Source organism: Chanos chanos, chromosome 3 (genome assembly GCF_902362185.1).
Source record: "Chanos chanos chromosome 3, fChaCha1.1, whole genome shotgun sequence".
Classification (NCBI taxonomy): Eukaryota; Metazoa; Chordata; class Actinopteri; order Gonorynchiformes; family Chanidae; genus Chanos; species Chanos chanos.
In genome coordinates, this window is record NC_044497.1 from 31,781,853 (window position 1) to 31,853,941 (window position 72,089).

Sequence of the window (72,089 nt, forward strand, 5' to 3'; positions counted from 1 at the left end):
TAAACGCTGACTCGTTCTCAAAAAAGGGGGTTTATGTATGTTTCTTCTGACAAAAACTGCTCTGTGCTTTCTTCATTATTTAGGTGCCTTCACTGTTTCAGTTCATTTCCATTTTTAGTATTAATAAGAATTAGTCTAGAAGCCTCAGCTTAGATTTTTCATACAGACCCAACACCGGCCTCCCGATTCTTATCTTCAGTTTATCTTTTTGGATTTACAGCATAAGTCGACCATGAATCCCTATTTTTATCCATCTTTTTGTTTGTTTGTTTGTTTGTTTGTTTGTTTGTTTATTCCAGGGGTGGGGTGGGGTGGTGGAACTGGTGAAAGAAGCCACAAGACGTGAACAGGCTGATGACAGAAAGGCTGAGGATGTTTGGTTTAAACATGTCGGGTGCATGAGTAAGACTTTTTCAATAGGCTATTTTGAGTGTCTCTGAGAGGCAGTGGGGTTAGGAAAGACTCCCAGCTCCCTCACAGCTTAATTTTGAAGTGATGCTGGAGAGGAGAGATTAGAGACTGGGGGGCAGGGAGGGGCAGAGACAGAGGGTAGGGTGAAGAACTCCAGGGGTACTATGGAGGACTATAATCTTGTATTTAGGTGCCTAGAGACGGCAAATGAAAGGCTCGGCTTTTTGAAGGAGGAACTTTCAGTGGAATGAGGGCAAGAATGAAATTGTCTTACAGTATCAAGATTTAAAAAAAAAAAAAAGAAAAAAACCCTTTGTGTGAGAATAAAGTATGTCATGAAATAAAGGCACATCCTGAACAATGGTGTCAGTTAAAATGATTTTTTTTTTCAATAACAATCTACTTTTACTAAGCGCTCTACTTACCATCCAGGTTATTAGCCAATCATGCAATCTGTTGTTGTAAGCTGATTGTGGGAATCTAGAATCCCCTCAGTGCAGATCAAACAGGCTGGGCTCAGGTACATAACGTATCCTGGAATAATTATGGGATTTAAGGAGATGTTAGGCTTTGTAAGTGCTCTCTTTGTGACATTTTCGAGTGTTTGACACAGGGGAGTCTCTACAACATAATAGCCCAAGGGTTGGCTTGTAAGGAGGGGGGTTGAGGGGGGGTGTGTAGAACTTCTTCTGACATGTTTTAATCACTATGTACCTTGTGGCATTTTCTCCTGTCGTAATAACAATGTTTAAATGGCCCAAAATACTCATTATTAAGAACACACCAGGACCCTGTAATGCTTTGAAATGCTTTTCTTCTTGGATTGGTTAATGACTTTGACTTAAAATATTTTCCATTAGTGTTTGATATGACTTCTCTTTTATCTTGGTAAGGTTTTTTGTTTTGCCTTCATATTTATTTATTTTATTGAGATGTACCTATACACTAACATCTCAGTAGCATAAAACATAAATGTTGCTACTGCTACTACTACTAATAATATTGTTAATAATAATAAAAATAGCGATGACGACGATGACGATGGTGGTGATGATGATGATGATGATAAAAATGATAATAACAGTAATAATAGTAATAATAATGTGGCAAATAGATGATTTTAATCTTGTTAATCTAATGTTGTCAACAACAGCATTTAAGAGGCACAGCTTTACCACTCATCTAAAATATTCTGATCAAACAATGCAGTAACAAATGTTGTTTATACACTAAAAATAAATTGAAACTGATACATTGAAAATAGTAGAAGTAAAGGCAGCTCTCTATATTACAGAACTAAATTTAACTGTTAATGGGTAGTCTCAATGATCCGTTTTCTTGTTGTTGTTGTTGTTGTTGTTGTTGCTGTTTTTTGTTTGTTTGTTTTTTGTGTTTTGTTTTTTGTTTGTTTTTTGTTTTGTTGTCCTGAGCAACATTTAATCTGTATAATTTCAAAGGTAGCCAGTTAAATTCGTGATAATCTGTATTTAGACAATGAGTGTGTCATTACCATTATTGCACATTTCTGAACTGATCTTGAACACAGCATATCTGACAGCTGAATTTGACACTGAAATTCCTCTGTGAAAATACCATAGCGATGAGATTTTATAACTGCGTGCAGCCGTCAAAGGAAACCCTCACCAGATGGCTTCTCTCTGAGGGAGGAACTTGTTCATAAAGAAGATCAGTGCAGTTTTTGTCTCCTCACAGAATTGATGGCTTACTTGTATTGTGCTAGATGCCAGTGGTAAGGTGTTCCAGCATGAAATAGCTACTTCTTGAACTCCAGTCCAGTCATCTACATCTGTCCAAAAGGGACACTCAACCCTTTGGCCTGTGTTATGGCCACTATACGCCCCCATTGGTCAGGTCTGAAGTGAAGGCCCTTGGGGCAAACAGCCATTACACAAGCCCTCTGTGAAGTCAGAGCCACTGAAAAGTCTCTGTTGTAATGCTCCCTTTAAACACTTATTCATTCACTCAGTGCTGAACTCAATTACTGGAAACTGGTATTTTTAGTATCTTAAATCACTACAACTGTCATGATGCTTTTGACATCAAAGGGTCTATAAAAAATACTGCATTGTTATAAAGAGGATTAAATCACGATTATGTTTTATAATGACATCAAAGTAGAGCATGATTTTGCAAAGAGTTTATATGATACATGCCAATAGATGTTCATGTTTGAATTGGTGCTTACATGAATATTTGAAGCTGAAACCTCTTCATTAAGACACACACTGTGTGGGGAAGAAGTCAATTTATTTCTCTATATGCATGCATCATAATCATCTGATGAAATTGTATGTCAGCTGAAATGACATATCAAATGGTAGCTTTATTTAAAAAGAAAAAAAGGATTTTTTTTTTTGATTTTCTGGAACACTTTCAGTCAAACATTTTGTCATCTCCAACTGTCCCCACCACCGATTCATCCCATCGCGAACTCTACTGACAGTTATGGTGAGGGAAGTAAAATGTGACAAGTGCGAGACAGCACGACAGAACTCCCATGCCATTCAATAACTCAATGAATTGACACTTATGAGTGTTCAGTTTTAGAGCTTTAATCAACAACAGTTACGTCAGTGCTACAGTAAAGACACCAACAGGCTGAGGGTAGTAAATGCCAAATACAAGTCCCCACTATGCTAATATTTCATACAGCAGAATAAATTATGCCATGATAATATACACACATGCCAAACAGAAACTGAACAAAGCAAATTACAGATGCAAGAAAAACAAACAGGTAAACAAGATAAGAATAAAAAGGGGCAACGGAGTCGGAAAGTAAATTGGGAAGGCATATTGCCAAGTCACATAGTGCTTTAAATATCCCAAAGGCAAATTATGAATGCTTTTGTTAGAAATGTGCTACACACTAAAAACACTTTTTTTATTTGTTTTCTGTTTCTTTTTCTTAGAAAATGTTTGAAGCATTAAAATGAAAGTATATCAATTCTAATTGGCACAAAATCATGAGTCCATATAATCTCCTTAATCGTCCTGAATATCTGGAGTGTAAAGTATGACAGAGCACCTCATCACTGGTCCTAAACAACAGGTACTGGAGACTGTCCAAGCTTTCCCAGTTCATCCTTAAAGCCGAATGTTCACCGAACATTTCTGCAACATACTAGGAGTAAACTCTTAGCCAGCTGTGATGCTAAGTGAAAACAGTTGAGGCAAAATACTTTGTGCTGGAATAAGTGTATGTGAATTCTTCTACATAAATTCAGAATACTGCTCTTACATGTATATTTGTGATTCAAAAACCAGAACTTCCTCATAATGTGCGTCAGGGCAAACTGCAGAAATATTTAAGGGCTGGGCCCTAAATATGTTTCTGTTAAATGTTATGCACAGTGAGTGAACAGTGATTCCAGGTCATATAAAAATGTCTAAAAAGCAATATATTCAAAGAACATATTAAATAGGTGTTTTGGAATGTAAATCGAGCACAGTTTTTTAAATGTTACATCTCAACCTGTCCCCATTTTTGTTTTAGTATAAAACATATTTTTCTCACAAACAACCAATTCAAAACCAATTTTGCTTTCCTACCGTACAAATCACTTTATATGCGTCAAAAGACAAAATGAGTCCAAAACCAAATAATAGTGTGAAATCACGTATGTAATCTTAATACTGAGACAACAGCGAATACACTGGAAATAAGAGCTGGATCAGGTGTTGTTTCTGAAGTACTTAGACTTTTCAAAACAGGCGCATTTATCATTCAGTACATTTGTCCCATAGCCCTTTGGTATCTGATTTCAACCAGTCTGAGAACCCAGGTGAATATATGCTGCTGACCAAGCCATCATAGCCGTTACTCCAGTAATGGGGCCACTTAAGAGGACAAAACTGGTAGTGCTTTTTTATTTGTGGAATGTCAAAGAAAGTATAACTTAGATCTCATAAAAAATGTTTTGGAATGATGCAGAAAAATACTTTTAGATCACTGAAAGGGGCGGGCAGGTGGTGGTATAGATGACATCTGAGAATATGTCTTGAGTTTTCCAAATATTTTGATGATATTTTAACCTTGAAATGAAATCAGAACGTAGAAACCTTGAAAGTGTGCAATACTAATGTAATGTTGCCGTTTTGTTTTTTTGCTTTTTTCCTTTTTTTTTTTTAATTCCGTAGGACTAAGAAAGAGTCTTACGGGTAATTGGTACCCTATAGGTAGCATAATACTGTTAAATTCCTTCCAACAAACACCATGGACCCCTGCATTCTCGCTTAAGTCAAACAAAAAGCTGAAGATCAGACTATCCTCAGTGATTATTTAAAATATTGCCGTCATTAAATATTTCTTCTCGTGATTAATGTTGTTTTCCCAGGGGCCGACACACAAAGAGAGCAAACAGGGCAAAGGGAAGAACAGATTGTTAGGGCTCAGGGCTTTTCATTGGCTATTCCATCTCAGTGGATTCCACTGAGTCAGACGTCCCACTGAGTATCCTAGATCTCTTGGAATGTCAAGCTTAAGATTAAAAAGGGAAGGTCAAATCACACACATTTTAACGAGGCAGGCAATCTAAAAAGCTATCAGCCTCCGCGTTGTGGGTCCCTGCCAGCGTACCTCCCTAAACTGCACAACCAATCAAGACCTTGTAAAGGAAAAAAAAAAATCTACAAATAAAAATGTGAATAAAAAGAATTACAGTAATTGCAACAGCAATAAGAACAACAACAAATATAATAACAAATATAACTGTAATACCATCATTTAAGTCCTATAAACAGTATGGTCCAAAAGTTATGGAATGACTAAGGGCTACAGTTGTCTGTGTCCGCTAACATTTGCTGCCGATGGGCAGGGCTTTGTTCGGATTTGTTCCAGACAATAGTTGGTCCTTTTCTTCCTGCCATCTGATGCCCTCATAGAGTCTCTTTGTTGAAAGAGAGAGTGGGGAACAGGGCGAGTAGGGAGAAGTGGCACTAAAATGTCTGTATGTGGAATGGCTTCCTTACTCTACATAGCCACCAAACATTTGGAATGGCCACCTTCAGCTAATGTTCTTTCTCTCTGTGTGTGAATACTGCTGGAATGGAAAGATGATGCTGGTGAAGATGGTGTTTAAAAGATATGGGGACCAATCAATATGCTTGTCCAGTTTCCACTTGTAGCAGTCCTAGAACCGCCGAATGTTCTCCAAGCTTCATTCTCCTCTGCGTAGACAAGCTCACATTCTTCGCCAGGTAGTCCACTGCAGCTGAACACAAACACAAAGATGAAATTTCATTGATACCTTAGCACAGGAGCAAAAATGTTTAAAAAATGTTATAGCAAGTAGCTCTGTGTTATAGCATGAACTCTATACTTCCAAATTAAATAATACGCATTTAGATCTGTTGCAATACCACCATCAACTTGATTGTTTGAGTAAAATAGGCCACCTGTTCCCTAATATCTGTCCCTCCGGCCAGAGACAGTCCTCTTGGGTACATTCCTCATTATCCCTGTCATTCCCGTTTTCAGAATTCCACACTTTCCATCATCTGACATCACATCACGACATGCTACTCTTTCAGCCACCTCTTCTGCCCAAGCATTGTTTTACCCCGCCGCACCTGATTCCACACTGAGCGTATTGTTAATTAATGAAATAACTTCTTTTCAGTTTTATTGATTTATGTCACCTTTGCTTTGACTCTTCATTTTTCCAGCCAGAGAAAGGACTTGCTGTTTCAACAAGTGCACCTTTGTGTGTGTGAGTGTGTGTGTGTGTGTGTGTGTGTGTGTGTGTGCGTGTTTGCTTGCATTTTTGTTAACTTGTGTTTAAAAAGAGAGGGATGCACTGCAGTGCAGTAAGTGTTCAAGTGTACACGAGAGAAGAAATTAAGGAATACGAGGGGGTGCACTTCCCACCATGTAGGTACAGCGCCTGGCTGTTCCAAAGAACACAGTGTGACTAACACAGCACCTAAGGGCAGAGCTCTCATTGGACAGATCTGCAGCTGGGATTTGCTGGGAGATCTTTATCAGGAGCACGTGTCAGCTCTGACCCAAAGGCAGAGACGGGGTCAAGGAGCAACCCCAGTCTCACCCACAGCCCAGGAACCCAGTATTGATCTATCTCACACCTCACAAGGTTTCAATTTAACAACACAAGTTAAAGACATTAGGAGCACTTGACTGGGGAAAAGGCAGTGTGACTGGGCCAGGGGGTTGTGGGGACAAACCACGGACAGGATGGAGTTGAAAAGGCATGAGGGCATGAAGATTGAGGAAGCTCTTATTGACCTTTCTAGAAACTTCCCTTTTAAACAAACCAGCATATGGGCCTCCCTCACTGTTTCACCTGGAGTGATACAGAAAATGTTTATTATTCACCTCTGCGGTCACTGCAGTGCCTCAGGCCAGTAGGAATTGTGATCTCTCAGAACACAAATTTTTCAAGTGCTAAAATGAGGGTTAAAAAAAAAGGTGATCTCAATTTCAAAGCCTCAACTATAGAAATGTCAGCAGACAGAGCTGTGCTAGCAGGCTTTCAGGAGCTCACCACACAAGTGTTAACATAACTAGGTTCTTACTTAAACAAAGGCCCATACAGAATATTCTTGGATGTTTAAAGTGGACATTCAAACATCTAATCAAAATGTCCTCAAAAATGGCAAAATATGTTATAAACAGGCACAGGAAGAGGTAACAGGAACTCCTGTGATTATAAAGACGCAAAACAGGCAGCTAAACGCAAGCATTAGCATTTGAGCATTAGTTCTTGGCATGTCATGTGTGTTGGATGTGTCTGGTCGGCACACCTTTGATGTCCCTCCTCTGCTAGGGTTATACAAACCTGTCAGAGGTTGCTTCCCTTTCTCTTATTAGAAGAAGTGGAAGGGTGGGGAAGAGTGACAGTAGCTGCGGACCCTGCCAAGTGTCTGTCAACGTGACAGTAAGTAGCATGTGTTAGCATGAGGAGGGCCGCGGGAGAAAGGCGACTGTCAGGAAGAGCACGGTTTGGTAAGAAGCACATACCTGTGGGTGGGCCAGCTGTCCATACAGGAGACAGTCACCCTGACAGCTGGCAGAGAGCGTAATCACCACAGATTTAACTCAGTGCTCACAGGAAGCCTTTTTCCTGTCACCTTGGGTTTACACCTTAAATCCCAGTCAACCAGACGCTCCACGTTCCTCAGAGAGACACAGTATCTGCCCTCCAGCACTCATACCATGGAGCAAACACACAGAGACAGCACACAAACGTGCTCCCATGGGGGGGGGGTGTGTGTGTGTGTGTGTGTGTGTGTTAAAGCTGTCTCCTCCTGGCTGAATTTTAATAGAATATGAGGCAGGTATGCTAAATGATATGGTAAGCCAGTTTCAAGGGCGGAGGGGTAACTGTACTCACTTTGGCCATATTGGCTGTACTGGTATCCCGCAGCGACAGGGTCAACACTATAGCTGGTGGAGCTGTACGTGGGCGGGCAGTAAGACTGGGAGGATGGCAGGCTGTCCACGGTCTTGATGGGGTCAGAGCGCTGGCTGCAGCTGGCGGAGATGGGGTTGGAGGACTCCAAGCTGCTGTGCAGGGGTGATATAGAGAAGTCATGCTGTGGTTGTGGGGGCACAGCACTGGGGTTACTCAGAATGCTCATCACCTAGAAAAGAGAGAGAGAGAGAGAGTGGAAAGGTTACATAGTGGGTAGAGAAAACTGACCTCAGGTCAGCTGTGCTGTGTACTAAGCATACTAATCATCCAACAGCTTGACAGAGTGTTTCACAAACACAAACGGACTGAGGCCTCAAAGCCCTGGCCAGGGTTAAACAGCATCACAACAGTAGTCTATAAACATCATCCCAGGGGACTATTTCCTGGCTTGAGAACAATGTCAGACTAAAGAGCACAGTGGGAAAAGGCTGAACGGAGAAAAAGTGAAGGGAGGGGTTTGCAGCAGAGAGAGAGGGGGGAGAGAGACTAAAAAAAAAAAAGAGAGAGAGAGGAAAAAAAAAAAGCGAATGTGTGTGCCAGAGACTCCTGTCCTGAGGCCCTATCCATAACAAGCTCTAAGGGAGGGTTTAATCTGAAGCCCCCAGCTTTCCCCGAGCCACAGCTCTCATGAATGATTAAAATGTTTAAAATAATAAAAGCTCACATCAGAGGCCCCCAGAGATTAGATCAGACACTGCGCAATGATGTCTGCACTCTCTTCACTCTGGATTGTTTTGACGTGCCCAAAGATTACGCACTTGACGCAATGCTTTTGGTCGATACAGACATTTAAAAAAATGCATTTTTGACAAAAAAATATGAACAAATTTTCATTTTCCCCTTTTCCATTTTTGAACAAAACATTTTTTTTTTTATTTCGGCATCATTTCTGTTAGAGAGGTATCAATGGGAGCGGAATGAACTCTGAATAAGGGCAATACAGAAGCGGTGCCTGACACACTGTGAGCCACAGAAAAGCAAAGCATGGTGAAGCTGTAAAAAGGGGTCAAGTGGAGCTGGCAGGAGGGCCGAGGGAGAATGGAGCAGAATAGAGCTGCCTGCAGGAGGAGCGCAGCCTGCCACATGCTCCCCGTCCACAGCCCGACACAAAGCATCCTCCTGAACATCAGGTTCACGTTGAGGCTTGCTACGCCCCACTGCCCTTTGGCCGTCCCAGGATCCAGCCTGCTAAACCAATTAGGCCATCACAGGGCTGCTGGGAGAATCAAGCCCACATGCACCTTTTTTTCAAACTGCTTCTAACAACAACCATGGGCTATTTGTTGAGATTTGATATATGGAGTGAGTTCTCAGCGCACGGCTGAATTGTTGTGATGTAAATAAATGTAATCTAGAGTATTAGGCCACCAGTGTGTGCATGTACGGTCATATTCCACCTCTTAACAGATAAGTGAATTTAGGTTGATGTCCTGTGGTGAAATACTTCCTGGAAAAAAATACACAGAACTTGAAACATATTAAAATCATAAAAAAAGGGTGCTTATGTGTCCATACGCTTATTCTATAAGTAATGGAAACTCCCAGCTCACTAGGTCTGCATGTGATTTGAGTATACATGAGGGGTAACTCAGATTTCCTCTGATTAAGGTGACGGAGTGACTGGGTGTCATGTGGTTGCTCGGTGATGTATGTCATCGGACACGGGGCGCTGGCTCCAGGACTGGCCACCCGCCTACCCGTCAGGGACCTAAACAACCAGCTGGAGGGGAGACACACTTAACAGGCACTTAATAGGCACTTAATTAAGGTTTAATAATGCTCAGCTCTTTTCTTTGGCCGTTAAATTAAACACCCACCATAAGTCCTGTTCTAAATCCAGCTTGCCAAATTTGAAAAGCAGGCTGTGTTCCATTACTACATGTAGTTCCTAAACCAAAATGGTTCATTTCAATAAAGAAAAACAGCACCTCTCATACCGCAATGATAAATAGCAAGTTTTTTTTTTTTTTTTACTTTTTTTACTTTTTATCTGAACAAATAATGAAACAAGAGGGCTTTTTTTTTACTGCAATAAAGTCATTAAAAGACAGTAATCCTTCATGTTCTCTAAACTGACAAATCAGTGTAATTTGAGGTAATATTAAGTCTTGGCAAAGTCTTAGCCTCTGTAAGGCATATTTGAGAGAGTTTAGAATCTCCCCAGGAGTAGAGTTTTTAATCAGATGAGCGCAGTGCAAACACAAGTGGAGTCACAGCGGAGACTGAGGGTAAAGGGGTGAGAGAGCACTGGGTGTCTGACACATCTATTCAGACCTGCGCCTAAGCACCCTGTAGCCTTGGTGATGCCATTATTGCGCTGAAAGCAGAATTATTCAAATCTTCAAATTTAGCATAACCTTATTGACATCAATTAAAGTGGCGAATTGAAAATATTCCAGCACGGTGAGAGGTAGAGCTTGGCCTTTATCTGCGCGGCAGCACGTGGTGGGATATTGTCGGCTCAATCCACTCTCACCACAGAGTAGGGACTGCCTCCGACCCCAGCACCCAGTGTACCACTGTTAGTCCTCTGCACACTGAAAGCACAATGACCCATAACACAAACAGTAAGACAGGAGCCCCTCTGCCCTCCTCACGCAAGGCAAGTGTATTCTCAGTGGGACAACAACTCACAGCTAAGAGGAGGGTGGCGCGGGGGGAGAGAATTACCTTAGTGGCCTGTTTTTTATTTTACCATTTAGTAAATCTCTAGGAAAATGGTCACATGTTAGATAGAGGAGCAAAAATTAGAAAAAGAAGTAAAAAAGAATGTTGGTATTGTCTCATGCCTTCTTGGGTTTGTCAGAGGGATTGCATTTATTAAACTTTACTGAGTGTTTGTTTTAAGAAGATTCTTTTTTGTTAATTCAGTCAGTTCTGAATGTTTTTGATGCGATACTAATACATTAATATGCATTTATGTTTAAAAAGGTTTTTTTTTACAGTTATGTGCTGAATAACACATATGGAATGCACCACTATGGTATTTTTTCATGTCTCACTCAGTGTTCAGTAAATAAATAATGTCAACTTATGAGTGCTAAACTTGGTTTGAGTAAGAGGTAAGAAAGCAAACAAACAGAAGTGAGTTAACCTTGCCCGCGGTGAGAAACTGAAGAATATAACTCCTGCTATGGAGATGGGGGGGTGTAAGATCTGAAAGCGAGGCCATGCCCAGACTTGTAATCTATTATTTCCTGCCCTACTACCATCACTAAGTAAAAATCAATATTCCCTCCACATCTGTAACCTTTTTGTATCTGATATGACTGCTGGGAGGAAGCAGGAACACGTTCCAATCATCCAGGCTAGCAAACAACATCCCCAGGCACTGCAGTTCCCAAACCCCAACACCGCAGCAAGGCGGCCTCCTCTCCGACACAGGAGCACAAACAGCCGCCTGTTTGGAACGCGTTTTACTTTCTCTCGACCTTTTTTCAAAGTAGCTCCCCCAACACCCGTCTACCCCCCCTCCCCCCACACCTCCCCCCAACATCCTCTGCTTCTCTCTCTCTCTCTCTCTCTCTCTCTTTCGTTCTGTGACACATCCCTGCCACAGCTCCATTTTCATTTGTTGTTGCGGGTCTGTGTGAGAGCTGCTGGTGCTGATAATATGAGCCAGGATCCAGTTTAAAGGACATGCCTGCAGGCGTTTTCTTGCTTCCCTCTCTCTCTCTCTCTCTCTACAGATAGATTACTTTATAAATAATAATAAAAACTAATTAATTCGCCCAACTTGAGAACCGTCTCGCCGGCGGCATTGTAAATGTAAAACTGCAAATTGATACAATGTGCATCCTTTCAGATAAATAAAGTGTGCATTCGCAATACAAAAAGAGACTCATTCATACAATCCTAATTTCCTTAACTGTCAAATTATATTTTTTGTCTGAGTGAATGTCTGACGCGCCTTGCTCTTTGTTAAATTTATTTGCCGAAACACAACTCAGCTGAAGCTCGGCTGGAACAAAGTTAAAATGTTATTTGGCTGTGATGGCAATGATTTAATGGCTCCTTTTTTTCTACAAAGGGAGAAACTGGAAGTTAATCTAACAGAACTGGAACTAAATCTACACACAGTGAGTTGTTAAATGATGTTACACTTTCTCAATAGAGTATCTCACTTCATTGTAGACCATATTGTTTACCCCCCCCCCCCAAAAAAAGAAAAAAGAAAGAAAAAGATTGTTCTTATGACTCGTCTGCTGCATCATTTGTCTCTGATCACCTCAAAGGCATGTTGGAAGGGAAAGCTTTCACAAAGAGGGAATGTCCCCACTTAAAGAGATGCAAAGCAAATATCAACTCTGTGAGCACCAAGCATTGTCACTTCTTCACATACTCTGTAGGCAGCCTACAGAGAGAGTCAGTATAATGGCATTAATGATAATAAAGAGGACACTGAGCATCTCAACAATGCAGCTCAGAATCTAGCCTGTCCACCTGCTCCTCTCCTCTACACAGCTTAGGCTGAGGCACTAAAGCGAGCTAGAGCCAGTCAGACTCAGGGAGAGGTAGGCAGGGAGAGGGGGCGGTGAGGAGGAAACCAAACACAAAGACTCCTGGAGGACTGAGAAAGCCTGGGGGCCAGCCTGCCTGCAGAGCAGATAGGACTCCCCTCTGTTCAGTTCCCAGCACTGGTGCCATCACACATAAACATACACAACACACACAAACACAGACACGCACACAAGCACACACACATACACACACACACACACACATACACACACACACACACACAGCGTTTAATCTGGCACAGACTGGATTAGCCTGCGAGTTCTAGCTAGGCTCTCATTTCATCAGAATCAAATAGCCTTGAGCAGGCGCCTTTAAGTTTCGGGAAAGGTCACCTGAGCAAAGAGGAGGAATAAGAAGCACAAATGTCACAAGGTTATCTGAGAAGCCCAGAATAGAATCTCACACTGATTCTGATCCTTAGCCTTAATATCATAGTCAACAGCATCTGCTACTGTTAATGTTTTTTCTTTCTTTCTTTCTTTCTTTCTTTCTTTCTTTCTTTCTTCCTTTTTTATAAGTGTGATGATTCCAGTTCAAATATATTTTAAAAAATAAATAAATAAATAACATGACACTTCTCCAAATACTGTATATTGGATTTGGGGATTAAGAAAAATGACAATGAGCTACTGAGTGACATGAACATGAAAACATCTCACTCAGACACACAGACAGTGAATTTATGGTGAATATCTGATGCAATGCTACAGTAATTAAGGAGACAGATAATGACATTCTCCAGCTAGCAGATGCATTGCTGTGAAAAGCAGTAATCCTGCTCAAAATCCCGACACCCCCGTCTACTCAAAGATGATGTCAAGGGAAAGGATTGTGTGCAAACAAAAAAAAAGTAAAGATGTGTTTATCTTGTGATATTTTGAAAAATATAAATTTTCAGAATATCTGATGCAATTGCTCTTCATCTTGAGCAACATAATGACATGGTTTATCTGGTACCTGCATGCACAATTTTATATAAGACGTTAGAGGAACTCTGTATGAGGCTCTTAAAATGTCTAAATTTCTCTCTTATGTCATAGATCCTACAAGTTTGATATATTCAACATTCCAGCAACTCACGACACAGTACAAATATCTGCGAATAGGTCATATGCTTCAACTCATCATGACAAAATTATGCGAAAGAAATTGGATGGAAAAAGCCTTCTAAAAAACACAGAGTGACACCACGTCCACTGAACAGATTGTTAAGGCATCAATCACACCTCTACTTCCTGCTGGCAGACACCCCTCCGTCAAGGTGGGCAGTCTGACTAACCAAACAGACCCTCATCTGAGAAGACAAAATGGCTATTTTTTGAAATAAACACGATTGCATAAATTCAATTAGCGGGTTTTGTCACGGTCGGAGGTAGAGCTGGGTAATTACGAGCCCCATCCAGACAGCAGAGGAGCCTGTGTGTGCAGTGAGGGGCCCAATGGCAGGGAGCAGATGAAGGAGATGATTTCTTCTCTTGGTTTCATGTCACCGCCTTAATTGGCCACAGCACATTAATTGAAAGTGAAAAGAGGTGTCCGCCAAAAGACAGAAGCGGAGGATGGGGGTGGGTGGATGTGACTGAAACCAGGGGCAGCACAGGCTGTGAAAGGGATGGAAGGAGGGAGAGAGGGAGGAAAGGAGAGCGAGAGAACAGAGAGGAGGAGAGGAGGGGATGTGCTTTGGGACTCTTTAATTGTTTCTAATTAGGCATGTGATTGACAGTGACAGAAACTGGGCATTGACAAGCCGGGCACAGATGAGAACGATTAGCGTGCGACCAAACAAGCTGTCACTTCTTGCAACATGTTAGCTATGTGAAATATTAGCCATATGGCTCTGTTAACCCTCAGCCAATGGTAACCTGCATGTCCACTAAAACACTTTGATCTATGAGTGATGTCTTAGAATACAGTTTGTCTCATGTGTGGTCCTGCATCTAGAGTTATTTTCATAGTAACTCAGTGACACAAATCCATCAGCAAAGGGAAATTTTACATGATAAAGGATGTCCATAGTTTTAAAAATATTGCCAAAAGATTATTTTGATTTTTGGACTTGTACCTCTACCTCTTTGTAGTTGTTTTGGTTCTTATTTTTTTGTGCTGTTTGTCTTTTTAAGACTTTCATCTTTAATAAATCTTTTCATGCAGAAACAGATTACACCCACTCAGGGCTCCAGTGTAGCGCAGACCGGGCCTCTCCAACAACATCAGTTCTTAAATGTCCTAAAATGTTGTAAAAGTACTACAAGGCCCTTTGCTAACCAAAGGTTAATGCTTCATATTGGACTGATATTGGAGAGACTGCATGGTGCAATCCGATTATTTTTTTTTTTTTTTTCCGAATGAGTAATATGTTTGCAGTGGTATGGGAAAGATTCAGCCATGAGGAACACACACCACCACCCCCCATGCCCCCACAGCCTGCCCTTCTCAGTTTTAGCTTGCGCTTCACACTTCGTGCTGCCGCCTCCGTCAAATTAAATGTCTGGTTTTAATGATTTCACAAGAATGGTTTTGCAGCTCCGAGAGGGAGAGCCGCCTAAACTCGTTCCAAGAATAATGTAAGGTGGATGTGGGAATAGGCGGAGCGGGGAGTGGAAGGAGGAGGAGGGGGGGTTTGTTTGCTAAAAACAGCAGGGAGCAGGCACAGTGAAGAATGTCAGGTCAAATTGTTCTTGACAGTGTTAATATCTGCACCTCATAGCGATAATTACATGTAAATAAATAGTGAAATAGCTCTCAGCTGGAGATGGAGAGAAGAGGAGTGCAGTTAGTGTCAGCCAGCTGGGGACCCAAGCATGTCTTATTGAGGCAAGAGAGCAGTGGAAATAGAGAGAGAGAGAGAGAGAGAGAGAGAGAGAAGTAGGAAAAAATCATAAACTGTAAAATCATAGCCTCCTGTATCTCAGCACAATACTGTAAGACAGGCACGCAAACACCAACGAATCAGAAAGTGTACGAAACCAGAATTACATCACGTGTAGCAAAGTACAGAGTACAGAGTGAATGGAAGTTGCACTTAAGAGAGAACAGAGTATTAATCACAGCCTCACACCTGTCAGAGAGGTATCTGGAACTAACAGAAAGCACATGCAATCAGCCGACCTTCCGACCCATGGTGGCTCGGGCAGGTTCACAGCAGTTGCGAGCGCTTTCCTACTGTTCAGACCCAGTGACCCTGCGATCTGTCTCCACCTCACTGCTAAGGTCTTTACACTCTGTCCTGTTGATCCCAGGCCACACAATAAAACATGAACCATAATGCAAAGACAATGTGTCAAAACCGATCAAAAGAACAGTCAAACCCAGTTTTCCTTCTTTTGACTCAAAGTAAAGGATTTTGTTTGCTCACAGGCCGTCTGTGTACAAGCAGCAATAAATGTCATAGTTCTTTTTGTAATGGACATATATGGAGTATTTAAAAATAAATACTAAAAAAAAACTCATTCGATGATTTTAAATTTTAGTTGTTATTGACCATACAATTTGTCTGCTGTAACAGAAACAAAATTTTGTTTTTTATATTCTCTTACCCACAGCACTTATAGTAGACTTTCAAAAGAATGTAAAGCAGGAAATTTTTATGGAAATATATACTGTAGGGGCTTAAAGCAACATATGGACAATTGGTTCCCAATGCTAAACCAATACTCTTTAATAGGCAATACTATTTTCAATCTTATAGCCATTTCTATTGGTCGGGGCCCCTAGTACAGAATATGTATTGGTTTCAGCCAGTCCCCTACTTAAAGCCTCATCTTCTAGGATTTGCTGAAATTTATATTGGCTGCCTCTGCAAGATAAATGTAAATCGCATTCGCTTATATTTACTGTTTATCAGGATGCAACAGCTCACTTTCTGCAGGAAATATCTCTCACCCGCATACAAACACCCTTGAATTTAAATAGCGGTTTTATTGTCCGCCCAGGCCTTTCATCTATGCTAGGGGAATAATGTTTCCTCTCTGGAGAGGAAGGAGAGCGAGAGAGGTAGCCAGAGAGGCAGAGAGGGAGAGAGAGAGAGAGAAAGAGAGGGAGAGAGAGAGAGGGAGAGAGAGAGAGAGAAAGAGAGGGAGAGAGAGAGAGAGAGCAAAAGGGAAAAGGAAAGGGAGATGAAGAAAGAAGGGAGCTGTGAGAGACCAGTCGACCAATATTTAAAAAGACAGGCTATGAAAAAGGAGGAAAAAACAGGGTTTCATTATAATGGATGTTGTGGTTAAGAAACACAGAGGGGATGATGATTTGACATGGTCCAGAGCAAGAACTACATTTTCCCAACAATGAAAACAACTACCAGATTACAAATGGAAAGATTACCCTGAATTTAAGTTACTGAGGAATTTACATTTTCCCAAAACTAAATGGTAACAATGGCAACGTATCACATTATACACACTTAAGGATTACAGCAAACCAGTCAGACATGTTTACTAATGAGAAAACAACATTTCACTGCTATTGGGCACTACAGTCATACTATACAGGTGTAGCACACACCAAATGTGAGGAAATAGCTACCATGACATACAGGGAAGTGGTTATATGTATTCTTGCAACCAGAAGATGTTACCTCTTCTGAAAGCAGGTCTATGGTGTCATAACATACTACAAGAATGAGAATGAGAGCGGAGGAAGGCTTATATTCATTTGAATCGGTGTGACCTCGGAAACCTACTACCTATGACTAATACACTACACACACAGGAGACTCCAATTCTAATAAACCCGAGCCATTGAGGGAGAGAGCGGGGGAAAAAAATGAAATAAATTCATGCAGAAAACATTCCGCCAGTGGATATGATTTAAATTCCCTGATTTTCTTGGCAGCTTCCAAGCAGGTCTCATATATATATATATATATGTGTGTGTGTGTGTGTGTGTGTGTGTGTGTGTATATAAATATATATATATATATTTTTTGTAAAGCTTCTTACTTTCAAATTCTTGCCAAATTGAAACACCATCTGTATTTATGATGAGTTCTAATTAACAAGTACCCCCCACCACCACCCGCCACCCTTGCTCTTCGAGTATGGAAATGATGTAAATATATGCATTCATCCTTTTTGATTTGTTGACGGAGAAGCACGCCAGCTGACACAGTGCCCAGCGAGAGGCTTAATACACAAGTTTTAATAATACAGGAGCCTCCACGCAACTCACTCATTGACATTCAGGTGCACAATGTCTTGTCAAAGGCAAAAAAGGGAGAAGAAGTGAAGCCAAAACTCAATCTCCCCTCCCCTTCTCTCTCCCCCTCATATATTTTCTTTTTTGGCAACCCCTGTGCAGGCTTCTTAAATATAATTCATCCAGTTTAAAGTGGCTGCAGTGCTAATGGAACTGCCGAGTGAGGTTTCAGTCCCCCTCCCTTATCTCTGGCAGACAGTTGTCAGGAATCACTAGCGAGGCCTGAGTTAGCGAGCACACTGCTCAGGCAGGCAGGCCTGGGGATATGGATCAAAGCAAGTGCTAGTGAGCAGTGCTCTGTCTCTGATCCCCTAGTGCTGAAAACCAGCCTATTCGCACTCCCTTCCCAACATCAAATGCTAGCCAGAGTTCCTTCATTCCAAAACACAAATCTTCCAACTGAAATGTAAAGGGGGGGGGGGATCTGCACCATTTTTTCCCTTCCTTGACTTCTATTACGAGTTTGTGAATTTGTTTGTAGTCCTTTGTTTTTCGGGGTTTTTGCTCTCTGGCAGTTTTTTTTTTATGTTCATTTAGTAAAATCTTAGAATAGCTGCTATGTATTGGCATGCTAAAAAATGCATAATTGATTCATAGGTGAATGTGGATTTCTTTACTTTGTCCAAAAAGGTCTTTTGTTTTTGTATAAGATTAACATTTAAAAATTTAGGATTTAACCTATAAAATAATGTTTGAAAAGGGTATTAAAAACAGCATATAACACAGCAGTGCTATTGTATTACTTTCTGGGTAGACATTAGATGCAAAAATAAACCTGCATCCTGGACACAGAAAAAAAAACATTAGTTTAATTGAAGCTACATTTATTGTTAATTATTGTGATGGTCCTTAAACCTGCGTATTTTTTTAATCCGAGACTGCCTATCACAGTTTCCTGACTGTCTTTCATGCACTGCCAAAGCAGTCTGAATATCATTGTATGATATTTTTAAGTGAGATGAAATTCAAATTTTCTAATTATTTCTCTGTTTCACAAAGAGTGAAAAAATTATGATATTAATGGAATGCTGAAATCCTGAAAACCAACACAAACAAATGGATTAGGGATGAAACTGAAATGACAAAATGATGTAATCCCAAACATGGAATACTGAGCTAATGAATGAAGAATTACTCAGAGTCCAAGAAGCGTCACATCACTACCATACCACATTTGTCTTTTGTCAATTTTGAAAGATATCTCTGACATTACCTAAATTAATTTTATTATCCATTGCATGATATTTTCAGATAAAAGTCACAAGATTTTCACACAGATCATATTATCCAGCCAAACTGCCTCCATACCTAGCACCTGAACAGAACTGACAGAAAATGTTAGGGAATAAAATAAAATGATGTGCTCTAAGAAATGATACTTTATGACATCCCATAGTTAAATGTAAAATCCAGTACTAAGGAAAATAATACAGTAATTAATGTGATGAGTTTTTCATGCTGCACTAATAATGCTTCTGTTTTATTTATGAAAAGGACACATGATCATGACCACAAAAAATCGTCCATAGTCCTGCCTCTGCTGTAGGGAGGATGTTCACAAGCATTAGACTTGACGTCACATCTTTTTCATCAGCGCTTAACTATTAAGAGTGACCGCAGAGGCAGTACTTGTAATAATGTGTTTTCCAGAGGTACAATGAGCAAAAGCTCCTAGCTTGGCAGATAGAGAGTGAAAAACGAGGGAGTGCACCTGTTAGTGCGGAGAACCCAGCAGGATTGTGTTACAACCTGGCAAACTGCCACAAGAACATATCTCATGAAAATCACACATTTTACCCTGTTCTTTTACTGGTAGCCCAGTAGCCCATCTACAGCTAAGATGCACAACAGTGCATAGAGTAGAGTACAGAATAGAAAACAATATAGCATGTTTTACATGAAACAAATACAAATACGTGTTATTTGCCACACCGGGAATTAACCCTCAACATTTTAAGGTATTAGCACTCAAAAAAAAAATCCAAAAAAAACGTGTAAGATTTAGAAATATGCAAACAAGGATAGCTTTTCAGCTCTGGGTTTGATGTGGCGTTCATGTAGACATCTTCTGAAGAAAAACTGGATTAAAGTCATTAAAATCTCAACTCAATGAAGCGCAAACACAGTGGAGAGTTTGTCCTTGTAAACGATAGAGGGGAAGAAAGCTCCTTTGACAAAAGGCTGCTCCTTTGGGGTATGCAGTTTTAAAGGGTCAATTTGTTGAGGGACGTTGTTGAGAACCAAAACATGTACAATAATGCACAGAAAACAACAAGAACAAGAACAACAACAACAAAATGCTCCCTGCTCCTTATTTTGCCACCATTCATCCTCCACAAAATATATGACAGTCGCTGACAACAGAATTCCCAAGTATGAGATAAACACTCAACATAATACAAGATATGAACATACGATCCATTTCTGAGAATATTCCCTCGTTTGTATTAACAAATCATGTTGGAGAGAGTTCTATCCTCTTTATCAAATGAACAGCCAGTCTTCTTGTGTTCTTACAGAACAGTTTATTATGAAGCTTCATTTGGGACATGTACTGAAAACCCTCACTGTATTCAGAGAGAGAAAAACGAGTTGGATTTTATGTGCTGAAATAAGAACTGAATAGACTTGTTTAAATGAATTTAAATGAATTTGAACCAGTGAGATAGATAACAATAGAAGAAGAGAAGCAAAGTAATTGAGATGAATAAATATGTGTGGGCAGCGGGCGCTGGAGTTTCTTCTCCAGAAAGGAGCGAAATGGGGTAGTTCTTGCCTAGTGGGGCACCGATAGGGCTTTTCATGGACTCTGAAGCACAGTTTGATGGTTAAGCTGAACTATGATACTCCTGTCAAAGAGAACATTAATTTTGCCCACAATAAGTGCCTGATGGGATAGCCACATGTCACATGTGGAATGGGGTGAAAAGGGTGTGGGGGTCGAGGAGATGGAGGGAGTGGGGTGAAGAGCAGTGGGTGGAGTGAGGGCCTCTTCGGACAGTTGGAACACCCACCTCCAGAATCACATTTTCATACATGAACACACGGCTGCCCTCTGTGAGGCCCATAGAAATGTTCATGCAATGTGTATGTTTAAGCTCAACCAACGTGACTGATGATAGTCAAGCTATCCTTGTCTTTACTCAGAGTTCAGGGCGTGTGCTTGTTTTCAGTCTGCTGTGGGTAAGTTTATATCTATAATCCATTGACAAATAATTGGCTTGATTTCCATTAGATTAATAAGAATATGTTCATCGCAGAAATACATTCTTGAGCAAAAAATAAAAAAAATATGTGAATACAGAGAATACAGGAATGCAGCCTTTTTTTTAGAGGTCCTTCAAAAAGACAAGTAAACAGAGGAAAAGACTACTCAGAAAAAGTAACTTAAAACACACACACACACACGCACAAATAATCAAAGGCCAAAGGCTCCTGTCTAGTGAAAAATAAAAATACTGAAAATATGAAAGCTGAAATGGTAATGTAAAACAGGGGGGAACAGTTAATTTATCTTCCTCAGTTCCAAGCTAGAAGGGAGCCATTTCAGCGATGGTAATGAATAGTCATATTATTAAAAAAAAAAAAATCCTACCCATGTCCTTGATATTTATGCAGGTTTGGTGGAAGAGCATTAGTACTTAAAGCCCCTCCACTATGATTAACAATCAAACATGCTGAGAAATGCCTGTGTTATCCCTCAACTCTCCACTACAAGAGAAAATCTCTTTTTTGTCATCAAATCCCTAATTCTTTCTTCTCCATGAAAAAAAGAGTAATACCAGTTCCCAATCTGCTTTGAGAAATATTTGGTGAGCAAGGAAAAAAATATGTGTGAACGAAGGGGTAATTGTGGACAAATCTAGCATTGAATTTCATTTTCAACTCCTTATACACCATTTCAATCTTATTTTCTGCTTGTTAGTCAAATCTTGTTGCTTATAGTGGGCAGAACTGTCCAGTGTTGGGGGGTAATTGCGCATAATTTACTTTTCATCAGTAATTTGCATCAATATCAGTCATTTTTTCTATTATCAAGAATCAACCACAAACAGAAAGTCTCCATTTAAAATGCTTATTGTTTAAAGAAGCAAGAAGGGATAACATTCAGAATCCTGCTTCACACAGAATCAGAGACACACACACATACACACACACAGACACACACCCATACAGCTAGGGACCTTACAACTGCATCCTGCATGGTCAAAAATACCCTGAAATGTTAATCCATACATTGACTTCTGCTTGGAAAAATGTATTGAATGAATTTGATTTTATACTATACTCATGCTAAAACAAAATATGGAACTGAAATTAAACACTGAGTCCAACTGACCAGAGGGCAAACAGAGACACTCTCTCTCTCTCTCTCTCTCTCTCTCTCTCTCTCTCTCTCTCTCTCTCTCTCTGCGAGAGCCACAGTCAATCCTTAACCAAATCTCATCCCAGTGAGCTCTCTTGACGCAGCCACACAAAAAAGCACACTGCAACAGAAGCTGGCCTATGCTGATTATTTTGTAATTAAAGCGTCTTGAATTCCTAACAACGTTTGTTAGCTCAGGAAAATTACTTTTAGACAATTAACTGAACAGACTCATTAGTTTAGAGTGATTATTTCTTTTCTTTTTAAGACCCTGAGATATTAGCTCTCTCCCTGGCAGTCATTTCAGAGTACAAGGTCTGTTCTCTGTAGGGTATCCTTTATTGTTTTAAATTCAAGCTATAACGCATTTTTGAATCAAATGCTTTAACTGTGATTTTAATTAGGACAGTGAGTGAAACATAAGAATATTAATTACAAAATTTTATCTTCAAAACACCTCAGCTCCCACAAGAGGATCTCAACTATTTGAAGACAAAGTCCTCACAAGTTCCTCTTTGTTGCACACACAAGAAACACACTTAATCGCGAAACAGACAATGAGGCAAAGAAAGACTATGGCCTTTGTTATCTTCAGAGAACTCTCGTAATTCCACATGAGAGACTTTTTGACGTCTGGCTTTATAGTGGGGTATTTATATTTTGTGATCATTGACCCTTACTAACCTGTGGGGAGAGACCATTGCTGACGGGGTTCATATGGTTGCTGGATGCTGACTGGCTCATGAAGCTGTCAGTGTAGCTGGAGAAGCTGTGCCGATTGGATGAGAGGCCATAGGCAGAGCCACTGTCAGTGGAAAGCCCGCCCTGGTGCATGGTAGATGGGGGCAACGGCTGTGGTCGATGCACTGTACTGCTGCCATCTGGAGAGAAGAACCAATTAGGAATGTGCATGTTCAAATATCATCTATCGGCTTCTTAGAAATTTTTCACTCATACCGCATCACTGATTCCTATACAGAATTCTACACATATGTTCCAAAAACACCAGTAACAAGAATTCAGTAAGCAGCAATAAGCAAACAACCATGCCAAGTTTAAAGCATTTCATGTTAAATAATTAATTGGGTAAGGGGAGGGCATACCCTGTGATAAAGTGGTTGACGGGTACGTGGACTCTGGGAGTTGGTAGGTGGGCAAAGTAGGCATGCCCGTTGGTGGGAAGCCCCCCGGTAACAAGTGGTTGAATGCTGCCAGCTGATTGGCTCCAGCTTGCTTGCGCCACCTGGCCCGTCGATTGCTGAACCACACCTGCACATGGACAGAGTTTGGAAGATAAATTATGGTGCACATAAGGGACGGAAGGAGGAAGCGAGGGAGCAAGAGAGAAGGAGAGGGAGAGAGGAGGAAAGAGAGGGGAGCTTGAGAAAAAAAAAAAACAGACACAGCATAAGGTTTGGATCTACTTACAGAAGAGTTTTTCACTTGAAGCATGCATCTCAGGAACTCATAAGAGATTGAGGAATGAAGAAGGGTGAGAACATGAATTAAGATTCTTAAGTTTGCGACCTTGTACATTGCGTCCTTTTATTACACAAAAAAATCAAACTTTGAATATAATAGGAAAATTAAAAAGAAAATAAATTATAGTCGTGACACTTTTAAGCACGATCCACAGACACATCATTCTATTATATCAATTTCTCCACAAAATAAGCCAAAATCCTTAACACATCATTTTCTCAAGCCAGATGTATTCTGTCTGTCATCCTTTTAGAAAAGCCTTTCAGTGAATTACAGTGTATACACAGATATGAAGAGACAGAAAGAGCAAAAGAGAGAAAAGGGAGAGAAAAAAGCAGAGAAAAGGAAGAAGAAAGAGTGTGTGTATACATGTGTCTGGGCTAGGCCTTGATCAATGCCCTGGCTGAAAGCGTTATTCTTAAAGAGCTGTTTAAAAGGGACGCCCTCTCTTTGTGGACTGATTCATTGAAGAGCCATTGTCCTCCCTCTCTCACTGACCCTCACAATAGGCCAGCCCATTTGAAAAACAACAGTAGATTAACTACACTGCCAGTGTATTAAAGTCTGAAGAAAGGCCCCTCAGAGGCATAGATCAATGTCATTCTCTCCTTTGCATACACAGAACGGGTGCTTTGGTCCACTAAAATACAGCAGGTTACTGGCTGTGCTCTTCTCCTCACTGAGCCAATTTAGAATGAGAGTTTGGATAATGTTTTAAGCGGCAGCAATGAATGCAGGCAAATACAATTTTGTCTACCAGTGATGAAACTTTTTAAAACTACGACACTGAGAGTAAAGGTCTATACGCAACTAGTAGTCCAGTTGAGAAAGTCTGATCTCTGTTAAGCGGATCAAAATAAAGAGCAAAGGTCTTGTCAACCATGACAAAACTACAGTGCATGTATCTTAAACCAAACTACTGGTCCATACTCCACCATATAAACACCAATTTATAATTTTATTAACAAAAACACTCAATTTATGAAGCCAAATCATCCATTTTTCATCTGTTAGAGGGTGATTGCTGGTTACACCAAAAGAACCCTCCCCACAAAAATACACAGAACATATAAGATCACATTATGTGATTTCTTTTCCATTTTTAATTTATTTCCGGTGTTTAAATATTCACTGCACAGTTAGGCTTTATTTTAGAGTTGTGTAATTTCAGAGAAGGTTGATTAGATTTAAACACGAGGAAAATCATTCCCATAACTGGAGACTGGACATCCAACCACCGTGCTCTTCCCAGAAAGCTCGGCAAACAGTGACTCACACGAGTCTAGGAGTTCCACTTACAGTTCGCATTTGATATTGCTTTACGTGTGAAGGGGTGAAAATGAGCAAGAGTATTAGTGAAAAGAGGAGAATGGGGCAGAGCATTAGGATGTGCATGTCCTGGTGTAAGAGGCTGACTGCATTTATTCAATGGCTCTCATAAGAGGCTTGGTGTGAGTAAAGGCTGCAGCTGCAGCGGAGCTGATACTCTGCACTGGAACCTGGTGACAAAGTCACCTTGGAGCAGGGATTTTCTCACTGCAGTACAGCCTAATTCCTCTTTTCAGCTGGACGCATGTCATTTTCCTGCCAAACTTGCTACAGTAAAGCCTAGAACAGAGCTCGGAAAAAAAAAGAAAAGAAAAGAAAAGTCATGTTTTCAGACAAGTTTCTTTTTAAGTCGTTACATCACCTTGTGATTTTGTGAGTCAAGCAGAATGTTTAATGATAGACCCTCTGTTTTTTTGCAGAAGGAACAGTTGTTTGCATTTTGTCTGGAAAAGATGCTGAAGAAAAAAATGTAATACATCCTCCATCCCCTAACCAAGAGCCTGAGAGAGCAAAGAGAAAGACAGAAGGATAGGAAGCAAACCAAAGACAAATCTGATTGTGGAGTGTGTCGTGATTTCACATTGCAGCCCAATAAGAGATGAGGCTGAGCCAGCTGGGGTGCTACATTCAGGTAGCACCCATCTATGATCCTCTTCTCTCATATAATATCAATCACCCGGACCCCATCAACTCTGCTCTCTCTCTCTCTCTCCAGCCGGACGAGCGCGACTGTATGTCTTCCTAGGATTACTGCGGCCGTGTGTAAGGAAGGGACAGACCGATGAGGAGTAAAACCTGGATAACGTGATTGAATTTCACAGCAAAAAAGTAGAACATAACACAGGCTGAGAGGCGTAAAAAAGCCCAACATCAATCTCTCCTCCTGACTGTTCTCAGACAGCTGCTGAACCAGACCGTTGAGGGGAGCCTGGGTGGGCAGTGGGAGAGCTGGTGTTTTGGGTGCTGGTCAGAGGGATTCTGACAGGGAACTGAAGGTCAGCGTATGATAAAGGCTAGTAAAGGGGGCCCCTCGCTTTGAGTGTCTGGAAACCCCTCATTTTACTGCGGCCAGATGTTATGGACAAGTCAGGGGAAATATTGCATGCATAGAAGACACACTGTCCTGCTTTTGTAGGATGTTCCCATTTTGCATGTCTTGTTATGGTAGAAGAGGTGGACTGGGGCAGATTTCAGTGACATATATCACATGTCATTTGCTATGATTAAAGAAATAGGACAATTACAGTTGAGACCCAAAAGTCCTACTTCTAGACCGGAATAAATGATAGACAAAACATCAGAGCAGTGAGAGAAGGGAGTGGACAGAGAGAGGCCAGTTCCTTTCTTCGAAAAGTACTGCTGTTCTAATTTAAGTTGCTGGGAAGGTGAATCAAGGAACAGGGTGGGATTAACTTGATAAGCATCGGACGTACAGAGACGACTAAAAGAAATTCATTTAAATTCCAATGATAAACCTCTCGGTTAAAACACATATGCATGCATTAAGACCATTCTGTCTTCATGAGCTACATAAATCCCTTTTGTTCCTTTATGGTAAACACAACAAATGATTCAAAGGAACAACTCAAATCCCAGCACAGGAAAGGTCTCAGTCCAATGCTTTTGTCAGCGATGGTACCAATACATAATAAGTTAGTGATATGTGCCACCACTGGGACAACCAGAAGGAGAAACACTGATTTGCTAGCCTGTAATATACGAAAGAATTCATGTTACTTTTATTTTTTTTTAGGGTTGTTTTTCCCATAGTCACTTCTCTTCTCCTCTCTTCCATCCTTCTCTGACTCAGTAGATGGATGATGCATTACCTCTGACTTCAATGGATGACTTCTTTGTCCTCCAACTCACCACACAGTGACTTAACTTGCTTTTTTCAGTGGAATCTGTGTTGAATCAGTGTTTTGGCAGGCATGCGGTTGTGTTTTCAGCAGGGCACACACACGGTGGTTTGGAGGAGGACTGTTAGACACACTAAAGCACTATCCTCACAGTTAGTCAGCTATGGATCAGTTTCCATTACTAGCAGAGTGGGACTGTAAATTTGTCGTGTGGGGGAGGCTGGCAGGGCAGATGGAATCAAAGAGCAACAGTAGCTAATGGAGACAAATGGGTGGGATCGGGGAGCAATCCCATTAAGCAGACTTGTACAAAACAGTACAAGTCCTTGAGGTTAACATTCGACATTCAGAAATTTATTTCAAACATTTTGTTGTACATCAAATTTCCTGACAGGTTTTTTTTTTTTTTTTTTTTTCAGGATCATGCATATGTATGCTTACATGAATCTCAACCCAAGTTAAGGCATGACACAATACTCTTCAAATGGAATATAATCTCTGTCCAGTCTCAAGTAATGTAGAGTAGGCTACTGGACCAGTTGGGCAGCATAGAGGTTCACTACATTATTTTAAAAACGTAGAATTTACTGAAATTGAGACAGAATGTGGAATTAACTGAATCGAAACACTGTCAATATTTTAACACAGCAACTATCGCTGCCCTGTTTTGCTCCTTGTCTTTTACATTCTCTCTCTCCCTTGCTCTCTCTCTCTCTCTTTTTTCTCTCTCTCTCTCTCCCTCTCTGACATCTGGATACTGTGTCAGCGCAGCTGCGCTCAAGTGGGTTGACACCCAGGGCATGGGGTCTGCCAAAAGCCAAGAGGGTCAGACACCTTCTCTTCAACAAAAGCAATGATCCCAGCACCCTGGCATCTCCATCTGAACTCACTCCAGCCAAAGAGCTGACACGAAAATATATACTCAAATACATCAAGTATTCAAGTTCTCAAGCCCAGGCTGCTCACTGCAGGGTTCCTACTATGATGAGGTTAAGCCAACAGCACTGTCCATTAACACTGCAACTGAGAGAGAAAGACTTGCTTGGAATCTCTTCCTCTTCAGCCTGTCCCAAATTTTAGTGAGAGGTTTTGATTTATAGTTTAGCAAACTAATTAATCATGTCTTCAGATTAGTCATCACTACAGACCAGACTTCAACATTTGTTAAGGAAAGACAACATTGTTACCTCATTGTTGCTGTGAATGCCTAAAATCAATAAAGATATTCAAGGCACAGAACACAGAGAAACTGACATTTTTGCAAATGTTTGCCAGAATTGAGACAGCGTTAGACCTCAAGATCTTCTGTTTCCCTTTGTTACATTAGTACTTTAGGCAAATATTTAATATTCTTTTCCGAAACAGATACCCTCAGCCTCTATTCACTAAACGGCAAAATATTAAAACAGCCTTAGAAATATGACAAAATGTCCAGAATACAATTTATCCACATTGTTTAATCATAAAAAATGTCTTCTTTTTTGGTGTCTGTCTCACTTAGCTCTAATGTTTTCACTTGTCTAATTTGCATCAGTTGGCAGACATACACAAAAACAGCCAAAAGCACCCTGGGTTTCCTTTCAGAAAGAGGAACTTTGAACTGACCCAGTAGCACAATATTATACCCATATGGCAATGAGCCAGTGCCAGGGAGAGAGCTCACCACAAGACCCCAACTAATTCAGTGTCATCACAAAAAACAGCATCAACTAGACCAGTATCATCTCAAGACATAGCCACAACTAGACCAGTATCTCAATGCACAGTCCCAACTAGACCACTATCATCTCAACACATAGCCCTGACTAGACCAGTATCATCTCAATACACAGCCCCATCTAGACCAATGCCACCACAAGTATGAGTTTGTATTTGGAAAACCAATGTTTTCATGCCTTAGATTAAGGTATTATGGTTTTTGTTAAGCCTTATCTGAACCAGATTTTTTTTCATATTTGTTTCCACAGTTTCACCATGGAAACAGCCACAAGATAACAAAACAGCAAACAGAAATCTTGAGCCCCAAACCCTAACGTCGAGGCTGCAATGCGACAAGGAAGAACTCTCAAGCTCAGAGGAAGAGATTTTGAAGGGACATGTTGAACAGCTGCATCATAGTTATGTCATGACATAGTTATGACAGCTTGCCAGTATTTTTCTTTTTTTCATGTTGAACATCAGCCATATTTGAGTACAATGGTCTCAGTTTTATGTCATTACCAAAACCGAACAGAGGTGAAAGATTGACTTCTTTTCTGGCACAGGGCAAACAATCACGTATGCTCATAAGTTATGTTCAATACATATTATTTGTGCTTAGCCAGGCAGTGAGCTGGCAGGCTATGGTAAGGAGGAAGGAGAAGAGAGTTGCGGTAAAGCTCTGGACACAGGCCTTGGTAAGTGGAGAACAGCTCCTCGGCCGACGTTTTTTTTTTTTTTTTTTTACAAGCCCTTGATTGATTAATGTTGCTGGTGGGGAATGAGTTCCCAAGAGAGGGTAAGGGATCCTCTCTGATATGCAGCAAATTTTACAAGGAGCAGCGGTGGGCTTGAAAGTGGTGGGAAGAAACGATCCTAGCCAAGAGTTTAAGTGAGAAATCCATCAGGAATGCACTCCTGCTCTTTTTATCCCCCTCCTCTCTTACAGAACAGCTGTTCCTATAACTCTACTGTATTCCTCTCTCTCTCTCTCTCATTGTTTCAACAGAAATACATGGCAGAGAAGCTGTCAAAGCTAACTCAAGTGAGAGGAGAGTTGCTCGCTTATGCTTATGTTAAATAGCTGAGCTTTTTCAAGTCTATTATATGGGAACTGAATAAAAAAATAAATATGTATAAATCATTCACGCAACATTGTATGTGTTACCTCAACCATAAATTTACAGATAAATTGTAGTAAAACTAAAAATAAATCCATAGAGAAAAAGCAGTGAACCTCTTGGCTTACTCAGCTTTAGTAACCCAAACATACAACTTGGATACAAAGCATACCACAGTATCAAGACAAAAAAAGTGAGAAATAAAAACTTTTGGATCTACTTTATGCTCATATAATCTAATTTATGCCCATAGTGGCTTCTGCCTAATCCACATCTTTACATGATACACATCCAAGAAAGATTCCAGATGTATTTACTGTATTTTACAGAAGTTGTTGCTACAAGTCTGTGAAGCATATTTCAAGTCAGAGTTCTGGAGGCCATGCTGAAAGCCAACAGGAGAAACTCTGTGGGATGAGATAATGTTTCTGATAATGTTTCTCTCCAGTGTAGTCATTGAGATGAAGCTGTCAGACAGAAGCCGGACTTGTTTTTGTAGAATAGTTTCAGAGACGAGTCCTTACACAGTTACAAGTAAGATCTCCTCGTCAGGTCTAGTGACACATTTGAGCCTTTCAAACCTCTGTGCACACTGCTGAACTCCTGGACTGTGCTTTTAAGGTGAAAACCACACTCTTTTGCCTCAGCAAGGATCAGTTCCCCGTGGGATCATATGTTTCTTTCCCCATAAAATGATCAGTGTATGCACAGCAATGGAATTCTGGCATGTAGAGTAAGTGAATGTTCATGCAGACCTAAGGCAGGTGCATTTCATGAGCGTTTTTTTTTTTTCTTGAGGGAAAGGGAGCTTCAGGAGGGGCCACAGACTGTCCATTTTTGTAATGTGGTAATTCCCATGGTAAATCACCATTCCCATTTAGTGTTTGTGTTTACTATGACAGAGGAGAACAGTGTGAGTGACGTACCTGCACACGTGCCTCTGTGAGTTTGGTCCTCTGGGCAAGCTCTTCTCTAGTGTAGATGTCTGGGTAATGTGTCCTCTCAAAGGCCTTCTCCAGCTCCTCCAACTGCTCAGCAGTGAAGGTGGTGCGACTTCGCCGTTGTTTCCTCTTCAGAGGCAGGTCCGGTTCCGAATCCACGTCTGAGCCGTCATCAATACGCCCGCCTGCAACACAGAACCAGGCAGAGGAGAACTGAGGAACTATACTTACCACAGACATAGCAGCACAAGTTAAAAATGTTATGAAATGCTAAGATCATGATTGACTTCACATAAGACAAAATCCCCTATACGTAGCTTTCTAATGGCAATATGTGTTATCATGCCAGTTCCAGGCCACTGCAGGGAAGGGGGTGAATATGAGTGCGGATAAGATGGATGACAGGATTGAAATGATATGGCTTCGTGTGGCTTTCAAGCAAATATTATTTCAGTGTGCAGTTATTTATATGAGAGAGAGGCTTTTGTAAATACAATCTTGCATGAGTACACATCCAAACCACCCCTGGGGCCACACTGGAGTGGAGGGGGAAGTTAATCTCTAAGGACCACCTTAGCGATCCATGTAGCACCATTCTTCGAGAATGGCCTTGGGCACTGAGACAAAACTGGCAGTGTATAAATATTTGCAGTATATTATTGTATTCATTTCATTAAATCTCATTCACAATGTACTCTCGCCCCATGTTTAAAATAATGACAGCAGATTATCTGCTACATACAGCTATCCATGTCAATTTCTGATAACAATTCATCGGCATTCGGTGGCTAGTTGAAGGTTCGCTCAATATGTTCGCTCAACTCGTAACAGATACGAACAATGAAGGGAGTGTGGGTGGTAAACCAAGAGGCTCTTTCAATAGATAAGAAATGACTCATTTGCATATTTGTACATATGAAGAATAACATTCAGTTTCACACTGCCCAAATATATCCACATATTCAATTTGATATATGTACATACACAGGTTTCTAGGCTACATATCTAAACAAAATTATGGGCATACGTTTCAATTAATCTTAAAAACAAACAGAGGAGTGCAATCAAGAAACAGAGCAAAGCACTGCAAATGGCAGTCCTGCAGACACAGAGATGATAAGTCTACTTTTCTCTCCATTCTTTAGGTCATATCAGGCCTTTCAGCCAAGCCCCATATACAGCAGAGAGGTCTAAGAGCCCATCTTTATCATTTCATTTGAGTTTATTCCTTATTTCTCTCCAGTTTGGGCAGCACCGGGCTGATCCCTGCAAATCCCTTCGGCAGCATCAGGGGCCCAGCTCTCCAGACACAGGCCTTAATCCAGGCCATGACTTCTCCGCAAATTTAAGCGATTCCACATTAGGGACGCCCGAGCCTTGCCTTCTGATTGGCCGGTGCGGGCGGGTGCTTCCCAGACTGCCCCCTCTGCGCTGTGCTGATTATGGAGCTGTGAGGATCCTGAGCTGCGGCAGCAAGGGGAGAGGCTGCTGGCTGACCTACGGCTCCCAGACTCTTCGACACAACTCTGGACTAACACAGAATCATTACCTCTGCCCACTCTTCTTCCAGAAAGTGGAATGACCGTTAACAATCGTTATTACTTTTCCCACTCTTTGTGAGAGCACTACGTATGTACGTGCCTGCCAGGAGAGTTCAGAGGAAGGGTAGATTAGAGACTTACTGAGCCATCTGCCAGAAACTGCAGGCTGAATGACTGGACTGATTGATACAGTTTAATTAACCTGATATAGGAGCTGAAGCCTCTGACTCCACATGACTTTCCCTGGTCTTCATTGCTCTTCCACCCAAACAGACAGACACAGTATCATAATACAAGCATACTGAGAAATACTTCAGTCGGGGGTACAAGCCATAATAAGGAAAACACAAATCTAAAACCACAGGAAAGGATTGTTTCTACCCACAAACCAACAGGCTCCAAACACAACTGTCACGTTTAATTCCACCAATCTTTCTCTGGCCTTTCTCAAACATAACTGAGATTATGAACAGGTTTCTGTGGCTGACTAAAATGAGAAAAAAAACAGAGCTCCAGGGTGTTTTCAGTGATAGTAAAAGGTAGTTGGTGATGACAGGAACTCTTGTTCACTCCTGCTCTGCTTTTGAGATTGAGCCTCAGGGGACAGGAGAGAGATGAGAATGAGGTTGGTTGTTGTAGGGAAATAAACACTTATACACTTATCCCTGGCTATTGATTCAGAAACAAAACCAGACTAAGAAATCAGAGGAGGTTTTATTTGAATTATGTATAAGTGCTCATTTCCTATTAGGGTGATGACGAGGTATCCACTGTGAGGTATGAAAGGTGCCTCAGATACAGTGGCAGATTCTTTACAGTGTTTGCAATTGCTAACGGCATTGTTCAGAGTCCAGAATAAGGCCTGTTTATTTTTAAACATGTGGTCTGAAAGTGAAGGGGATTCAAATTATGGAGGCTGGGTGACAGATTCGCACTGACACCAGAGAACTGTTCCGTGAGAAGACTTGTTTATATTTGTTTACCAAAATTTTCTAGGACTATGTCACCTTCAACAGCTGTAAATTGCATGTCAAGGGCAATACAGCATTAAGGAAACATGCAGCAATTTTTGAACCTGTGGGTGTGTGTGTGTGTGTGTGTTTATTTGTTTGTTTGTGTGTGTATGTGTGAGTGTGTGTGTGTGTGTGTGTGTTCACATAGGGCATATTTCGGACAAAAAGTTCAAAACACAGGCTCCAAATAAAGCAAAACAATGAGAGACCCATCAAAGTGTGTCCCACTCCAGGCCAGCTCTGTCGTTTAATTAAACAAGGAATTATGGGATTACAGGGAGACTCTCATTACAGACCACTTGAGGAGTCTTCTCGTGGATGTCTTTTTGTCTCCCCAAGCTCACGCTTGAGAATTCTCAACGGATTACATGTGGCTGCAGGACATGAGGCCGCATTAATTAAATCAATTCCTCTGCCTTTCCTTTCAACAAAGATTTCTTTTTCCCAAACTGTCGCTGCTCCATACTTTGGTTAAAAAAGAAAAAAAGAAAAAAAGTATATATATATATATATATATATATATAGGTGTGTGTGTGTGTGTGTGTGTGTGTGTGTGTGTGTGTATATAGGCACACAGATACTTCATATATAAGAAATTCATATATATATTGCACATCCCTCTGATGTTGTTGTTTTTTTGTGAGATTTCAGCAAAGCGATTTGCCGTAAACTTGCCATGACAACACTTGAGGCTAACACAGTGGTCTATAGATCACTTTCCAAAAGCACCTCAGAGTCCTAGGGCCGGCTGCAGCTTTCATTTCAGAGACAGCATGGAATTTATTTGTTCTCTTCAACATGCTGCTGGATTTTAGGAGGGAGGGAGGGGGAGAGATCCAACAATCTCCACCCTTCCTTTGCATCATCAACCCACATGGTTATCTGAGCAGATTTGGCCTGAGTCAGAGATTGGTCCTCTTAACGTTTGTGATCACTGCGTCCCAAGTCGCTTTTTCAAAGGCAGTTCAATAAATAGAAATATAAAGATTAACTTTAAAATAAATAATAAAGTGAGGCCTTAGACAACACAGTGCGCATGGTTGATGAGCATGAGTTGTAGCCATGGTCAGAACAATTACAATGTCATTTTGCTGGCGTATCATAACGCATAAGTAACACCACAGCCAGGCTGTGCAGCAGGAAAAAAAAAAAAAACTAAATAAGTTTGACAGCACTCCCGTATAGACAGGGTCAGCGTCTCTTTCTCTCTCATGCACACAATAATGAAGATAGGATTATGGTAATGAAACAGACGCTGATGCAGATATGCAAGCTAAACCTGAACCTCATCTTTGTCTCCACAAGATCCGACGATTGGCATGCTAGGTCTTATCACGGAAATGTGACCATGGCTAGTTCCCAGATATGCTGAATGTGTTACAGCATAAACAGAACAGAGTAAAACATATGCTGCCTGTGTGCTTTGATTAGACAAGAAAAAAGGAGATTTTGTGATTATCGAGGCTAGGGATCATTCATCATAGAAACACACTGCTTTTGAAAATTATATACGTAGCAAAATATATAAGACTTAAAAGTATAAAAAGACAAATCCATTACGAGTTCATTCCTAAACCATTAATCTCTCTTTGCAATAATAAAGAACATCCAGATTGAATAAAGGGAAAACTGTAATTCTATTTAAAAGTTCAAGGGATGTTGATAAAATGCTCAGGCATTTATCATGAAATTAAAGCTTAATTAAGAATTACTGCAAATGCATTATTCCTTCAACATGTATTCCTCCAGGGTTTACTGCATTGTCAAATACCATCTGTTAGGAAGGAAATGAGGGAAGGAGTATGCAAGAGATCTTCTTAATTGGCAAACTGAGCAGGAGACAATCTTTTTTTTTTCTTTTTCTATTTTTCTTTTTGGCAAGAAAGTCAAATAAATGATACATTCTGCAGTGGTGTATTAAATATTCCCAAAAGACAGCTACTCTGAAAAGAAGCTGAATCTTGTCTTGCTGCATTTTAATGAAATGATTCCATTAATTATTTAGATTGAATGGTTCCAATGGGGCTAACATAAATTGCTGCAGTCATGTCTACAAAAAGGCTGTCAACATATGTTACATATTTCTGATGACTGTTTATGTAGTTGTATGATACAGCTGTATTCGTAAAAACAAAGCCTGATACTGTTACATTAATGCCTCCTATGTACGTACACTTTCAGAGAATTCTCTTTTTTATGCTCATACATATTTTGGAACAATACTGCACTATATACTAATCATGATATTTTACACAGTATGCCAAAGATTCAAAGAATAGTTTTAATGTATGTATACCAAAGGAACATTCTAGCCTTTAATGAGAAAACATGTTATGCCATTTGGAAGTCATAATTTGTGCGTAATAGGGTAATTTTAAAAAAAAAAAAAAAAAAGCATTTGAAGTTGAGCACATGAGCACTTCAAGAATGTTTTTTGTAACACTACGTAAATGTAATTCTAAATGTTTTAGTGTTGTCTTAGCAACTTATAACCAATATACCTTGCAAATGCACAGCCTTAAAGATGGATTTATTATGTAGAAAACATGGATAAAAATTATTATAGCCATGTAATGTATTAACTCACTAAAGAATAGCTTCAAACTGGTGACAGAACAAAAGCTTCATACAAAACTCATTTTCAGAGGAAGTGACCATAACCATCTGAGAGCATGATTAACAGCAGTGCGTGAAGGCGACCGAGGCCAAAGAGGAGTCATGACCACCCATCACAAGCTTTTCTCTTTTGGCTTCACCATCAAGCTCTATCACTTTTGAACCAGCAGATGGGATATCCATCATAGTGGCCACACTTAGACCCCTCTCTCTCTCTCTCTCTCTCTCTCTCTTACTCTCTCTCCCTCTCTCTCTCTCTCTCTCTCTCTGCCTCACTCCCTCTTTCAGTTCCCCTTTCATTCCCTCTGTCCCATCAACCTCTCCTGTAAGGCTTTCTGTATGCTTCTTCAGCCAGCTAAAAAGCCTGGGGTAATAGTAAGCTTCACAGCTGCACATTCCAGAAAGGGCATTGCGCTTAGCACAGTGGCAAACATTTACACATTAGTCTTAATCAGGCCTGGCAGTCTAAACAAAAATTATAATCCAGCAGAAACATAGCATAGCCATTCACACTTCCAATGCAAACTGCTAATTGCCTCATTGGTCCAGCACCCTGTGCTTAGAAAAAACCCAGATTTCTCTTAATTTATCATGTAGCCACATATTCTAACCAAGTACTCTTGCTATTTTAATAAATGTAAAGGTTTACCAAATGGTTTGTTGTTAAATTGTTAAACCATTGTCTTTGTTGGTCAGTTAGAGACAGAGGGAGAGAAAATAGCATTGTTCAGTCAGGCTATCCTGGTCCTATCTCAGACATGCATCTGTTTCAGACCAATCTTGATGGCTTCAGGGCTGGATTTAAACCAACCTGCTGCTCCTGGTGTCTGTGGAGGATCTGAGCCTTAGATACTGATCTTCACATTGTGAGAGCCAGAGAAAGAGTGGCTAGGCCATAGATTCACACTGAGTTTAATTTTGGTAATTTTATACCATCTGTCTTGATGTGTCATCCTGTACGAGAGCAGGTGTGAGCTTACATATAGTCTTTAACAAGCCCAGTAGTAAGTAAAGCAAAAATCATGACAAGACAGAGGAAGTATTGTTTTATGTAACAATAGTGATGCTATTTTGTATCTTTTTAAATAAAATTACTGTTGTACATTACTGAAACCAAAACAAGGTTCACAAATCTCTGTGTTTGTGTATATGTGTGTGTGTGTGTGTGTGTGTGTGTTTGTGTGTGTGTGTTTGTGTGTGTGTGTGTGTGTGTGTGTGTGTTTTCAAATGAGAAGTACAAGAACCAAAATCCAGAGGCAGAGTTGGGTAAACATGAGACAAGAGATTTTTTATTATGTCTGCCCAAACACAACAAAACACGATTAATCTCACAGAATCTCAGGGAATACTTTCTTTCTAACCTGTGTTCACTCTCTTCACTGTGTGGGATAGAAACACATCCTTAAAAAGATGGAGCTGCTTTAGAGAACAGAACAGGCAAGTGAACAAAAAAGGAGGGAAAGAACTACAGTCCCAGGCTCCCACAATAAACAATTAGCCCCCTTTTCTTTCAGTTAAATAGAAAGAAAAGTGTTTTAGACAGACAGAGGGAAAGAGAGGGGGGGGGTTGTGAAGGAGAGGTGATGGGTAATGGCCTTTTAGAGTTCTTGTCATGTGCATGAAGGCTCCAAGGCCCTTTTTGTCTACTGCATCTGTGTGAGTGTGCGCTCACCTTTAACAACAGAGAGACTTGGGGCCTCCCTGTTCTTTCAGGCCCAATAGAAGAAGCACCTTAGGGGGGCATTTAGGCCTGAAAAGAGGCCTGACAACCCTGTGCATCTCTGAGGGGCATCAATAAATGCTGACATATTGACTCTCCGTGCCCAAGACGCCTCTGGAAAGTGCTGCCTGAATATTAATCCATTACGGAGTTGGGGAGAAGGGGGTGGTTTCATATAGGGAGGGGTTCAAGTGAAGATGGATTGGGTCTCTTGGGTTTTGCATGCACTGGAATTCACAAGATAATTCATAGTGAATTGTTAAGGTCGTGGAGTATGATGTAGCCTTGGAAAATTAATCTTTGGCCTAAGATTTTCAAGCATTTTTAGTACAATTGCATGATGCATGCTACGTTTTGCTTGATGTGATCGGAACCATTTTCAAGATCGTCAGTTTTGTGAACATACAATCACCCTAACTGTATGGTAGCGTCTATGGTGTCACTATGGAAACAATCAGTATTGTGGGACATTTTGCTCTTACAGCTGAAGGCCGTTCCATCTGCCGATCTAAGAAAAAAAGACTAATTTCCAGTGGAATTTTCTCTTTGCTTGAGATATTAACAGGAGACACCATTTGGAGAAGTGCTGACTTGACTTAACTAGAAAGTTGAGATCCTGCTAATTCAGTTTTTACCTGCCAGCGCTCTGCAGGCTCATTCTGAAACGCAGGTGTCCGTTTATATAGTCTCATTTTCTCTGTTTTAAGTTCAGCTTTCATTTCCTGGAATAGATATCCTGCTAATTGAGGTCACAGCAATCGAATCATGGAACTTAATCAAATTACGAAAGAAGGGAAGATGGTAAAATCGGCCATTTAAACTTGCATGCCTTAAGCTAATTAAACTGCATGTCGTTCACAAGTCCACAGTCCATGTGCATGAATCTCTTGTCTCAGACGCATCTTACATTTTGTTTAGGAAACATACAGTAGCTTGAAGGTTAAGATGAAATCTTTTCAGTGGTGTTACATTTTTACAAATTAGAAGACAAATATTCCCATTTGTTATTCTCTTCAAATGTTTGTTATACCAACAACTAGAGATTGGAACATTTTGTTAAGATTTCCCTCATTGCTCTATATTAGAAACAATCCAAAATGACTGGATTTTGTGGACGTCACAGCAAAATCAGTTTCAGATGCTCATCATTCTACTTCTTGATTTAATTCATTGCAATTCACTGAAAATGACTTTCCAGTACATTACGTACAAAGCATAACCAGAGTAATACAAAAACTCACAGTAACACTGCAAAAGATATGTCCATCCCCTCCAATACAAACTGTGTGTAAACTGCCATTAAACTAAATTCTTTTGTCAGAGGCATATCTGTGTTATCAAGCCATTGGGTCTTGGCAAACTGTGATTTATTTAATACAAAGTCTTTATCTGCACTTTCGTCAGTGGTGGCGTGGTAGTGTCTTTTCTGGGATAAAACAGTCATAAACAAAAAACTGCTGACTGTCAATTTTACCACACATTCAGCTTACAGAAAATCTTATATATTAATGCTAGCTCTCAGTGGACAGCTTGAGGCTTAAATAAGACTGCCAAAAGTTTTCAAAAGGAGAGCGTAATCTTATTTTCAAAAAAGCAGATTAATAATCACAGACGAAGATTTTTGCCCTCAAAAAAGTGATTTCAGATTGTTGAACCTCTTTAAAGATTATGGTTAAAAGGTGCTTTGAAAGCCACTCGGGTACATTTTCTTAAGGCAGAGGAGAGCTTAGTTCCTCAATACTGTCAAGTCTACAGAACTCTAAAAAGTAACCTGGCAATATAACTGACTAAAAAGGCCAGTTCTATTGTCCCTACAAAACAACTACTAAGAAATTATTTGATTATTCTTATTTATTGGTAAAAAATCACAAGAGCAACCTTCTAATTTCTAATTTCAGTTTCAATGATACAGTTAGGATATGGGAAGGAGAAGGATATGGTACGTCCATTTAAAAGGGGGAAAAAAATAAAAATCAGTGTAAGGGTAGCCTGAGGAGAAACTGACAGTGGATGCATAAATAAGCCCATTAGTTAAAAATGTACGACAAGCCCCTGTTTGAAGCTGAGGAGAGGGAACAGGCAGCCGGCAGCCTCACACAGCTGCCCAGCCCCACTGCTGTTCTCACACTGGCCAATGCATTCACGTTTTCAACTGGTGGAAAAAATCTGAGCAAATTTCTGATTTGTAACACTCTAGGAACATGTTTATTGTCTTTGTGTGGGGGCAAAACACACATATAAATAAAGCTAATGAAGAATGTGGGGTGAAGCTGCTAAGGAGCATAAAATGGGAAATTTTATGGCCATAAGTAGCGTGGGCTGTGGCTGATTTTTAAACCATTGGACCATGGTGTTAACCACTAATCATAGGACTGAAATGGGACAAATGCCTCTGCACTTAATTACTGTTGCACATTACATGGGCCATGGCTCTATTGTTGTATAAACTGGCCAGACATTTGTTTTGTCCATTTCAAAGTTACTTGGGATATTGTACATTGTAATAAAGTCACAATGTGAGGCCAATTAGATCTGGGTTTCTCAGAGGCCAAGAAAGATTATACTTCCAGACAAAAAAAAAAAAAAGAAAAAATTCAGAAATCACTGATAAGCCTATGGTTAGATTTCATGGAAGGGACCACTTTTGTGTTATGTCTTTTTATTGCTGTGAATGGGAGTGTTATTTTTTTCTGACACATCAGCTAATGCCTTAATCAAGCACAGATATTTTAAAACTATATCAAAAAGCAATTGCTTAAATTTTGTGTGAGAATATGTTACATCAGAGAGAAGTAAGTAAAAGTTTTCTCCTGATTGTAAACATTGAGAGAACTACTACTGTCACATAAGAAGAATCCAAAGGATGAAGTTAAAGTCAAACAATAAACAGAGATTCTGCTAAAAAGGAATTCATCACAAGAGCCATCAATTTTTTTGTTAATAAACACAACGCACTTTGTTTATCTGTGCTGTGCAGACAACAAATGAATTTAGGTAGTTCCTCCCTGTGAAAGTCAATGTGATTTCCATTTCTCATATGAATATTTGTGAGCGTAGGCTGATAGCTGACCACTGAATCACACCCTACCACACTAGATTCAAACATCTACAGCCTAAGAGTGAGAACTTTAGCATGAAACACAATGTCATGGTTTAGCTGAGCTCTTCATAGCAAAAGGTGACCTGCCCATCGTTCCAAAAACGAATGTATTGCAGTATTAACATTTTTAATTTCTGACAATGTCAGAAAAAGTGGAAAACACACACATTCACAGATTCACACAGATTCATACAGACTCACAGACACACTTGCGCGCGCACGCACACACACACACACACACAAAACATGTGGAATTTCAACAAGGAAACAAGGCTGAAATCATTACAGTTATATATAAGGTGGTCAAAGAGAAAGACAAAAACTTCCAGCAAAGCTGTGTGTGTTGGGTAAACAAACACAATATTCATTCTGCTTTCTTTTGTTTTTGTTTAAGAGGTCCTCATCCTGCCTAATAGCCACCTCACAGTGTAATCTGCCTCTAATCTAGCCCCTCTGTTGCTCAGGGTCCTTTTGTGCCTTGTTTTTGCCTGCCTTACATTGCTCTAGTTAACGCTCTCCTTTTGGAATATCTAATGGCAGCACCTGCCAAAAGGGACTCGGTTACCATGCATGCAGGCATTCCTCCCCGTCTTGGATCATCCCTCCTTTAATTCATTCCTTTAAAAGAGCTGAAGTGTGGGTGAAAGAGGTCACGAATCACAGACCCCATTATTCCACTCTGAAACGTGGCTGTATAGAAGCGACTCTAAGTTTAGGACAAGTCCGTAACCCATTATAATTATCCCTAACCATCTGAATGTGCTGTTGATACACCAGAGAGAGACATTGTCACATGTTAAGTAATATTTTTGAATGGCTGCAGCAAACATCATTTCAGTAGCAGGACAGCATCATGTATTATGTTGCACAAACTATAATTTATTACTATAAAAGTTATAAAGTTGACATCACGTGTGAATTATGTGGCTATCTGGTTTTTATTGTTTGTTTTGTTTGTTTTGTTTGTTTGTTTTGGTTTGGGTTGGGTTTTTTGTCAGTTGATTTTTTTTAAAATGTTTCTTTTGATGGAGATACATTTATCATTTAAATTTACTACGAATTTATTGAGAACTGTAGGCTTGACTTTTTTTTTTTTTTTTTACTAAGGCCATCACGAAGATATGCAAATCCAATGGCTCACATTAAGACAACATCTAGACATTACAAAAAAGCCAATTCCAGGTCACTCACTTGGAAAACACTCTGTTTTAAGCTTTAAAAGAGGGTAAACCTTTTCTTTTGCCCCTCGATTACCATATTTCTCTCAGACCCCTGACACCTGCTGCCCGCTGTGGGCGTACACTACACAGGACTTTTACTTCAAACAGTCTGAGGAGTGGGAGCTGCGGTAGTGATTGTGGAAGAGAGGAGCCAGATTGAACCCCTCCTACCGCAGATGTACATTAATGCAGAAAAAATACTGATCTGTGCAGCCGAAGAAAAGCCTTTCCTTTTTAACATGCTGTTGTCTAGCTTGATCGTGTCAGTTTGAGGGAGCCTATTCAAAGGTATTCATGCATCTGCCTTTGAGGAACAACGGCAGCTAGTTTATAAACTGTCTCCCTGGTTGCCTAAAGGCTTTAGTTCCTATTGTTTTGTTCCTCTTAATAAACTTTGGAGGAGTTCATCAACTTGCCTGAATGGCCAAAGCAGTGCGGCCAGAGACACAAAAAATAACAGACGGTTCCTCACTCCCCTTTTTGGTCCTTTCTTTTGAATTGACTGCATTCTAAATGAGAGAGGTCTATCATACAACAGAGTGATTTTAGGTCATAAACAAGAGCATTCCACTAAAATCACAGAGGAATAATGGAAGTGTGTTGACTTTTCAATTAAGCTTCTCTAAAATGAAAAGGATTTTAGAAATAAATCCGTTTCCATTTGAATTTAACAGCACACCACTTTGGCATATATGGATGGGCCATGAAGTAAAACTTTGCTCTTGAATATAAATTATTTATTTACTCTATTATATGGCTTTTATTAATTTCTTGCCAAATTCCAAAGCTGACATGCATTTTTGCCCAAATTCAAAAAATATTATGGGGTACAAACAGCTAACAACAGCCAACGTTTAAGCTGATATGTGCCATATGTTTTCTGTCTTCTCCACCCCTCTTCAAATGAGTTACAGAAAATTAAAGAAAATTAAATTAAAACATTCAATGACCTTTCATCTGTGATATGCCCAACATTCCACATCTGCCTCATTACTAAGAAAAAAAAAACAAGATGCCACAATTGCTTGAAAATCATAGCTTGTGTCATTTTCATTATATCAGATAATGTCATAGTTAGCCAAAAATAAATAAATAAATAAATAAAAACTGAAAAGAATGTATGGAATTGGTGTCAAATTATTGTCATTCTATTCGTACATAAGTCCATGATTTTCTGCGAATTGCTGGGGAAAAAATAGGAAAAAAAGAAAAGAAAATACAACCACCCAACACTGAGATGTGTTCTGGTTTCTCAAATTATTAGTTTTTAATTTCAAAAATGAAGTATTTGGGGGGGGGGGGCACTTCATGCTTCTAATGGTCTACCTTGCATTCCATCCTTACATTCCATTTAATTTCAGTTTTAAGACTAAACAGAGTAATCAATCACATGAAAAAATTGTTACCCAGAATGTTTATATATGTGTACAGCATGCCCATATGTATGTACTTATGTGTGTGTATGCACCTATAACTCTGCACTGAGTCCCACAAGGGTTTGAATACGAGTTTCATGACATGATCATGGTATTGCAGAGGGACAATTATTTTGTTATCCTGCAGTTATTATTGAAGCAGGTTGAAAGTGGTTTAGGTGCCTTTTCCATCTTAGGCTGTCTCTCCTCTGGCTGCCCAGATGAATTACCAGGGAGACCAAAATGAGCTGGATTTACTGAGGGTATCTGGACCCCGGGAGACCCTGTCAAATCCCTACAGAGCAATGTCTAATAAACCAGTCATGCATAAAATATCATCTTAACTGAATGGAGAGGAAGCAAAAGGAGCACCCTTGTCTGGAAAACAAAATTATATGCAGGTTTCACCACTTTATGCTTTGAAGGAACTCATTTTTCCGTGTCTAAAAATTTTTTTAACAGGGGAGGTGTGATGTTAACGTCATCAATATGAAGGGTCTAATTTGGCCCTATTATGCTACACATGGGGAGCATCATGTAAGCTATACATCAAAACATTCCTGTAGACACCTTGATCTACTAATTTAAACACAAATATGCAATCTATATCATCCCACCTGCATTTTTATGAGACAGAAAATCATTTTTCCTCATTACATGCTTTATTACTCCATACAATTTTACAATTGTTACAGTTTATTTTATGAGCTTACTCCTCTCGTGTAATAACATTTACAAACTGTCTGTATTAATGAGTGATAAATGTATTTTAAATAAAAGCAAATATGGACATGGAAAGCTGTCTTGAGTGGATATTTTTATAAGTCTTTTTAAGCATAAATGTCTGAGAATCTGTAAATCAAGAAAATTCTTTGGCCATAGACTGTTTCATACGTAAAAGGTGTATTACAAGACATCTACGCAAACACTATTTTCATTTATATTCACAGAAGTGCCAATCCTAAACCGTAACATCCTAAACCATATTTATATCACCTCGTATAAAACAAAATAATAGTCTGGCTAATATGATCCTATTAGGTGCATGTACAGTCTGCATAGATGGGTTAGTAGGCCTTGCAGAAAAAAGCAAAATGCATGCACGTCTACTTATTTTCGATTTGTTCATTTGCCTGTTATAGTCAAATCATAATAACAATAATAATAATAATTTGTCGGTGGCAAAGGTACGAAAATTCATGGATTTACAAAATATCTTTTTTTTTTTGGCACGATTTGTTCTACGCGGGGATATCGTCTTCGAGTTTATGACTGCCCTCAGCCCTGTTTCGCCGATTCCTGCTTTGTGTAATGATTCCCTTTTGTTAGTTGATCAGCCTCCCATTGGGTCCCCAGACAAGATTCTTGGCATTTGTCGGCAAAAATGAAAGCGGGATTAAGGAATGGCTACTGAGCACTCCATGGCAAAGGAGTGGGCTGCAATTCTCCCATTCAAAACCCGTTTCCACTTTGGTTCCTCCTTTTTTAGTATATTTGTATTCCCAAAGAGACCATTATTGCGGTTAGAAAACGGCACGAACATTAAGGCAAAATCAACAAGTACGGAATGATTGACTCTGTAGTGGAGGTACGATATTCGATGTCTTTTTAAAAAATGTCCTCCGAAACAAAAAATAAAATAGGAAATGTCAGACAGTTTTCCGTGCAAGTTTACTAAGTATGTGACATTAAATGGATGGTATTGGTCAAGTTGCCAAATGTCTCTACGCTCTACGTTGTGCCAAAAGGTTAAGCGCATAGTTAAATACGACCTGTGTGCATTTTGTCAACATGCATTGCTGGTATTTGTAGAAAGGTTAAACAGCAGAAACGCTTCGTGTCGAAATCTTAGCTGAACATCATCAGCGTCATTCTTTACCTCCAGGTGAAATAGACATCCAAGTCTTCATTTGAGGTCACCAAGAGTTCTGTGAGCTTCCAATTTTATGGGGCAACACACAACACTGAAATGACCGGGAGTCGAGGCATCAAAAACACTTTTGTGACACCACATAGGAAGCCCGGGGGCCAATACTTTTATTGGTGTCAGCAGGAGTTTTCCCTTGTCGTTTGTTCGTTTTGTTCCTCAGATGCAAGAGGATACCTCCCACCCTGTTGCACCGTGCCAGTCTAAATGAATGACATGGATTTTTGACGTGGTCCATCTCAAGAAACGATCGCTAAAAATATCCAAACAACCTAAAATAGAGGAACAATGTCCGACACTATACATGTGCATTATATAGTTATGCGAGTATGTTCAGAGGTAAATTGAAAGCTTAAACACTTTGAGGTTTGATTCGACTTTGACGGGTATGCGAGGGGGTTCTTTAAAGTTATTGAGCAGGAAGGGATTATGTGCTTACTTTTATATATGAAGAAATAAAATCCCCATGTCTTCTACAGTAGACTTTTGAATTCCACTAAGTAGCCCGAAAAAGGAGATTGCCCCTTTAAAAACCCACCGGAGATCCAAAAACCATTCGCGTTAAGTGCACTGAGATAGGGCCTGTCCCACATGGCAAGAAATACTTTAATTAATAGACAGGCAAGCTTGAAAGCAGCACTGGCAGTCTGTAATATGATGAACTCCCATTGTCGTGGTGTCACCACAAATGTTTCTGATAAGCAAAAGCACCCAAGGATCAAAGACTATAAGCCTCTCAATTTCCTCTAGCCGCTTCCACTTCTCCTCACCTAGTTTCTATTTTTTTCCCTCCTTTTCCCTTAAAACATCCGACACACACGCTCACACGCACAAAAATCATCTTCATGCTAACTGTATGGTCCTCATGGTTCGTTAAATAACAGGTTAGCATAATTGTGTATTAATATTCTCTGTACCAACAATGCTAAATTAACAAATATCCCGATGAACTGTCATGTGTACAGAGCACTGTCTAACTTGACATGACGAATTCCGTTCGCACTGATTGAAAAATAAAACGTATTTGCCAAAATTTACGGCTCATGTCAAGGGGCATATTTAACAAAATTATTTTGGAAAGGAATTAATACTGCCCCAAAACTATTTGAGACAGAGAGGGGAAAAATCTGACATTTCTCAAGTAACCTACTGCAAAATCTGCTCAAAAGCATTTCATGTCCTTTACTTGATAAATTGATATGCTATAATTCTCCTCCTTGAAAGCTGGAATTTGAGCAATAAAGTCTTTTAAATTTTGAATCATAGCCGTTTGTTACGGAGTTGGCTAATTTGATTTGTTCCACGGATTACATCACTTAGGTTATCTGGTATTGGTACAGAGGAGTTCTCCTTTGTATGGATGGTTTTACTGTCGACGAACATTTTGGACAATTACACGAACTTTTAGGACAATTGCATTTCTTCAGGAAAATAGGACGCTTTCGTGAGGATATCTCAAAATGGTTGTATTATTATTATTATTATTATTATTATTATTATTATTATTATTATTATTATTGTTGCTGTTGTTGTTGTTATTATTATTATTAGCATCATCATTGTTGTGGTTGTTGTTGTTGTTTTTATTATTATTATAACTGTAATATGATATTATCAGATGTTGTAGTGTAGAAGTGCAAGTTGCCTATTTTGTCTACATATTTTGTAAATAGAAAAAAGAAGGAAAAAGAAAAAGAAATCTTCCAATGTAAATTCCAGTCAAATGTGTGAGAGGCATCGAAGAGGAAAGAGGAGGTTAATCCTGGTTTAATACACTGATGCACAGTGCAGGACCGAGGCTCCAATGATTGTGTTATCTCTTCCCAACATTTGGGTCTCCCTCAATTTCAACACCGCCAAATAGCTGCAAGAAAGTGCAGATGGAGTGACTCCCGAAGCCTGAGGAAAAATGTTATTAATAGCTAAATAACTTCCCCATACTTTCACTAAAGCTCTCTCTCTCTCACCATTCCAGAAGGATTTGTTTGAAGTGGTCTCTCAACTCATCCTGTTGTCCTTGTTCTTTCAATGAAGCTTATTTCAGATTGCTAAATATAACTTTCACATCTCACCAATATCTGAGAAACTGCAGCATGGCTATCAGTGAAGTGACAAGCATCTCTCCATTTTGACCAGATTGTTCATTTCCTGCACTTATTGTTCCCATTAAAGAAACCAGTGCTATAGTAAAATCTAGAACGTATACAAATTTCCTGCCACTAATAAATTGAAATTATTCATAGTCCTCAATGATTCTGTTGTTATTACATGATTAATATTTAGTTTAGGTTAGGTCTCATTTGTCTTGGTCATGTATGTGATTTTGTGTCATTAAAATGAATACACACAATACCACAGTGTTTGAAGCCATAGGATAAATGACACCACAATATCTCTCAAATGGCCCCGATTATTTCCTGTGATCCCACTCACAATGCTCACAAATCCCATCTGGCCTTTGTTTGATTAGACAGAGAACCTCAGGTAATCCACCGATTTGCTGAAGTGTCCATTGCCACTTTGCACCTAAAATACATCCTGAAATGGCAGGTATATGGTTTAATCAAAGCCATAATTTCTCCATCCCTGCATACTGTTTTCTGGATTCTGAGATGCAGTGTTTTACCAGTCTACACAAACACACACACACACGCAATACAGAAATACTAGGAAAAAATGCATGCAGATGTCCAACAAACTTTTCTTCAAAAAGTAGCAATATAGATCAGTAGGTGTAATAACCATGGCAATAACACTTACGCCTCTATCGTAAAATCAGATGGTTGTTTTCAAATGGTGAAGTGCTAGTGTCTTTTATTAGTTCCAGAGTTTAACAGTGGAAACAACAGAGACCAATCTTAATTCCAAAATCTGGTGACTTAACCAAAATAAAGGGATATCCTGTTAAGTGAGGATCTATCAGAGAGGGACTGCACTAGACTGGATAGACAGGTAGATAGTCAAGTAGATAGATAGATAGATAGATAGATAGATAGATAGATAGATAGATAGATAGATAGATAGATAGATAGATAGATAGATAGATAGATAGATAGATGGCATTGGATACCATGCCATCATTTTGGCAAGGCAACAAATTACAGTAAAACTGAACAATTTCCTTTGCCTTTCAAAACCACATAATATGCACAACAGCTGTTACTCTGTGTATCTCAAACCTGGAAATGAATGTATCATTGCTGTAATAATCTGTCTGTGAAATTTTGCCAATAAATTGTGTCTGTAGCTTAAAATAGTTGGTATGAATCTCTTTACTATTTCGCTTGGTATTTCATATCTGTTAAAACAATCACAAAATAGAATAAAATAAAATAAAATAAAATCAATCAAATAAATCCAGCAACTCCCAAAGAAACCTAAAATTATCATGAATTTGTGCCCGAGGCTAACCAGAGAGCCGTTTAGAGATGAAAGTGAAGAAAATAAAAGACTCAATTTAATCTGCTTTAAAACCCTTCAACATAACGTTTGTGCTTCAGACTCAGAGAGTGAGGACTGATTGGGGATAAATACATTTTTTACCATGCCTGCGAGCTATTACACTTCTCTCCAACACTGCCACCCATTCAACAGACACCGTTTTCATTACTAGCTCTAATAAGTCTTAACATTTTTAAATGGCAAGCGGATGATCGAATGAAACGAGCGCAAAGAAGAATCTTTTTAAGAATTAAAAAGGAGTTGTTTAGTATCCTCCCTTCAATATACTACCATGTAAACTAAACATGTGGGTAGAGTTTTGACAGAATTGCGAGATATTTGCGTATGAATTTGGGGACTGTTTTAAGAAAACGCTAAAGCATTCGGTCGGAAATGGCGTTCGTTTTTCATCGTTCGAACACAGACTCACAGTCGTCTTTTAAAGTGATCTAGAGCTGACTCCGACATTTGTAATCGTGGTGTGCTATTTCCTATATCCATAACCCAAATGCTCCAGTTCCTGCTGGCCTCTAGATTGTGTTAGTCTTTGCGCAGGCCTTGATCTCAATGGCTGTCATTAGTAGTTGGTAGTTGTTAGATGTGTGCGTGTGTGTGTGTGTGTGTGTGTGTGTGTGTGTGTGTGTGTGTAAAGGGGAGGGGGGGTATGTTTACTTACAGCAAGAGAACACAAATTCCGTTAAACAAACAAAATGATCGTCTTGCGTCCATATTTTACGGAGACCTTTACCAAATATAGGCCTCGGACATTTGAAAAAGAAAGATCAGCGAGTTTACAGAGATAATAAACAGAACTACGAAAATATATTACAAATGTCCTCTTTACGCCAATATTTTTTTAAATCCTTAAGAAACGACAGAGCAGTGACAAATGCCATTGCAGCTTATGCATTAATAATAACAATAATCTCGAAAAATAAACTGATCCCCAAAACCCCAAACACTAACTCAAAACGTCAGTTACGGGGCACAATAGTCATTCAGAAATGAGCAGTAGGCATTTCCAAACAAGAAAGAAACACTTTGCACCCTCCAATTCTTATTCTATTCCAACAGACGATTCTATAATATTACAAAACTATCTACCAGCGGGGCGTATTGAATAATTCATCTCCCTTTAGTTCCCTTCTTGGTCCTTTGTTCAAAGTTTTTTTTTTCCTCCTTTACGGGTTTTTGAATGTGAAAAGACAGGCCCATTCCTCTTTTCGCTGCCCTGCTTTTTTGAGTTTTGCCTTTGTACCTCAGAACCTCTTTGCTTTAGAAGCATTCAGCAGCACAGAGGTCCTTAGTACTGAAGTTCATCTTCAAGTTTGAAGAAAGGCTGTCTCGGCAGAGAAAAGCTTTTGTCCAGACATTTAAACCGTAAATACAAAACATTTGATCGTTTTATTTGGTATAATCTGCTTCCACAAAAATCAATCTTATGTGAGAAAAAATGTAAAAAAAAAAAAAAAAAAAGTAAGCCAAACCTATACCTTCTTGTATAATGTTCTAAAACGTATGTCATTCCAATTCATACTGAGCAATAACATGAGACTGCCAAAGGTGTATGTCAGACGTCGTATACCATCGTAAACCTGTCTACGGTAACTGATACTGATTGTCACAACGGTCATCTGTCAGCTGCCGTACAGAGGAGCATGTTGTGCAAATGAGTTCAGGCTCAAATAGGCTACCTTCCGACAAGACCAATATAAATAATGAAGTAAACGAGCCGATGAGCACACCATCTAACAGAAAACTTTCGTTAGAGGCATTTTTCTTCAACGATCAAATACTTTGGTTTCCGTGAACACAAAATGACCATCCACTAATAATATGTTAATAGTGCCAAACAATTTTTCATTGACATTGCAGTTCTGATAAAAAAGTATATGCCCATTTATTTACCTTTGTCCCCCAGTATGCCGTCGATACTGTGTTTTGTTTTCTTCTCCCCGCCTTCATCCTTTTTATCACCATCGTCCTCATCGTCCTTTTTGCCAAAACGAGCTCTAAGAACCCGACTAATGGAACTCACTGGAAAAGGCAAGACAAACGCGCAAAAGTAAACAAGCATGTACTATTGTCCCAGGAAATTATTATCAATTAATTATTTGCATATAATATATCGCCACCATTTTATTATTATCAACCTTATAAGTAAACGTATTTCAAATCAAAACCTCTCACTCTCTCTCTCTCTTAGTCTGGGATGAAATATTTCTTAAATATGGTCGTGATAGAAAAGGGGGTTGCTTACCAGATGAGGCCTCACCTGAGGGAACTGTGCTTCTGTCACACACCCCGTCCTTCAGTAATTTGTCCCGAATTTCCCAGCTGAACATACCGGGGTTCTCGCGTTTGTATTCCTCAATTCTTTTTTCCACATCAGGTGTTGCTACTTGCTTTTGAGTTCAAATTATCCCACCCAAAAGCAAATAGACATGAAGGAGGTAAAGATGGGCATGGAGAGCAGGCGAGTGAAAAAAAGATGAGAAAAACAGGTAACTTTTACTGCAATATGATCAATAAGGCAACGAAGAAAGTTCACGGAAGCATAATTCTACTTTGACCAGTTAGTGCGATACCGTGCGACAATTTATTTTTAAATTTTTCATTTAGCCAAAGTGTGATGTTAGTGTTAGAACAAAAATTAGAAACATCATTTTCAATAAAAATAATAATGATAACAGCAACAACAACAACAATAATAATAATAGTAATAATAATAATAAAAATAATAATAATAATAATAATAATAATAACAACAACAACAATAATAATTGTCAGATTTGGTTATTTTCACCGTAAATTTCTTATGCATCCCTCACCCTGGGTTTACTTCCTCCTATTGCTCCGGGACGGATGGAACCGGTCTCTTGGTACCGGCAGAGAATTTTGGACACGCAGCCATGGGACACCCGTAGCTGTCTGGAGATCACACAAGGACGGATGCCGTGGTGGGCCATCTCTACTATTTTATGACGGATATGATTTGGCAGTGGCCTGCCATTGATGAATACACCACCAAGCTGATTTACCCGACCTTGGCCCAAAGGAGTTGACACTGTGTGGAATTGAAACATGACTGGTATTCAAGGCTAAAAAAAACTTAAACGACACAAAAAAAAATGAATGAAAGAACCTCAGATCTACAAATATTAAATCCGCCTCAAAGAAATATTCAGAATGGACATTTGTGGTAATAATAATAATAATAATAATAATAACAATAATAATAATTATTATTATTATAATAACTCACCGTTTTATCAAACATTTTCAGCATACTAATTATTTCAAATGTTTCAAAAAGCGTTTCCTAATAAGCTTTAATTTGACCACCGTGTTAGTTCGTTGCAATAGATTCAAAACGTTGAAGACTTATTCTTGGAAAAAAAAAATGAAAAAAAATTCACTTTATGTAATAATAATAGAAGTATCAGCCATTTAAATTTTCAAGTGTCATTTAATGCATGTGCAATTTCATATATTGATATATTCATATATGAAACGTCGTTTTGTAGCCTATAACGCAAGCTCGCGGGGAGATTTTCGCAGAAATTTGTCATTAAAGAGACAGTCCTTGAGTGGCCCACTCGGCTCTGAAGAGGCTCTCAAGATTACGTTTTCTGACATTATTATTCACAGTCATGCTGAACAAATATTGATGTAATCCTTTGATGTGTCGCTTTGCAGTGCATTTTACTTTCATTTGTACCACTTGAACACCTCAACAAATCCCGGTTCTTTAGTAACATGTAGGCTTAGTACTAGGGAGTTTTATTAGAACCACTTAAGCACGATCCCTGTCTACCCAACAAATGAGTATCTATAAATGCAAATAGTCTGCTAGTAAATTTTATTCATGTCTCCTGTGTGCCTCTCTCCTCTAAACCAAACAACCTACAACTCACTAAATACAATTGTTTTATTGCAGTCTCTCTTGAAAGACGTAAAACGCATTATTAGTGTATATCATTTTAAAATAATCGAAATTATAATGGTTGATTGTAATAATTGTAGATGTTTTTTTCACAAACGTCACAATTTAAACATTCAAACTGACCCACCTTCCAGAGGAAATCCAGTGCGAGGATAGTTCTGGCCAGGCGCTGGTCGCATCATTCGTGGTACTGTTCCTGGTAAAGATGACATTCTAGTTTAAATCAGGCACAATGGGGCCGAATTTTCAAAATGCGAAAAGTGGTCCAGACTTGTTGAAGAATTTTGTTCTGCAAACGAGAGGTCCTCTTTTCAAAAAAAGGGAAAATACAAATAATCATCCAACCAAGTGGATAGGAAGAAGTTAAACCTCAGAAAATCATACAAAGATAGCCTATATACTTCTGTCGTTGTTCGGATGGGACATGAGCAAAATAAGTACTCAGAACAGGATGCAGCGCGCGCCGTAGGGAGGGGGTACTCCAAACCCTCTCAAGTGGACAAAGGTTACTTAATTCTTTGCAGTGTTTTCCTAAAAGGTCTGGTAGTTTTTGATGGCAAAGTCTGCTTGGAGGTTGGGAGTAGTTTAAGTGGATAACTTTGACTCACGGTGTAGGAGGGGGGTATCGCGCGCGCCGATAGGCTCTCCGAGGCTTCTTTTATTCATGGGAGGAAGAAGGGGTACAGCCAAGTTTTCTCAACCAATCACAAGAACAGCAAACGACACACTTACGGACTTCACGTCTATTCATTCATTCTATGCCACTTCTTTTGAATAGAAAACAAACATGATCCGTTGATTAATTAACTATTCTTTACAGGCTGCTGATCTCAGAATGAAAATAAGTAGATAAATACACAGCAGAAGATTTATCTTTAATTCATACTTGCTAGCTCACTTGAAAATCAAATATCAATATAGCGGCACATAAAAAACAATAGCTGGCTTTTTCTTCAACGTGGTGCTATATTGTGCAGGTTACGTGTTGCTTTTCCGTCTAAAAATTCAGTACAGATTTTTCGAAATCCAAACTAGACAAGAGATTTGTATTTGTATTAATCATTTTCCTTATGCGAATTAGGATCATGAAATATATGGCGGTTAAATCAAATAAAATTAAATTGCAGTATACTAAAAATGCAACTTAAGCAGAGACAAAACATTTATTCTTAACACGTCGACATTAATTACATAATTACCTGAACAGTAACTACAACACGTTGGTAGTTAAAATCTGTTTGGGATATTCAAAACTAATTGGAGGGGGGGAGCGGCTCTGGCACAGAATGTTTAACCATGAAAGACATAAATGACGTGTTGACCAGTAAAAGGAAGTCGAATAATATGGGCCAATTTTTTCATACTATGACTGGTCTAGTGCAGTTGCACATAGTGTCCTGTGGTAGACGTTCTACATGATTTTGCCCACAGTGAGCGGACGTTTCATGCAGGCTATCCGGAGTTAATATGAGGTCATAATGTACTATAGAAAGGCGACTGATACTTTTCTTCTATATAAATATCTACAGGATATTTCGTTCCCACAAGCAATTTTTGAACTGCACTACAATTAAGTCCTAACGGTAACCTGATCTATTTCGTTGCGAGAATATTTTATCAAGCTAGAGAAATCAAGTTGATCTTTTTTGTTGACCATTTCACCAAAATTCCAGTGGGCCCAACTACTGAGTTGAAATTGCGAAAACGATAGGAAAACTGAATGAGACCAATTTCACAACTAATTTTTAGAACAATTAGGAGTACAAAGGGGTGAAATGGCAATTTCACATGAGGGTGCTCTTCTCTGGAGGGCCCGGTACCCTGCCGTTCACTTTCTCTTTTTTTATTTGATAGCAACAAATGCCCCTTTCGTCGTTCAAATAAGGTTGCACCAGTATACTGTTATATACTGATACTGTTATCAAATAAAAATATAAAAACGTGTATTCGCAGGATGACAGCCCCCCCCCCCTCTCTCTCTCTCTCTCTCTCTCTCTCTCCCGTCGAGTGTGTGTTTGTGTGCGCGCGCGCGATGCGTTTTACTTAAAACTCAGAGACTGTTGGTTGGTGAGAATGCCTAAAACACGTTTTGTTATCAACAATGGCATCGTTAATTCCTGTGTAATGTGAGTTAATTTGCTTCTACAAGACTACACATGGTCAAATCTCAAGAGACCAGTCGCATGAATGCCTTTGTTTCCTAAATAGAGGAAGTGTCAAAAAACAAGCCGGCCCACTTGCAGATGTCATTTTATCTCTCTGCATTTGGGCAATTGATAGGTATTGCGGGTCATTTAAGCAAATATCCTCTTACAAAAGCCCACGCATGACAGTTTCTCAGACCAGGCCACTGGTACAAATTACATTCACACGCAAACGCCTTAAATGTGGTTTAAAAAGTGGAGTGATACATAGTTTACAGATTTTTGCACAACTTGGTAATGCATCATATATCGACAACCTTACTGGAAATAGGCTGCAGTGAGTGTAACGCTTAGTTGACACGATAACCATTACGAACATTAGGGGGGGAGAGTCACTTGAAGTGTCATGTATTCTGCAAGATCGCAAAGAGATATGAGAATTTAACTGCATGCGCATACACATTTTTATTAGACGATTAATCACAATGATCGGCGGTAAACCACACATATTGGACAATTATACCTGTATTTTCAAATGGGATCAATACCCGATTGTATCTTTTGGTGATTTGTATCAGATGCACCGGTTTTACCCAGCTATCGGATTGCTACATTTTAGCAAATTTATTTTACAGATAATGTTTAGAAATGTATCAGACGATGAAAAAGTAACTAGATATCCCGTTCTCTTTAATCATGCTACCAACTACGGAACATGTTATCCACTAGATGGCGACGGAGTTCCAACCGCTATTCTATGTCTGTAGATAGATCAGCACAGTGAGCGAAAAGAAGGTCCGACTGCATTCTTCAACACGTCTTTGTCAGTTCTTAAGGCAGTTAAACACAACTTACAGTGTTTTTCCTGAAAAACAGATTTCATGGAGACAATACTGTTATTTTCTTGACAAAGGACACTTTATTTGACACATTTTCACTCAGGACAGGAGAGTCACCGTCCTGTTTGCTACCATCCTTCAGATAATATGCTGAATTTGCTAATCTGCTAACTTTCAACAAAAATTTAGGTGTAGTTTGTTTGTTTGTTTTATGTCAGTGCCTAACCAAAGGTGAAAACATAATAAATTAGCAGTACTATTAATCAGAATTTGTGCTTTTGGAAAAGTAAATCTTAGAGTGTTATCCACTTGATCCCATGTTTTCTAATCACCTGCCCATACACAGGATAAAACGTGTAGTCAAAGAGAAAGATTCCCTCGTATTTTTTCTAAATGGTCAGTGCCATTACTGTCATCAGATACTGTCATCAGCAACAGCTAATGGAAGAAATGAAGCAATAATCTTGGCAGAACTGGAAACAAAGTCATGGGGAGCAGATTTCCACATCATTCTATTGATGATCCTGGGTTTAACAGACGTTTGATGCTTTGGGTTAAAGACAGCAGGGATTTAGGGAGGATTTAAAAAACAAATAAATAAATAAAAATAACAACAACAACAACAATAATAATAATAATAATAATAATAATAATAATTACTGTAATTAGCATATTAGCAGCATATTCCCTATTCAGGAATGATGACTAAAGAAAAGTGTTCAAAACTTCATCTACAATTTAGTTTAAATTAATGTACTAAGAAATAAATACACAGGAGCACTTTGAGAATCCAACTGTTTAAAGTAGATACAGAACATTTTTAAATGGAAAGTATTGCTGTTTTTGACAAACATGCCCACTTTTTTCTTCATATTGTCTACATGTCAAAAACAATGTGCACGTGTGAAGTTATATATGTGTACATGGGGGGGGGGGGGGGGGGGGGTGTTGGAAGTACAAGGAACACACAAGAGCAAAGGAGCACAGGGGGGCTGATCTGAGCTTAGGGAACAGGAAGGTGAGAGGCCCACAGTGGGAAAAGTTCAGAATGACGAGAAGAAGGAGCAGGTGCACCAGATCACACAAAGCTCCTCAGCTTGAGGATGGGCTCCTTATGACACTTTTAGCATCAGGCCCAAATACTGTCACATCTGGAAGTGTTTAAGGGTGTTAAATCATGGGATTGGTAATGACAAGTAGTCACCATCTATCACTACAAGAAGAGGAAGGGATGAGAAGGAATGTCAGGGATGTAGACCCCACCTCACTCTCTCTCTCTCTCTCTCTCTCTCTCTCTCTCTCTCTCTCTCTCTCTCTCTTTCATACACACACACACACATACACACACTGTCTGAACAGCAGCCTGTGAGACCGCAGTTTGGCATAAACATGTCCCATGCCCTCGATTCATTACTGATTTTCTAGCCTCTGTTTCAATTCCTTCTCACGATAAATGAGAACCTCTGGTAGCATAGATTATAAGAGAGTACTGTGGACATGTTAAACATCTGGAAATGCCTCTGTGAATGTACATGTGGTATTGAACAGCAACCATGTGATGGTTTAAAATGCAAGTCATATTCTTAATTGCCAGTAAGTTTGCTTGAGCTCACATATTGTAGAAGCTTATATTTGCCTGTTTCAAGTTAAGTAGACGGTGACTTTAGATGAAAGTAAAGAGATAATGTTAAGTTAGGAAATTCAAATTTATTTAAAAAAAAAAAAAGCAAGAAGAAATGGCTGACTTTATATAAGCTCATAAGAGAACATCAAGTGAAGATTTACAGAGTAGCAAGATACATACTTTCATCAAATGTACATTTTAAAGCGGCAAAAGCTGAATATTTGAAATATTTGAACAAAACTTGAGTAAACCAAATTATTCAGGAGACAGCATTTACCCATTCAGTAGACCATAAGCTTTGGTTGTTGCTGTTGTTTGTTTATTTGTTTTGTGTGGAATCCATAACAGAAAAGTCTTATGCTATATATGTAAAAAATAACATGTCACTAATTAACTTTTTTGAAGTGAACCGTGTCATTTACATTGGATCGCTTCACCCTCTCGGTGTCACATACATTTTACAAATTTAACAGAACTGGGGAAAGAGATTCCCAGATATCAACTGCCGAATAGTCCACCGCAAATGCTATGGTTTAGTCCTCACTCACGGAAGAAAACTATATAATTAGCCAGGCTTGAGCTATTAACTGATTGTCTGAAAGTTGTGTAATATTAATATCTCACCGAAGAATCTTGCACATACACATGTTGGATGCTCATGGCACATACGTACATGCAAGTACATACCCATATACCTGCATATATACATACATAGATACATACACTTAAACATATATAAAAGCATAAGATGATGAAACCCTTTTAGAAGCTCGCATATGTTTAGCATGTGATCCCAAGACAGAGGTCATGTGTTAGACCACCATAACCATCACATTATGAATTTTTTTGTCATGTCCTTTAAAACTATAGCCCTTCTGTGGTACTCTTTCATCTGTGGGTCTGTGCTGGTAGAGTTATGAGGGGACATATGTGAGCGTGAGGAGGTCATGACCTCTGCAGAGGTCATGCTGTGTAGAGCATGGCAGCAAGTACTAAACTCTCATAACACATTGATACTCATATATTCTACAATGGGACATGTCTCTATACTATTAACTGGACACTCTGTAAGTTCTACCATCCGTTCACACCAAAATCAGGTATGGTTGTACCTACAGCTTATCCAGTAGAGTTTTATCTGAATGCAAGAAAAAACAGAAAAGTGCATGTACACTGCTAAGAGAAATGAAGAATTTAAAAACTAAAGAAAGAAAGAAAAGAAAATTCCACTGATTCAAGAGCAAGAAGTGAGGATATCATCCCACACAATGGAGCCATTTGAAATTCAGAGATGATAATATTGGACTATCAGTAAAAATATTGAAGATCTGTGAAACCCAGAGCCAAAACAGAGTCCTGGTAGGCTATTTAATATCATGTATCGATTACGATTACTTTCACCAGTGCTGTGTGTACAAAACCGAATTATTTGAAGTGTCATTTTTCATATTCATTTTGTCTAGACTGTTAATAAATGGACCTTGATAGCTTGATAGATATATTCAGTTTATCAAACATGCAAAGTATTGACCCGGTTCAACACAGAAATACAGTGTTATAATATTGAATATACCCAATTAGTTTATGCTAGGTTTCATTTAATCATATCGTATCAGTTTAAGGATGGGATAGGTTACTAGACCAAGGAACCACACCGAGGGCCCCTCCTAACAAGACATTTCTCAGAGTTTATCAGCATGTGATAGACTGGGTGTTTTTTGCTTTAATCAGTTAGTGCAGCCTTTCTTTGAAAATGTCAGAGAGAAAGAAGTCTGTTTAATGTAGATGAAAGTAGCAGCTCCAATTTTACATGCTGCCCCAATTGGTTTCACTAAATCAATCTGAAAGGCTACTGCATGAAGTGGATCATTTGATGCCCCACACGGCCCTTCTAAACTTTGACTTGCGCCCTTGCCTGTGCGCCTGCACTTTAACTCAGCAAATGAATTGAATTGTTCTGTCTATTTATTGATTGATTTTATTGGATGTAAGTTGAACATTTTGTGCTGTTTAAGACGTCTGAGGGTTTTGTACAGGCTTAAACCCCTTCAAGCACTTCGACATTGTGCAAAGTATTTTACCTTTACCACTCCTCCGTTTTTCTTAATATGGTATTCACTTTGACTGTGAAACTCAATGCACTGGTAATCTGTAAGAAATGTGTGTGTGCGTGTGTGTGTGTGTGTGCGCGCGTTGGAGAGGGATGGCGGATAGATACATAGATAGATATATAGATAGATAGATAGTATTTTGTTTAACTCCCACCAGCAGTTCAAAGCTCACTTAAAAACAGGAACAAAATTTTTCACACTAAGCCTCAAGGTGATGCATGGTATGTTGTTTCATCACATAATTTTGACTGTCCTAGACAAAAACTGTAAAAACATCACATTACATTTCACAGCATTTCCTGATGTTCTACATTCTGTTTAAAACAATAGACATGTATAAAACTCAATGTGTAGCAAACAAGCATCATAAAATCCATGTTAACTCATCATAGTCCAGCCTAAACATCAATTTAATCCCTTTTTTTATCCTAATTTGTCTGAATATGTTGGCAGCCCTTTAACAGGATATCCACAATGAGTCAAATCAAATTACTCTGCAAAATTGGTTGCTAAACAATTAAGCTGTCATTCACAGCAAGGCAGCGTGGAGGTCTCAGTAAAATAGTGAAACACAAATGTTGGCCCACACGATAATCAAATTGAAGTAGAGGGGAAAGATTCTAATGTAACTCAAATGGGCCTCAGTTCTCATATTAGAAATGGAAGTCATGGAGAATGCCATACGAAAATATTAGCATATTTACTTTTTGGGTTACCACGTCCTGCCATGGTAATCAGAATTATGAGATGGGTATTTGACACAGAGATGGTGGATAAACCACCATCACTTTTTGAAGAATGTGTGAGATAATCTAAATTTAAATTTAAACCACTGACAACAAAGCAGACCTCGTACTTGTGTCAATAATATTCTAAGCATGGTGCACACTCCAACTCATATTCATAGTTTTATGAACATGATCACCACTGATAATTATGGAGAAAGTGACTGTTAGGAGTAAGAGTACAATGGGGGTTTCGTGGAAGCAGTTTTTGACAGTGTGGTGTATTTGGGTCATTTGAGCTTTGCTGTCTTGTCTTATGGCAATGCACTGAGAAAATGTATATTGTGTGTGGTCATTACACTTACCAAAACCATGAAAATTGTAAAAAGAGTTTCTGTATTTTTTCAGTTGAAGGATTACATATTTAATATAAAATAAATTATGTAAACATTTCAATAAAGTATATTTAAACTACCTGATAAACACAAAGCGCTAGACATTGCTTACACTCACGCCTGCACCCCACAAATGCAGTGAAAGCACGAGAGGCAAGACTGGGCCTGGTGTAAAAAAAGAAAGAGTTTTCTAACTCGATCAATTCTAAATACGAACCCTTGTGTTTGGTCGAGAATGCATTGTAAACATAGCTAATTTCATATGGTTGGGTATTTTTTACTCTTTGCTGGTGTGTTATCAGGTCATCCCAGCATCTCTAACTTGTTTTTTTCACAGATGATTAAGGCTTGAACAGACAGTCTTGGAAACGAATGGAGCATGGGACCTTCATGCGGCAGTGAGGCCACCTCCACGATCAATGTCTGCATTTTGTTGATCAACCAATGCAGATCTACCATGCAAGATGCATTTCGTTTGCTAAATAATTATCTGAAGTGCCTATTCATTTGCAGATTTTTCACACAAAACCAGCCAGTGTGATAATGACGTTGTTTGGTTGAATAACATTTTTAGTCTTTATTTGGCACAATAGTTTATATTATAGATTTAGATTGCTTCTGGTGTTCCTTTTTTAAATCGTTTGGAGTGACTGCATATCTCTTTCTTGTTTGGATGCTTTTTGTGAATTTCAAAATTTAAAAGACATTTTTTAAACAATGTAAATAGTTTTATGTGTAATGCAAATAAAATTGTTGCTTGTGCATTAGGGTTGAAAAGGTTTGGAATATTTAGAAGTTTAAAAAAAGAGAGAGAAAAAATTATTCCACATTAACAAAAAATTGGATTTTATGGTTTCTTGCAATGTGTGTAGTTGGCAAATCCTGAGCGTCATGTCAAGATATACATGACCAACATATGTGAGTGAAAATTTAAAAAGATATGATGTTTCACTCTGGCCATATGCATTGTGGAAAATAAAGAATCCAAAAAAGATATATGTGGTAGATTACTCCAGGATTTTATTTTTAATTTCAATGTGCACACACAGTTTAGATATAAGATTTTCTTTGTGTGGATCACCAGTATGAAATAAGGATTAGATAATCTATAACTTAAATTAATGCTTCAAAAACAACAGATGGAATCTGTCAATACTAATGATACTGACTGGATACTATAAAATCAATATGCATGGGCCTTTAATTACAAACCATCTGAACGAAATGAAGCTGTGTTCTACAGTTTTTCTAAGAAAAGGAAGTTTAAATGTGTTTTTGGTCTGGTCAAATCAAATGTGACAGTGGGATAATGGTTAACGTTTTACATGTGAAATACACAGCAGTATACGGTGTACAGAGTTTTGAAAGGAGAAACGGAATGCCCTCCATCTGTTCTGGCGTTGACCTATGTCCAGTTTTCATGTGTTCACAATATTTAAAGTGTTTTATGTACCAGCCATTTCAATGGACAGCGGTATATATGGCATATCACTGTTACAACAATATCATTCATTAAACACAGTGGTACCTGCAATATTCATTTATTAGACATGATATGACAAAATGCAGTGTGATTCCAGCAACAACAAAAAAATTAAGATTCATTTTTATCCTGCTTTATAACGATCCTTTCCTCCACAGATGTTCATGGTTTGGGAATATTACCGTGGTTTTGTCATGCCGTTGAAATAAGAGCAGTCTTTAAGTGCCATCTGCTGGTCAAAAATGAGACAAAATGCAACCGAACAATAACTCAAGATTTCATAACAATAAGTCAAGTTAGTGTAGCCATGCTGTCTAACAAAAACACTGTAGTGTACACAATCAAAGGAAGTCTACAGTTATGCTGTATCTGCAAACATGTCAACTTGTCATTCTGGTACACAGTTTTTTTTTAATTTTCTGTGTTTATGTATTCATTTATTTAAGAAAAATCTCATATGATTCTTAAGTCAGTTAACTCAAAGGAAAAAATGTTGGAAAATGTTCACTGATTACACTTTTGTCGCACTGCCAGTGGATAACTTTGGCATGTCATTACAGAGGAAAGACACCACGGGGTATTCCAGGGAGCTGGTTTAGTGAAAACTCAGAGTTAGTTAACTCAGAGCAAGTAGCAAATCTCCTCATAGATAAGCATTATGGCTTTGTTTGGCTAGGAGAATGAAGCCAAAGGGCTCTTCTATTAGGAGATTTACTACTCACTCTGAGTTAACTAACTCTTTTCACTAAACCCACTTTCTTAAACACCCCCAGATGATTGTAACCATGTGAGCATGCAGGGGGCGCTGTTGTCCATCTCAAATGGTTGTAGCACTCAGCACTCAGCTGCCAGGGGCAGTATAGTAGTATTCATAAGATGTTGCTTATAATATGTGTCTAAACAATACTAACCTAGTTTTCTGGCTTGTTGTATTTAATGAAGATGTAACATACACAGTAAATATTTACTTCACCAATGTGCTAATTGGTAAACCTGGGAAGCTGAAAAGAGTTTAGCTAGGTCACACAATTCATTCATAATCAGCTAAAATTGCACGTTTTCATTTAGCAGCAAAACACTACACCTACAAATCATAAATTACACTTTAAATGGAAAATTGTCCTCAAAATGATAAGTGATGATGCTATAATGTATATTTTAACACTGTATTTATGAGTTAATTCATAACCATGAGTTAATTCATAATTCATATATGAATGCAGCTGTTTACACTTTAAATCTCCTGGTGTGGTTCTAAATAAATGTTCCACGCCTGGATTAGTTGTCCCACACCAAGGATTGTTGATAAAGGGTGAGGACCTCAAACGAGTAACGATAGGAATTTTGTACTATTTTCTTCCTGAGTCTGAGAACTGTAAAATTAAAGTTTTATCAACTTACATTACTTGAGAGGATGAAAAGGAGCAGCACATATTTATATTACTAAAAATACAACATACAAATGTACAGGAAGGGGAGGGCGGGGGGCGCAGTGTAGAAAAATAAAGTCTGGGGGAAAAAATTCACTGTACTACAAAACTCTGGCAATCACATCCCAACGATAAAAGTTCATTTTAAGTTATCAAAAGTATGGCTTCAACAAGCTCCTTATTTTAAAGCAAAATAAAGATAAGTCAACACAGTATCTACAACAGTGCTGATACGACCTCTGCCCATATCCTGTGATGTAGTAAAAAATGTGTGAGAACCAGGCAGGGGTTTAACATCAAGAAAAACAAGATCCATGGCATGTCATAGTTTAGTGCTTTGTTGTGACAACACAAAATTCAGCTCTCAACTTTATCATACACAGTAAGGATCTAGTTTTGTGTGTGTGTGTGTTATGATGATTCTGAATCAAGTATAGAAAACAGGAGAGAAGAACCACTATTTGTTGATAAATAAGTTATTTTATTTCTTTAAATAGATTATTGCTACAATGTTTTCTAAACCAAAGACAATGAATCAAATACTGTACACATTTCAAAGACAGTGCATTTGCTTCAACCACAGCAGAAACCGTCAGCTGAAATAAGCCTTCATATAGGAACCAGTAAGACTTCAACATTTGCTGCAATAACAAACAGTGACAATGTAAACAGGTTTATGAACCACTGAAAAAAAAACCATTAAGCTGTGACTGAATTATGGAGCAAACTATCTGACACGTTTTTAAATGTGTCATCATCACAGGGCAAACAGCATAGTGTAAGTTCAGTTTGTGGGTTGGTACATTCATACGTTATAGCATTCAGTGTAGTTTAAAGTGGATTATTACAACATATCTTAAGCTTTTCTGATGTGAAGAGGAAGACCATTTACAGAGGGCACATTGCCTAAACGCACCAGACCCGTATTATACACGTTTTTCCCCCACAGCTGTTACTTACTTAAGAAAGGGAAAAAAAAACCCCAAAAAACATACAACACAACTGAGTACATAAGACGTTGATGCTTTACATTGACACTTAAACAATAGCTCTCTGCTATGTCCTTGTTCATTAATGTCACTCTGATTAGTGAGTAGTTTCACTCATTTAAATTTAAAATGTTATCTTTCATACCCCTCCTTGAATACTTGAAATATTTCCAAGACAAAATTTACCTTGAAATTTCTTCATAGGTTCACATTGCTGTCGCTAGTTCTTGTGGACTAAACAGAATTGAGCGAGCCGTAGGATTTTCACGGGAACAAAAACGACACCAGTACCTATCAGAAAGTTCCACCAAAATATCGGTTTCCAAAGAGCCTGTTATAACAACAAATCTACAGCATATATAATCCATGCCATTCCAAATGACAATGTACACATAACACCACAAGATAATCTCTGTAACGTTCAGTTCCAAAACAAGCATAACAAGTACAAGACCAGCTTATACCTGTGTTACAGAAAAAAAACGTCACATCACACAATGGTCATCCTTCAGAAACGATACCCTCTACACTCTAGTGAAGTTTTAGCAAAAAATACCATAGCATCTAAAAATGTTGAAACTGGCCTGTTACTAAAAAATGAACCATCAAAAGAGGCTCTGTGATTTCCAGCAATATTGAAGCACCAGTGCCTTCTGATAAACTATATTAAAAGTGGAAGGAGTGGAAGCACTGTATGGTAAATTATAAAGTGGATTACGATATGAAGCACCTGAATACTGTAAATATAAACATCAGTTCAGTCAGAATTTGTCAAAAGCCTTCTATTTAATCTAGCAATGCCACCCAGATTTGTAACCATCATTAGCAGCTTCAGAGTCCTGTTCCCTGAAAAACCTTTCAAATTTGTCCAAGTAGTCCGGACGATGAGGAAGGAGGTAGTAATGTGTGGCACTAGCCTTCTTCCCATTCTCCAAAACGGGAACGATACAGGGCGAGCGGGAGTTGGGTAAGCCCTCGCAGCTCTGCCGCTGCTGAGCTTTACTGACATACTGGGGATTAGGGGCAAAGCTCTGAGTGGGCGGCATTACTCCGTTGACGTAAATGGGGAGACTCTTGGGACTGGACGCACGGGGGCTGCTGCAGGGAATGGGCTCCCTTGGGGGGACTTTAGGAGGCTTATCCACGTCAATCAAACTCGACTGCATGTCTGCCGACCACCGCTGGGTGTCGGTGTTCCTGCTGGGACGAGGCGGGATGGGAACACGGGGAGGAATCTCTGGTTTTTCCTGCGGGTGGCTGTGGTTCTGATGGTGGCCCATCAGCCGAAGGTTGGCGGGTTTGAACGACCCGGCAGGGCCGGAAAGAGAACGGCGTAGCCTTCTCTGCGGCCTGTCTTGCTGCCTCACCCCATCCCTGTGTGTGACCTGCTCTCTCTGCTGAACCTGCTGCCCTTGGGACCTGAAGCCGCTGGTACTCTCGCTATAGGCGTAGTTGACCTGCCCGCACCCTCTGAAGCTTCGTCTGCCCGGCACACCATAACAGAAGGCCAAGGGCTTAGAACACCGCTCTGGCACAAGCCGCTCTGTGTCGTCTGTGCTCGTGAAAAACTCCACCTCGCTGTCCACCACGTCATCGGAGGACATGTCGTCCAAATCCGGGAGAGGGGGTAAAGGTTTGGTGCATCTACGGGGAGAACACGGGGGCATGTGCTCGTACACAGAGAGTTTTTGGAAAGATGGAACCACCTGGTCTCCTTCGGGTGGGATGTGCATGGAGTGCTCCGTATATGAGGACAGGAAGACATGTGTAGGAGAACAAGTCTTCAGGGACTGACACTGAGGTGCAGGGCTCTGGGAACAATATGAGCCGGACATCTTTCCTGTTCAAAACATCACAGCAGACAAAAAACATGTTCAATGCTGTGCCCTTATCAGACAAGGTACACTTTTTAAATAATCCCTGTGGCTTTTTTTTTTTAATGATAATCAACGATAACAACTACATGTTATCACACATGAGAGAAAATAATTTTACAGTACAAGATAGATAAACAGTAATTCACTGAAACAATTTTAGGTCCTGAACCACTGACAGCCAAAACATTGCTTAATGACAACAGGAATCACTTATCAGCAATGCGAGCGACAATCTCACAGCTTCCTATAACCTTCTATGCTTCCTGAGAAACATCCAGCACAGACACAAGGAACAGAGTGACCAGACTCTGATATGCAGATTCACTCCCACTCGTGTGGAGCTTTACATGCATTACAGGTTTCTGGCCCAATATTCAGTTACTTACTCTCTGTGTAAACAGATCCGAAGTCTTGCTGATGTGTTTTCAGGTTTTGTTCCATGGAATTTTCATCAAAACTAAAGTACAGGCTGCAAAACAATAAATATGTATTAAATCTCATGATGAGGGAAAAAGTAGAACAATATTTTGACACAGATGTTATGAATAAATGGCAATGGCCAAAGTCATTGTGTATATACATTTGAATATCTTTAAGATTTGCTTCCTCAGAAAGCTTTCTCACAAAAATGTCTGCCACATCCCTGAGTCAACTGATGTTTTCCTGTCAAGTCTCAACACCAAGAACTGAACTTGTCAGACTGAAACTTCAGTACATTGGCAAGACACCCTCTGGGCTGTCAACACTATTCATTTTCCATTAATAATTTAAAACAAATAATGGCTTTCATTTCCTTTAGCCAGTGGAGGAAGCAGGTGTACGAATTAAAAACAGAAAATGGCTGGAAGGTTACGTCTTCCATTATAAACCAAGGTTCTCTCATACAGTTTTGTGGAAAAACTGAGCTACAGCTAAGGACTGTTGTACTGGCACCCACTTGCTCATGTCATTTTGCTGATCCCAGTAAGGTCTGCTGCTGGGTATGTTGGGCAGATGCGGGCTCTTTAAGGACGCATGGTTCTCTGGTGCTCTGAGGCTGCTGGTACTCATAATGAAGCTGCTTCACAGTCTTATTCAAGCCATTGGGGACTTTACCTCTCTTCAAAAGCTACTGGCAAAGCTGCAACAGAAAAAAGGATGGAAAACAAAACAAATCCACATTTAAAAAAGATGAATGAAGTTATTTTCATCAAGCAGAGGGAACAAAACCTACAACAGCTCATGCAGTTCTGCCTTGAGTGATGTTCCTCAGTGTGTCATTTGTGTCAACCCTTTGTACATCAAACCAACGCAAACTTGCTTGAAGCATGGTAATTACTCAACCCTCAGGTCACCAGTGGGAAGGCCTGAGAACCCCTACCCTCTCTCTTTTTTGAATGCTGCCAGCCAGGCCCCTGCAGTAATTATAACACAGTAGGCCTTTCCGTCACCATAGCACTCGGGCCTGCCTCTCAACAGCCCAATTGTGTAACTTTCTGTTCAGTTCTCCTGCCTATGGAATAACAAAATGCTGAGCTTGACAGCACTTAGACTTCATACCCAGTTTAAGCCTTCCACGTACAAAATCTCTGAATTGAACTGGATGCTCAGTTTGTGACCATACAAAATCACACTCACACTCGGTTGCACTCTCACAAACACACATTCTCTCACACACACACACACACACACACACAAAGCTCTAAAGTAACGCCAATGTTTCACTTCATTCAATTGTGAAAAGACTTATTCACGTCCCAGCCTCTAAGCAGAAAAAGAAAATGCCTGTACTTCACAGGATGACAATGACTTCTCTAGATTAAGCTTTTTATGAAACTCCAGAGGAAGTCATAAGGGGAACAGTGTTTCCTTGCCTTGGAAAAATATCAACAAATATCACAAATATTAATAAACAAAGCAGCACTGATCAACATCACTGGAGTAAAAAGTCACCAAAACAGCAGCAGCCCCAAAATGTCCAGCAACATCACAAACAAGCTGTTCTCTCTCAGAACTCCTGAGACATGTATGCTCCTCCAATAACCTTGTTCAAAAGAAAAATGGAAGGAAACTATTTCTAACTTTTAACTGCATTCAAATCTTTGAATGCCCAAGTTTAATTTTTTTTTCACAGTAAATAAATTACAAACATAAAGAGAATACTATAAACATAACCCCCATAACTGCCAAACCCAACTTCACTTAATTCAGATCTATAGGAGGCAGAAACCAAGAAGCATTAATTCTACCAGCAAATAACTCCATGTGTATGAATGGGGCCACTTAAAGTATGAAAGGGTCTTTGTGATGAGGAAAAGCTGGGCTTTTTTTTTTTTTTTTTAAATCTCAAAGGACTCTCCCATGGGGTCAGGGCCCCGCCACGCTATGGAGACATCCAGGGACAACAGAGGTATGACTGAGAACACCAATAGGAGACAGGAGAAATCTGTGACATTAGCCAAACACTTTGGGTGCCAACCAGAGACAAACTTTCTCTGGAGTCCAAGGCATTTCTGCCTAGCAGCAAAAGGCAGACTGGGTGCCTAACAACAAACCCATTCACAAATCCTTAACTCTTGAAACAGGTAGAAATTATGCAATTCTGTGTTTCCATTACAGATCAACTTCCCTTGCGCACATAACCCATTTCTCAATTCAAGTTTAAAAAAAAGGTCAAACAAAGCATGTCAGAGGTTCACAAAACCAAGGCACTCTAGGTCATGTATTTGGATTACCTGCCAACAGACAGCAAAGGCAAAATAACAAAAACCACGTAGTTTGATAAAAAAAAAAAAACCTGATAAACAAAAAGGTGTTAGTGGCAAGAAACCAGAAAGATGATATCACCAAATTGTCCTCCAGAGAGGTGTGTTAGTAGTGACCCTGCCCTGATATGGTAAATGATCAACCTAAAGACAATTTTCTTACTACAAAGAGTTGGCTATTGTACAAATTCGATTCCTAGTGTGCTCCAGAAAAATCATATGGCACAAGCAACATGTGAAAGAGAACAAATAAATACTTTATAGAAACATAAAACTATAAATTAAGAAAAATGTCGACAGGGATACAAAACGATTTCTTCATAGTTTAACTGCCATCCTTTCAGTTCTACCACTGATATAAAGGCACCCACACCCTCATCTGACAACTTAACTCGCCCAGCTGTCTATGACTCAAGTTCAATTCATCTCTGCGCCACTTCAGTTCCACGTAGGCTCCAACGTGCCATCTTACATGGTCACAAGGATCACGTCCGGTAGTTTACATTAGAGGCAGGTGATTTGTACTCACTCATTAGCACACAGTTTTAGTTTAATTTGTTTCATGAACTAAGAGACTCCGGCTGGGTATAAACTGCTACACAGTTCATAATTTAATTTATGCCAAATATCGAACTCTCATTGCGGTAAAAATCAGTTCACAGTTTAACCGTCCTGTCAGATTTTCAAACTGAAATTTGTCATTCCAATGTGAATTGAAGAACAAACAAACAAAATCCTTAAGTGGAAATAGCGGCAATGTTAAGCGACATAGATGTTACTCACTAGTTAAAACATTGCTTAAAACTTCTGTCCCCGCGTCTCTCTGAGATCCTTTATTGTCTGATGTCTGAAACGTAATCTAAGTGGAATTCTCTCTCGTCCTGCCGAAAGAATCTTGAAATTACGACAAACAACACGCACGTGATCCCAAGTTTCCCTGAAACGTCTAAAACGTATTTGCGCTTTAAACACAAAAGCTTCGCAAGTATTTATAAGCAACGCTGATGTCTGAAACCTAGCTCCACCCACGTTTTGGAGCCTCTTAAAGGCACAGTAGGAACAAAACCTCCACAAACTGCAGGTCCACATTTCAGTATTCCTTTTAAACAATACCATACTCTTTGTTTTGCGAAACATGTTTGGTGAAATATGTTTAGAAAAAGTGCAGTACTGGGCGCATATTATGGACGTGCAGAAACACTTTTCTTCCTCAAACCACATTTATTTATGAGATTCACTGGTCTGAGTGCAGAGGAATACAGTGAATACCTGAAAGTATCATAGTTTTTAACAGACAGTTAAGCTCTTTTTAAAATTTCAGTGAATCCTCTCCCATTTTTCTGAAGGGCAGAAGTACTGTACAGGACTGGCTCAAACATAACAGGCTCTGGTACAGTGAAATTCACACCTCTCCAACAACCTTATAACGGTAACAGGTACTGAAGGGGTTAGTTCAAACATTCCACTTTGCCAGCTCTGTGTGGCAGGAACACGTGGGTCTGAGTGTGTAAGTCTAGGGTGTGTATGTGGGAGTGTGTGGGTGGCTCTTTGGAGCCTTGAGTGATTTTCCGTAGAATTTGCGCCATATGCTTGTCTGCACTTCAAGCGTGGTGGTTTGAAGCTTGCCTGTTCACTCACCACTACATAAGCCTTGTTTCCGGGAAAACGTGGGATGATTACAGGAGGAAGGCTGGGATGAATTTAACTGCATTTAACTGTCCCGGGGTAAGGCTGGTTTACATAGTTGACCTCCTAAAGTTTATTATATTGTGTGTTTAATTTTTTAACGCTTTATTTCTTAATTCATAACATTATTAAATTAGCAAGCATCCACACAAAGGAGGACGCATCGGAACAAGATTAGCAGCAAGCAGTTGGGTGGGAACCAAATAAACCTAATCAAAATGTATTGTACCTTAAGTGTATAAAGATTAACAGAAAATGTATATAGGTGTCAAAGTCGTGTATGCAAATGACAGATCAGACCCTTGATTGCTCCTTGCTCTGTTGTAAAGCCTTAATTCCTCAGGATTTAAACAAAAGACTAGATCTGTGAGTTGTGGGAGTTGAGCTGTACTGAGCTGAACTCCCTCAAGAGGGTCAACTCACTTCCTGTCCCTGGACCTCTGTCCCACACAGCTGCTGGTGCCATGTATCATATATCAACCCCCCACCACCAATACACTCACCCACACAGTCATGTAACAATTCCATCAAAGATCTGACACACAGTACCCAACTAAATCCATCAAAAATGTATTAACAGGGACAAAATATATAAAAGAAAGCTGTCAACAGTTATAAAGTGTCTAAGACTTTGGCGACAGTGACCGTAGAGGAATGCATCAAGAGACACATTTTAAAGCAAAAACCCAGTTGTCAAATGTAGTCTAGCATCTATAACAACTTCTCAAATTCAATCAAATTTTAAGATCTATGAAAAATAAGGTCTTGAGTATCTTGGAAGGGTTAAATGTATCTATAATGTAGTGTATACTTTGACGGGATATTTTTGCAGTTAAGCATTTAATGACAATTTAATTAAAATTATTTGACTTAATAGTCAAATGAAATACACTTTAACACAATCATCACGATATACTATCCTGTGATTTCATTGTAGCTAAATGGAATGAGCAGACTGCCATAAGCTGTTTTATTGCTATCCAGACCCTCTACAAATGCACATGTGACTGTTTATGACTGTTTAATGCATAATGTGGGGTGCTTGTTTCAACCTAGGGATTTCTTTCACTGAGGAGTCAGTTAAACATGTAATAAAAGTTGGAGCTCAATGCAGCTTTCAATCTGGAGACCCTTATGCGTTCATGGTCTCTCCTTAAGAGTCTCAGAAAATTTAAAAGTTAACATTCATGGCTAGAAGTCATTTAGCATGATTTTCACAAATTATGATGTCTATACAAAGAAAAAGGTACAAGAGGCTGGCAAAGAATATCCGGAACTTAAGGAGAGGCCACAGTAAAAACAATTTACTAATTTGACAGGAACATCCCCTAAATAGCTATCTACTTACACCCCCCCCCCCCCATCGGCCTGCCTCTGTCCATCTAACCAGCCAACCGACTACTTGAACAACTAACTGATTAAGTGACTAACTAATTAACTAACAGATTTAACTAACTAAACTACAACTCCCACACCACATCTCTTTAATACAGATTCATTTGATTGCATAGGTGCTGACCTCTGCCCAAATGATTATCCAAAATCCAAAATCTGTCTGGGGTCCCATTTTGGCTGGATATATAGTTTGCTTTTTGCTAAGGGACATCAGAGTGTGGTTAATATTTAGTGTTCCCAGGTAGGCGCAAAAAAGCAGGACCTCCTCCAAAAACCATAAATGACTTCAACAGAAGCTTTATATCTGAAGATTATCTACTCGTACAGTGCTGA

At 39.3% G+C, this 72,089-nt stretch overlaps 2 protein-coding genes across 3 annotated transcripts; both read right to left on the reverse strand.

Moving 5' to 3' along the window:
• Nucleotides 1-5,529: 5,529 nt before the first annotated feature.
• Nucleotides 5,530-52,526, reverse strand: LOC115806356 (paired box protein Pax-7). 2 transcript variants are annotated; one of them, XM_030767031.1, is made up of 9 exons: nucleotides 52,442-52,526; nucleotides 51,200-51,435; nucleotides 50,644-50,773; nucleotides 50,277-50,405; nucleotides 30,361-30,560; nucleotides 23,049-23,214; nucleotides 22,630-22,826; nucleotides 7,785-8,034; nucleotides 5,530-5,645 (listed from the first exon to the last, which is right to left on the reverse strand). In XM_030767031.1, exons 1-9 carry the CDS (start codon nucleotides 52,524-52,526, stop codon nucleotides 5,530-5,532), a joined length of 1,509 nt encoding a protein of 502 aa, XP_030622891.1. The 2 variants fall into 2 exon arrangements, with proteins under 2 accessions (XP_030622891.1, XP_030622889.1); XM_030767029.1 differs by having other exon boundaries at nucleotides 50,629-50,773.
• Nucleotides 52,527-64,845: 12,319 nt separating this feature from the next.
• On the reverse strand, nucleotides 64,846-66,981 carry errfi1b (ERBB receptor feedback inhibitor 1b). Its single transcript, XM_030767737.1, has 3 exons — nucleotides 66,869-66,981; nucleotides 66,318-66,400; nucleotides 64,846-65,894 (listed from the first exon to the last, which is right to left on the reverse strand). The coding sequence occupies exons 1-3, from the start codon at nucleotides 66,979-66,981 to the stop codon at nucleotides 64,846-64,848; spliced, it is 1,245 nt and encodes a 414-aa protein (XP_030623597.1).
• Nucleotides 66,982-72,089: the final 5,108 nt, after the last annotated feature.

Coding starts and splice junctions, on each gene's coding strand:
- LOC115806356 (XM_030767029.1), bottom strand. CDS start 52,526: ATGTCATCTTTACCAGGAACAGTACCACGAATGATGCGACCAGCGCCT. Junction 50,406..50,628: donor CTCAGGTGAGGCCTCATCTG/GTAAGCAACCCC, acceptor TGCCTTTTCCAG/TGAGTTCCATTAGTCGGGTT. Junction 22,827..23,048: donor GTCAACCACTTTATCACAGG/GTATGCCCTCCC, acceptor TCTTCTCTCCAG/ATGGCAGCAGTACAGTGCAT.
- errfi1b (XM_030767737.1), bottom strand. CDS start 66,981: ATGAGTACCAGCAGCCTCAGAGCACCAGAGAACCATGCGTCCTTAAAG. Junction 66,401..66,868: donor CAGCAAAATGACATGAGCAA/GTGGGTGCCAGT, acceptor ATTGTTTTGCAG/CCTGTACTTTAGTTTTGATG. Junction 65,895..66,317: donor CGGATCTGTTTACACAGAGA/GTAAGTAACTGA, acceptor TGTTTTGAACAG/GAAAGATGTCCGGCTCATAT.